General features: G+C 37.6%; 8 protein-coding genes and 3 pseudogenes across 14 annotated transcripts; 3 read left to right on the top strand and 8 right to left on the bottom strand.

Annotated features, from left to right (window-relative positions):
- The first annotated feature begins 10,654 nt into the window (after positions 1-10,654).
- Positions 10,655-11,872, top strand: LOC137716821 (transcription factor HEC1-like). The gene has a single exon (XM_068456191.2). The coding sequence runs from the start codon at positions 10,935-10,937 to the stop codon at positions 11,688-11,690; it is 756 nt and encodes a 251-aa protein (XP_068312292.2). The 5' UTR covers positions 10,655-10,934; the 3' UTR covers positions 11,691-11,872.
- A 5,090-nt stretch (positions 11,873-16,962) lies between these two features.
- Positions 16,963-20,167, bottom strand: LOC137718373 (uncharacterized). Of its 2 annotated transcripts, none has more exons than XM_068457911.2 (8): positions 19,800-20,167; positions 19,589-19,715; positions 19,425-19,496; positions 18,663-19,334; positions 18,050-18,419; positions 17,869-17,950; positions 17,512-17,758; positions 16,963-17,206 (listed from the first exon to the last, which is right to left on the bottom strand). In XM_068457911.2, exons 1-7 carry the CDS (start codon positions 19,965-19,967, stop codon positions 17,555-17,557), a joined length of 1,695 nt encoding a protein of 564 aa, XP_068314012.2. In that variant the 5' UTR covers positions 19,968-20,167; the 3' UTR covers positions 16,963-17,206; positions 17,512-17,554. The 2 variants fall into 2 exon arrangements, with proteins under 2 accessions (XP_068314012.2, XP_068314011.2); XM_068457910.2 differs by having other exon boundaries at positions 19,589-19,718; positions 19,800-20,131.
- A 2,453-nt stretch (positions 20,168-22,620) lies between these two features.
- Positions 22,621-26,644, bottom strand: LOC148695221 (uncharacterized; annotated as a pseudogene). Its single transcript, XR_015965141.1, has 6 exons — positions 26,443-26,644; positions 25,172-26,272; positions 24,861-25,051; positions 24,617-24,739; positions 23,773-23,886; positions 22,621-23,163 (listed from the first exon to the last, which is right to left on the bottom strand). The product of XR_015965141.1 is annotated as an uncharacterized LOC148695221 (transcript).
- A 1,906-nt stretch (positions 26,645-28,550) lies between these two features.
- Positions 28,551-32,462, top strand: LOC137717804 (THO complex subunit 5A-like). Its single transcript, XM_088698622.1, has 7 exons — positions 28,551-28,838; positions 28,947-29,574; positions 29,740-30,074; positions 30,189-30,448; positions 30,796-31,381; positions 31,468-31,599; positions 31,819-32,462. The coding sequence occupies exons 1-7, from the start codon at positions 28,614-28,616 to the stop codon at positions 31,849-31,851; spliced, it is 2,199 nt and encodes a 732-aa protein (XP_088554748.1). The 5' UTR covers positions 28,551-28,613; the 3' UTR covers positions 31,852-32,462.
- A 443-nt stretch (positions 32,463-32,905) lies between these two features.
- LOC137717465 (ABSCISIC ACID-INSENSITIVE 5-like protein 5) lies at positions 32,906-36,437 on the bottom strand. 3 transcript variants are annotated; one of them, XR_015965342.1, is made up of 5 exons: positions 36,298-36,437; positions 34,716-35,813; positions 33,946-34,055; positions 33,626-33,727; positions 32,906-33,293 (listed from the first exon to the last, which is right to left on the bottom strand). XR_015965342.1 is itself a non-coding variant. In XM_068456850.2 (4 exons), the coding sequence occupies exons 2-4, from the start codon at positions 35,799-35,801 to the stop codon at positions 33,222-33,224; spliced, it is 1,263 nt and encodes a 420-aa protein (XP_068312951.2). In that variant the 5' UTR covers positions 35,802-35,813; positions 36,298-36,437; the 3' UTR covers positions 32,906-33,221. The 3 variants fall into 3 exon arrangements, 2 of the variants coding, with proteins under 2 accessions (XP_068312951.2, XP_068312952.2); XM_068456850.2 differs by lacking the exon at positions 33,946-34,055 and having other exon boundaries at positions 32,906-33,296; XM_068456851.2 differs by lacking the exon at positions 33,946-34,055.
- Positions 36,438-41,533: 5,096 nt separating this feature from the next.
- On the bottom strand, positions 41,534-43,513 carry LOC137718025 (protein DCL, chloroplastic). The gene is made up of 2 exons (XM_068457547.2): positions 42,942-43,513; positions 41,534-41,933 (listed from the first exon to the last, which is right to left on the bottom strand). Exons 1-2 carry the CDS (start codon positions 43,395-43,397, stop codon positions 41,757-41,759), a joined length of 633 nt encoding a protein of 210 aa, XP_068313648.2. The 5' UTR covers positions 43,398-43,513; the 3' UTR covers positions 41,534-41,756.
- Positions 43,514-45,580: 2,067 nt separating this feature from the next.
- Positions 45,581-51,366, top strand: LOC148695220 (protein ROOT INITIATION DEFECTIVE 3-like; annotated as a pseudogene). Its single transcript, XR_015965456.1, has 6 exons — positions 45,581-45,661; positions 45,757-45,890; positions 45,982-46,115; positions 46,489-46,685; positions 46,939-47,066; positions 47,265-51,366. The product of XR_015965456.1 is annotated as a protein ROOT INITIATION DEFECTIVE 3-like (transcript).
- On the bottom strand, positions 47,195-51,342 carry LOC137717432 (disease resistance protein RGA2-like). 2 transcript variants are annotated; one of them, XM_068456805.2, is made up of 2 exons: positions 48,054-51,342; positions 47,195-47,595 (listed from the first exon to the last, which is right to left on the bottom strand). In XM_068456805.2, exon 1 carries the CDS (start codon positions 50,992-50,994, stop codon positions 48,079-48,081), a length of 2,916 nt encoding a protein of 971 aa, XP_068312906.2. In that variant the 5' UTR covers positions 50,995-51,342; the 3' UTR covers positions 47,195-47,595; positions 48,054-48,078. The 2 variants fall into 2 exon arrangements, with proteins under 2 accessions (XP_068312906.2, XP_068312904.2); XM_068456803.2 differs by having other exon boundaries at positions 47,195-47,507; positions 48,054-50,994.
- A 12,311-nt stretch (positions 51,367-63,677) lies between the features above and the next one.
- Positions 63,678-64,496, bottom strand: LOC148695219 (putative disease resistance protein At3g14460). Its single transcript, XM_088699275.1, has one exon. It carries the CDS (start codon positions 64,489-64,491, stop codon positions 63,694-63,696), a length of 798 nt encoding a protein of 265 aa, XP_088555401.1. The 5' UTR covers positions 64,492-64,496; the 3' UTR covers positions 63,678-63,693.
- Positions 64,497-64,524: 28 nt separating this feature from the next.
- Positions 64,525-65,194, bottom strand: LOC148695218 (uncharacterized; the record flags this gene model as incomplete). The annotated part of the gene is made up of 1 exon (XM_088699276.1): positions 64,525-65,194. A coding segment is annotated over exon 1 (666 nt), but the record flags the coding sequence as incomplete, so codon positions are not given.
- Positions 65,195-65,250: 56 nt separating this feature from the next.
- Positions 65,251-66,912, bottom strand: LOC137717434 (putative disease resistance protein RGA4; annotated as a pseudogene).
- Between the last annotated feature and the right edge of the window lie 2,926 nt (positions 66,913-69,838).

The following is a 69,838-nucleotide window of genomic DNA, read 5'->3' as shown; positions in this document are numbered from 1 at the left end:
AAGATTGATTCTCAGTTGGTCTTTCGATAAATTATGAAACTCAATGCTCCAAGTTAATTAGGTTCGCTTAAATTAACTTTCAGATTTCCCTAGATTCGTTGGATTGAATGGAATACGCATTACAACCAAATTATTCTTAATCAAAGTCCCTAACTATGGAATACACATGATAGAGACATTCAACAAAGATCATTAAGTTCAACGGAAATCATAAACATCGACGAGGCATTCGTTACTATGGAATACGCATGAAACTTATGCCAAGAATTCGTTTAACGCGATTGTTTATGAGCAACCTCCACTACTTGTGAATATAAGTTCGTAACGTTTAGGTGAAACTCACTTATATTCTAGCGTCATATTCATGCATGAAAATTAAGCTTGCAATCTCAATGAATGCAAAATTAAAGTTTAAAACACTAAGACAAACCAAAAACTCAAAATGCTTTAAAAACACAAACTAAATTGAATTCTAACTAAAATGAACATTAAAGCAAAAGGGGGATTGAGGTTTTTACGAAAATTGAAATAACGAAACAAGTTAATAAACTAGACAGAATGTAAATATGAAATTTATGGATGAATGCTAGCTAAGGGGTTCATCTCCATACATGTTACACTTGCATACAAGATTGATTCTCAGTTGGTCTTTCGATAAATTATGAAACTCAACGCCCCGGGTTAATTAGGTCCGCTTAAATTAACCGTCAAGTTCTCCTTAAGTTAATGAATTGGATGGGTTAGCGCAACGCAATTCACCACATTCTCCAAAAGTCCTTTACGTGAAAAGCACAATAAAGATACAATCAAAGATCATTAAGCATTATGAAAACTATAAGTGTTGACGAGGCATTCGTTACTATGGAATACGCATGAAACTTATGCCAAGAATTCGTTTAACGCGATTGTTTATAAGCAACCTCCACTACTTGTGAATATAAGTTCATAACGATTAGGTGAAATTCACTTATATTCTAGCGTCATATTTATGCATGAAAATTAAGCGCGCATTCTTAATAAACATTCATAAATAAGTTATCAATCAAACGGTTAAACAAATTGAATTCAAAACTTATGAAATTCCAACGAAAGGTAATCAAATCAAAATGCAAGTATAAACATTTATTTCGAATCACCCCCTAGCTAAAGGGGGGGTTTATTTCCTCATAACTTTGAAATTAAAGAAACACCTAAACATTCCAACAACTCAAACTTGAATTGTATGAACGTTTAGGCACTCTTCTCTTCCATTCCTCATACGTACAAAACAAAGAGAATTGAATTTAAACTTTGAAATCAAAGAAACACCTAAACATTCCAACAACTCAAACTTGAATTGTATGAACGTTTAGGCCATCTTATCTTCCTCGTTGTTGTAGCACAAGGTCTAAGGTGAGGTTTGGGGGATGGAAGTGTGGAATGGAAAAGGAGTGGTGGAGAAAATGGAGAGAAACTCACGGCTAGAGAAGGAATGGAGTGTTTGTGTTGTGGTATCTACAATGGAATGAGATGTGAGATGGAGTGGGGAGTGAATGCAAGGGTATTTATAGGAGGAGTGGAGATGTATATGGCTATTTGTTTAAGGTGTTTGTGTGGAGGAATGATGGAGAATTGCATGTGGAATGGCTGCAATGATGAAGAATGAAAGCTGGAAAATAAAAGGGAAAGCTGGAAATCTGAAAATGCAAATGGGAATCCTGAAATGCAAAGGTGGCCACGGTTTTGAGTGTGTTTTGTGTTGGAAATGCATGTGAATGCATGTGAATGTTGTTTGTGTGAAGTGTGTGTGGGTTAAAGAGTGAATGGTGGTGTAATGATGAAGTGTGATGGCTGAAAATGTCAAGGGAAATGCATGTGATTGCATGGCAAAGAATTTCAGGATGCATGTGTGTGTTGAATGGTTTCTTGGTGAGGGATGTGGAGTGGTTGAATGTGGTGCAATGATAATGTTTTGTGGCTGAATTGGTGGTGGAATTATGATGGGAGTGCATATGATTAAAGAGTGGGAGTGCATGTGGGTGAATGTGAAGGGAATGCATGTGTTGATGACTAGGTTAGTGGGTGGAAATCTGAAAATGGCATAAGGGAATGGGAGCTCACGGTTTTGAGTTGTTTGTTTGTGTGAAGTGTGTGTGAATGCATGTGAAGATGCTAATAAATAATGCATGTAGGGTTAGGAAATAAAATCATAACTTAAAGGGAGATGATTAAAGGGTGTTGAAAGGTTTGAAATGCATGTGTTGAATTGGTGGTTGAATGATGAAAGAATAAGTGAATGATTATGATAAGTGTATAAGTGAATGATTATGATAAGTGTATGATATGTTAAGTGATAAATGAATGATATGTTAAGTGATAAATGAATGATATGTGGTGAGTGATAAGTGAATGGAAGTGATAAGTGATAAGTGAATGGAAGTGATAAGTGAATGGTTTGATAAGTGAATGATATGATAAGTGAATGCTTATAATAAGTGAATGATATGATAAATGAATGCTTTAAGTGTTTAAAATAGGGAACAAAGCCCTTCCTTGCATGGCAAGGAAGGGAGACACAAGGAAACACACGACAATGTCCTAAGGTTGCAAGGAATGTTGTTTTTGTGTTCTAAAATGCGTAGGAGTCTTCAATGATGCTTAAACATGAGGTCTTTTAGGATTTAACTTTCCTACTTCAAGTCTTTAATTTCGTCCATCCTCTTGGCTCCAAGCATATGATATCCATTCCAATCTCTAATTTGCTCCAAAAGGCTCCAAAAGGCATCCTTTTGCATACCTTGCCTTTAGAACCTGAAAACACACAAAAGAAGCATAAAGGACTAAAATAACTAGAGAAACATAACGTAAATGCACGAGAACAAGCCATTTAAGTCGCATGAATATGCTCCTATCACTTTAATCCAACCCATTATCCCATGCTACAAATGGGCAGGGTCGGGGGCCCGTTCCTTCTTATTTTTGGACCTGTCTAGCCCCACTAATTTCGTAGACCCGCCCCGTCCCGTTTTGTGTTTCGATTTTTTGGACCCGCCCCAAACCGCATGCACCCACCCGTTTACCCACCCCTAACAAGCTCGAGCAGCCCATGTCGGCCAACCAACTCTTATTAAACGGGCTAACCAAAACTTATTTAAAAAGGCTCGAATTTGTCCGCCCTTATCTAAATGAGTCATGCTTGGAGCGTTACGTTATGTGTTGCAACTTCACACTTGTGTTCATATGTATCTTCAAGATAAAAGATCAATTCTTCCTTTAAAAACACTTGCAACTTCACATTTGTGTCCATATGTAACTCCGAGATAAACGATCAATTCTTCCTTTAAATACACTTGGAAGGATCAAAGAGTAATAAGACAAATTTTACAAACTTTAGAGTTTGAGAACTGAATTGAACAATACGAGCGCAAGTTCACGTGTCATTTGTGTAATTAACCTTCATTGTCGGTGTGAAGTATGACATCATGATGATCATAATTCATGTCCTTTATTGGTCGAAATAATTCGTGTTTGAAGCCAAACAAATTAGAAGGATGTCACTTAACACATACTCCAATGTGACCAAGACCCAATACTTGCTGTTTTAGACAAAAACCATCCAGTGAGATCACCAAACACATCATGGCGCAAACACCTCCAAATAAGCAAAACCCTTTTACCAGCGGAGTGGATACTCTCTCCTTTTTTTTTTTTTTTTTTCTCTCATTCTCTTTCTTTTTATTTGAACGGTCACAGCTAAACCACGTCAACATCTTATATTAACTTTATTTATAGAGAAAGAAAGACAAAATAAAAAGTATGAGAGGAGGAGAGAGAAAGGAATGAGAATACGAGGGGAGAGAATCATATTCCTTTACCAGCACAACACAAGACAACAGTAACATTATATTTGGATGAAGAAATTCAAGATGACTAAGGAATTTTAAAATGACGGTATTTTATTTCCTAGAATTTGTGAATTTTTTTATTTGATTAACCTAAAAGAACAATGAAATTGAATACGTAATTTGTTATTTTTAAACTCTCAATCATAAAATTAGGCAATGACACTATTTACATGGAATTGAAACTTGGAATTGGAGGTCCCAAATTCCAATTTTTTTTCTAGCCAGAAATTCTAAATTTCTATGTTTATAAATTCAAACAAAGGAATTGATACATATCAATTTATAAATTCCAACTTTAATCTAAATTTCAAGTTTATTTCTCTCATTCAAATATAATATAAGGATAGTTTGTGGACCAAACCAAATTGCCTTCTCTTTCTTTCTCCTCGACCACGACCCTTTTTTACCCTTCAAATTAGCGGACACTGGGAGTTGCCACCATCTCGAAAACGAACACACCAAAATTTGAACCCAAACAAGTGCATGAGATGCTTTTTGACCGTCTGATGTGCCCAATTGGTCGACCAGAAAAAAACTGCAACGCACCACTCAATCTGAAAAATGATGACAATCATACAGGGAGACAAAAGCAAAGAGATCAAATAGGGGACCATTTCTCATTAAATATAAAATTTAGAGTTAATTATATTTTATAATAATTTGTAGTGCGGAAAGAGGGAAGGTAAATAAGAAGTGACAATTTAGATTCTTTTTACGGGAATCTTTAAATCACATTTGTTTATTATATATTGTGTAGTAAAAAATTATTGTAATTTTTTAATTTAAAATTGAATATAAACAGTACTTGACGAAAACTGGCTGCACGATGCACGGTAAACGGATGTGATTGGAAGATCCCCAAGATCCTCACACTAATACAAAAACATGTTTGCGCGACGGCAACTTACGCGACGCAGCAAATTTAATCATTGAATTACTGTTTTATTTCAAATGGTACCTACAAGCCAACCTTATCTTCCATGTACTTAAGCTTTCAATTTGCTTTGAGAACTATTAAATGTAATGAGCTTTGGTATTGCCTTTGTTCCCTTAATCTGTATATTGTCTTTGTTTCCTATATCTTCTCTGCAACCTATTGGAGTCTAAGTGAGATATGGCTCAATTATTACGTCTAAGTGTGGTTTTGGTGTAGTGAGATATGAGGAGTGATGAAGGAGCTACATGAAGTAGTTAGATCCTTGTATGTATAAAAGGGAAGATGCTTTTATCTGCAAGTCTTCGAAAGAATTCAAGTTTGTATTTTCGGATTTTGAGGATGTGTGTTAATATGTTCAAACACATATCTTAGGTTTGCAATGAATGTATTGGCTTTACCACATTGATCTTATATACATTTGTTTTAATGATAATACAAAATATTCTTTCAATAATGCTTAGTGGAAATTTTACCAAAAAACATATATTTCTTGCCTCAATTTCCATTGGTTTATTAATTATTGTTTAGAATTTAATTACAATATTTATTAAAAATTAAGTACAAAATATTTTTGCCAAAAAAAAGAGGGTTTGCGCGACGAAGAAGTAACCTGCGTTGCGCAAAGCCATTTTGCAAGACGTAGGTCCCTACTACCTTGGTGCGACAGTTGGTGCATGATGAAGGTTTCATTGGGCTAATTTTTGCACGATGTTTTTTGACTTTGTGCGACGAAGGACCTATGTCGCGCAAACTGTTTTTTGTACTAGTGATATCACAAAGAAAATGGGGGAGAAGCAAGAATTATATTTTGGGCACTGCTAGTTTGGGGCTAATTTTTGCACGATGTTTTTTGACTTTGTGCGAAGAAGGACCTATGTCTCGCAAACTGTTTTTTGTACTAGTGAGATCACAAAGAAAATGGGGGAGAAGCAAGAATTATATTTTGGGCACTGCTAGTTTGACTTATTATATATGTCGAAGTCATTCGTTGGTTGTCAATGACAAGACGATGTAACATTATTTTACTGTATAAATATAATAATAATTGACAGTTTATTATAAAGATGTTATTTGGTAATATAATTTTTATTTATTTGACACATGTGAACGACTAAACACCCTCCAAATTTAATATATTTTTTAGAGATGATAACAAGCATAAACCGTTCTAATTATAATTGAAACAGTGAAATAATGTCATGTCCTGGTGGTAAAATATGGTTCTTAAAACGCGTTTGGTTGCTGGGTTTGGTGTATTATATAATATGGCTAGCTAGGTACAAGTATATTTGGTGTATTATTATGATATGGCTAAGCTAGGTTCAAGTATTATAAGACCATCTCCAACTGCAGGGTCCAGATGGCCAGAGAGCCGAAAATAAGCTGAAAACCGTCTTCAACCGAGGGCTAGGCTAGAAGGTTGTGGAATCTGAGAAGGCCCCACGGAATCGGAGAGGGCTGGAGGGTTGGCTGCATGGCTAGCCGTTGCATTTGAATATATATATTTTTTTACAATATTATTATTTTTTTTTATTTACAAAATTTTTCCTATAATTTATATTTTTCATATATTTTTTTTAAATTCTATTTTTTTCCTATAACTTTTATTTTACAAAATTTGTTTCCTATTTTTTTCAAAATTCCATTTTTCCCTATAACTTCTATTTCACAAAATTTGTTTCATATTTTATCCTATAACTTCTATTTCACAAAATTTCCTATGACGTCACTTAGCCGTTGAATTTGAATTTAAGTTGTAGTTTTAAAATAATAAATTATGTTTGGCCCTATGGCCTTTTGACCCTCAGTTGGAGACGGTTTTTTGTGATAGGACTAAAACGAGCCCTATGGCCCTTTGGCCATCGATTGGAGACGGAGACAAATATGGCCCTGTATTGCTCATTAAAATATTAATTTCTTGGAGGGCTAGAGGGCTAAAATGAGCCCTCTGGCCAGCCCTTGGTTGGAGATAGCCTAAGTGTTTAACATGGGGAAGAAGTTAAGGTGGTGCAACCAGTGATAATGCAAAGTTAGAAATTCCACCCAACATGCACTTAATATTACAGTTTAGTGATACTTCTCTTTACTTATAAATGGGAAATTTTACAACATCTCGAATTCCAATCTAGTTTAACAAAATTCGGAAATGTTTGCCTACCCCGAGTTTTGATGCCAGAGTTGGCGCAAATGTATTGTTGACATAGATGTATTGAAACAATGTTTGTTAACAAAACTTACAGCATCTCGAAGATAAATTTTAAATTTTGTTAAACTAGCAAGTGAACAGTGCAAAAAACTATTTTAGCTACTCAATTTAACTTTCATCTCCGATAACATTCTTAAACTTTGAATATTTTATATTAACTGTTCAAATCCAACCCACTCACTTTTTAAAACAACCTTCACTGTCTTCCTTTCTCCTTCTCAAGGGTCCACCTTTGGTTTTTTTTATTTATTTAAATATTTAGCAAGTGAATAGTTTCACTCTAAATTTAAAGAGTAGCTCAACTGATACATATGAGCACATATAAGGTTCTTAATTTTTCAATGCGAGATTCATTCTCTAAACATGCCCATTCAAGTGTGCCACAATTTAATTGTAATACGTAGACAATATATATATATATATATATATATATATATTAAGCGATGTGAGATCATTTCGATCATTGTACTTCACTAGGACTATACAAAAATGTAAGTTTTCACCATAAAACATCTCTTATCAATAAAAAAAAATGTTATATATAACCAATGTAAATGTAAGCAAACATTTGATTGTAGCAAGAGCATTGTTACTGTATCAAATAACTATATAGGTATGTAAATAAAAGGTTTTACATACTTGATGGTCATCACAAGCTGCAGGCTGCATGGTATTCGTAATTGTATGGTTCGAGCGTGATAGGAATTCCAGCAAATGAATCAGGAGGCCGTAGGCATCAGAAAACCTGATCCATCTCGAAACGCGTTCCCAAGCCACAACAAGAGAAGAGAAGAAGATGAGTTTTTTTTAGGCTGTATACCACCATACAATAAAATACAAAACCCTAGCTAAATCATATATATATATCATCATATCATATCATATCACATATGTGGAGCCAAAACCCTAAAAATTTACTAGCTACATTATCTAGAACTCTCCGATTGGACCATTACCACAGGCAACAGGCCCACACCCACATCACCGGCATGATCAGACGGCACCGTATTCCCACCGCCAGCCAGGAAAGGAAGGGAATGTATCTGTCACTTATAAGGGGGGTCTGGTGAGAGTTCTGACCCTGTCATGTGATTGTGGGGGCTTTGGCCTTAAAAGGAAGTGAAGTTTTTAAGGGCAAAGTTAGACCATCACAGTTGACTGTTGACAGTTCCACTCAAATGGTGTTTTTCTGTATTGTAAACAAACACTTTCAGGAAAAAAAATAAAAAGAAAAATGATTCATCCACCCCCAAAAGCACTTATTGTGTGCTAAGTGCTTCTTCAAACAGTTGGTGGATCCGAGCCCTTTATTGATGTTTCATCACATTCACTACTTGTACATTTCTGTGTTTCTATTGCTTCTCTTTTGGAGTAAAGACCTAGATTTATGGTGAGAATCACTGAAATTAAAATGACCATCTTCTGCATTTGATTAGGGTTTTTGGTCATTGGACAATTGGTATTGCATGTAAGTGCTAGGTGGGTCCCACTTGTTAATCAAAGGGTCCAGATGAAGGGAGATTTTTTCAATGTAACTGGAACATAAGGTGGCACACCACATGTCACTATACAAATTGTGAGATATGTGTGTTAAAAATTTAATAACTTAAAAAATAAAATTTCTTACCACTTATATAAAAACACGTGGTATACTGAGGTGGTACACCACATGTCACTATACAAATTGTGAGATATGTATGTTAAAAATTTAATAACTTAAAAGATAAAATTTTTTACCACTTATATAAAAACACGTGATATATTATGTGTTCCGATCATAATAAAAAATTTCTCCAGCAAATGATGGACAGCATGCTCCACTGTGATGCTCTTCCAAATCTACGAAGCAATAATCGGATATCAACCTTTTAACTTTTTTATCTACCTTCCGATAGAAGAAATTGTTTCCCAATAAAGAAAGGAACCAAAAATCAAGGCAGGAAAGAAAAAAGATCTAACAGCTTTGTCACCTTAAAAGATTGACCACAAAATTCCAAGAACATATATGTGAGGACGTTAATTTCCGGTCTTTCGTGTGGACATCGACTCTAGTTATTCAACAACATTGTTACAATTTCTCGTTTAAATTTTAAGTTTTAACTCGAAAGTTAAACTTAAAATATGGACTTCTAAGGTTACTTGTACCTTCCAAAAATAATTAATCGAGGACTCGATCTAAACTTGAAGGAAAAGTATTGATGAAAACTAGCGTCGATCACAACTTTCACCTTAAAATATAACATGTTGATCGAGTAGTCATTTAGACAATCTCACTAAGTTAAAAGAGATTGCATGTGGTCTTCAGGCTCGGCCCAGGTCCAATGCTGGCACGGCGACCGTTCGGGGCCCAAAATAATTGGGGGCATCAAAATTATTAGGGTGGTATATTTATATATATTTTCATAAGTGTATAAATTTATAAAATTTGGTTCAATGACAAAGTATTTAACTATAGCTGGAAGTTTTGTTGTTTGAAATTAATGAGGAGGTCTTGGGTTCAAAACACCATGTGTGCTTATTTACCTTTCAATTTTTACAAATTTCTTTTCATAAGAGTATAAATATACAAAATTTGGCTAAATGATCAAAAAGTTTAATTAGAATCAATGATTTTTGTCGTTTAAAATTAACGAGGTGTCCTCAGTTGAAGATGCTAAGTGCATGTTTATTCTTTTCAATTTTTACGAATTTTTGTTTGGTTTTTATTTTATTTTTAATTAGTAGCTAGTAGCTATGTGAGTTGTTATTCTTAAACATTTGTTCCAATTTAAGTCTAATCTTCAACAAAGAGTAATGCATTGACCAAATTTTTAGACCAAATTTGCAAATCATATGATGTGTCATCAAAAAGTTTAATTGAGTACCCATTTATTACTTATACATATCAATTAAAGACTCAAAAACATAATTATTTTTTTAATCCCCTATTGACAAGGTTAGTAAATACTAAATGAAAAAAAAAACACCTCACGATTTATACAAAAACACTTTAAAAGTTTAGATGGAAAACAAAACTCATATCTATCTACTTGTAAACTCGGAGTTTTTTTGTTTCCTTCTCACGATACAAAATAAATTAATTTTTCCGCGTTTCTAAATTATTAAGTTTGAAGTGATTTTCTAAGTATAATCTTATCGATGTCTTACGTGTGAAAACAAATAATTTTCTTAAATAAAGTGATGGCACATTTTTTGGCGTCGCCCTATGGCCCATGCCTCAAAAATCTCTAGACCAGCCCTGGTGGTCTCATATTCTACAGGATAGGGTATTGAGTTTTGAGCCATGCGTACATCCCTTTTCAAAACTCTCTCCTCTATTAAATTATTATAATAATTTCAACCTAAACTCTTCTCCCCTTATTATTATTATTATTATTATTATAATATATTGTTATAAAGAAGAAAGAATTTTGTATACCACCTATGTTTTTTTTTTTTTTTTGAAGGATATACCACCTATGGTTTATGAGAATTAAGGGAAGTAATTGTAACGGCACTTCAACATGTAAGTCAAGCCCGGGGTAGAAAATATATTGTAACACATTCGATTTGAAGTAAAGGAACCTAAAATTGGTGTCTATATATATTCTTCCCAGAGAAATGGTGGTCTGTTCTCAATAATTTCATTCACTCGTTTTCTTCGGCTTCTCTTCTCTCTTAACATTGTGTATTTCTCTCCTTACTCCCCACTGCACATTTTCTGATAAACTCCACTAACTCATTTATCTTTCCCATCCCTCTGCACCTCCTCCAGTACTACTTTCCATCACTTTTCTCAGCCTTCAAACCCTACTTCCCCTAGCTTTTCTCTTTTCTTCTCAAACAATCAGACACTTCAAATTTTATTTTTCTTACCAGTTTATATATATAATATAAAGAAAATTATAGGCTACGCATATATATAGCAATGGATATTGCCCAGTACAAATCAGAGGAGCAGATGGAGATGATGACGATGATGATGCAAATGGAAAAAATCTCTGAGCTCTGCGGTGCCTACAACGATGTGGTTTCCGACCTGCCGCCGTCCGATCACAATTTCTCATCCACCACAACTAGTCCTAATAGTCTCAGGGCCACCATGTCACATTACACTGACCAAAACACACGTAACAATAATATTCATTCACCAAACTCACAATCCTTCCTAAACCTCCCAACAATACCATCCACCATTTCATTCACCAACACAAACCCAACCGACCAAACAAACGGCACGTCGTTTTCAACACTGTCGCAAGAAAATGCTTCGATGGCAGCCATGAGGGAGATGATATTCCGGATTGCAGCCATGCAGCCAATCAACATCGACCCGGAATCTGTTAAGCCGCCAAAGAGAAGGAACGTGAAGATTTCTAAGGACCCTCAGAGCGTTGCGGCCCGGCATCGGAGGGAGAGGATTAGTGAGAGGATTCGAATCCTACAGAGACTTGTCCCGGGCGGGACAAAAATGGACACCGCTTCCATGCTAGATGAGGCCATTCACTATGTCAAGTTTTTGAAGACTCAGGTCCAAACGCTGGAGAGGGCTGCGACTAATAGGCCTACCGGGATTGGATTTCATGTGGCCATGTCTAGTGGCAGCTACATTTCTAACTCTATGTCTAAGGCTTACCAAGCTCCTCATCATCATCAGAATGTGCATCATTTCGGTGACGCTTAATTATTGATTAATTAGTCCAACTGATAACGAGATTAATGTTAATTGTTTGATTGTGGGGTTGTAAATTAGGAACATGCATGAAACTATTATGATCTTCGTCGATCTTATATAGTTTTAAGCTTACTTGTAATCCATGTTCTCTCTTCTATTAATTAAATAATAACATCCCTCAATTTTCATGAGAGAGTCTCGGAGATCTTCCAATCACATCCGTTCATCATACATTGTGCGCCCAATTTTCGTCAGATACTGTTTAATATTCAATTTTAAATAAAAAAATTACAATAATTTATGACCGTACAATATACGATGAACGGATGTGATTTGAGAATCTCTAGAATTCTCACAAAGAGAATCCGACGAGAATCCTCACTTGATTTTCATGAAAGAATCAGAGAAATTGGCAGAAATTATTGAACTAATCAACTTTCAATATGTCGTCGAAATCTAATCACTAGTGTACGTATTGGATATTTAATAATTTTATTGCTAGTATTCAAATTTTAATCATTTTCTATTTATTTTATGAAAGAGAGCTTCATGTAAAATCAAAGAATTATGAAAAATTGCAGTTGGGGAATCATGTGTACTTTGGCATATGGTCCTTGGGAACATACAAGAATGTACTATATATAATTTTTTGTGAGTTGACAGGTTTACGAAACTAGATGCATCTTTACGTGCCTGGTGAGAAAAAAATCTAGAGAGACCAAGAACTAGCAGCTGGGTCATGACAACAATAATGTTGATGGACCCTGCGTGCAATGGAATGGTTGGGACAAAATATTATTGGCACGGGAAAGTTGAATGCTTTTACAAAATAAATCACATCATATCTTATCATCTGACACGATTATTAAACGTGTATATATTTAATTGAAAAGTTAATTTCACATTTATCCGAGAAGTTCATCACTCTACATTTATTCGAGAAGTACATTACTCAGTTTATGATACACTGGATGATTAGTTGAGATTATACAAATATAAAATACCAATGATTTTTGAGCATGTATTCCATGACAGCATATATTACTCAAAGTTAGGGAGAGTTGAATGGCAAGTAGGATGGGAGGAGGAGGAGAAGAAGGAAAGAGGTAGCAATTAATATTATGATTGTGAATTATAGAGAATGCATGAGAGGTCCACGTGAAGTTCTCTGACATAACGGTGGAGGTAGCTTTTACGATTACGCAAAGCGATAATGTTGTTTTCAGCCATCACCACTTCACCACCCTTCCCGTTACGAACACGTGAACTCTATCCCACATGGCAATCCTTCGTGGCTCTTTAGTGCCAACACATCACAACGCAACACTTGCTGCACTCCCCTTGAACTTTGTTGCCGTTGTAGAATGTGTATGCGTATCAGTTCTTGATAACGATTAGTATTGTGTAGAAATATTAAATTTGATGATTTGATGCCAATATAAACCCCAATATGTTTTAGGAGTGTAAAACACCTCACAGTTGCCACTTTCCTGTAACTTGCTACTGAATTTGCATCGGGGAACGGGGCTTCTGGAGGCCTTCAAGAGTTATAGAAAAACTAATGAAAAAAGTTTAAAAATTTTGAGTTTTAACAAAAATGACAAAATAAAAAGTAAGTGAATAGTATCATGATTGACTTTTTAGTGTAAAAATATAATTTTTCGTTAAAGTAAATAATACCAAAAATTTTTCGTTAAAATTCCCTTCAAAATATTCAAGACTTTCTATTTCTGGAGAACTTCCACACCTTTCTAAATTTATAATTTTAGGGTCCTTATCCATTTTTGTCAGAGACGTGCCATAAGGTGCAACCTCGCAAGCAACTCCAAGGGGTTTCTCTTTTCGCATGAGATAATATTGGGCACCTCTTAAGTTCCTGAAAGAATTCAAACCCTATATAAAATAAAATAAAAATACAAGTTTTAAGATGGTAATGACAATAAAGTTAAGAGGAAATATATAGATCACTTTTGTTTAATACTATATTGTATGCATTCCATAAAGGGGTCAATAAAAGGTTAGTTAAGTAGGTAAAGGTCGTTCTCTTTATTAGATCAAAGTTTAAGTTTGAGTTTCGCTGTTGGCAATTTTTTTTGGTGGAGCTTTATAAAAACCAAAAAAATAGACCCTTAATTTATAGGTCCTCAAATAGACTTGTTGAATGCCTTGTCGACGTTGTCGTGAGCTGAGTTAGTCTTCCCTCCCTCTAAACTTCATGTTACCGAAAAAGGGGTCAATATTGTTTACAAATATAGTAAAGAGAAGTTTCCAAAAAAAAAAAAAAATATATATATATATATATATATATATATAGTAAAGAGAAATGAAGGGTAGGTTGCTTCCCAATGGTGGATCTAATGAGGGAAGTGCTAATGTCTCAACACACCAAAAAAAAAAAAAAAAACCATTTATTCCCTACATCCACAACATCCCAACCAAATCTAACACAATCTAGGAGAAATACAAAATAAGGGAAACATAGACATGAGATAATATATAGATATTAATAACTTTTACTAAATAAGAATGGTCAAACAAAAAACAATGAGAAGACCCATGTCATGTGAGACATATGGCTAAGGTCCCCAACATCCTCATCCTCAAGGTCGTCTTCAATGGAGTAAGAGGTGTCCCCTTGTCCTTTGAATACAAAGCATAGACCCTTCCAAAACGCACAAGTGCCTTGCATCTCTTTCATACATCCACTTCATGCACCAAAGCATTGAAATCTTTGGTTCAATTTCTAAACACTACAACCAAAAACATGAATATGGTGTCAATTTAAGTAATTACATGCATTAGAGAGATTGGTGTTCTTTTTTGTTTTCCTCGGAAATGTAATTAAGTGACAAAATGAGGGACATGCATTATCAGATTAAAATATAAAACGTGTAACAGGTTTTTATTTAGAATTGAGATTTCTAATTCTATGTTACGTTGTACAGAATAATATAAATTGCATGTGAACTGTGAGTGCGGAATTGTCCTAGTATATAACGTCCTTCTTTCATTTTTTTTTTCCCGTTTTCAAAATTTCTTTTTTTAAAGTATGGTTCACACCAAGTCCTTGTAATATTTGAGGAATAGATTGATTTTGGGAATTGTTATTAGTATTCTAAAAATTTCAATTTGTACTTCTCATAAGTGTTTTTTTTCTTTCTAAATATAAAAAATTTGCAGTGCTAAATTAGAATTTTGAAGTGTTAATAACAATTTTTTAAACTTTTTTTTGTTAAATTTGTGTGGGGATTTTAGATTAAATTAAGGGTAGAATATGCAAAGATAAGGCCAACCAAATGAGTAATGGCTAGAGTCCAAAATGTGGGACTAAGACACGTTGGTTGGTCGGATTAGATTTGGTAGGGGCCCACTAGTAGAGTGACGGAGGGTGACACAATCTTAATCTCTCCCTCTGTCCTTTCTCGCAGGTGGTATGTATTTCAACACAAGACTCCACATCGAATTTGTCCCAATTCCTACTTCTAGGAGTCTGGATAAACCCACCTCTCATTATCACTATGAGTAATGCTACTCGATAGATTTTCAGCATGAGAATATGGTCGGGTATATCTAAATAACAATACAATTGATTGAAATGTTCAACTAATATTATTATGACATATAGTGTACCGAATCATGTTCTCAACATACTGAAAAATCTATCATTTCTATAAGAGATGTTATACTTTGCATTAATACAAATTACTGAGCACATTAATCTTAACCAATGTGATTATGTCACGTTTTCTTGAATGATGCAACATTATGTGATTCAATTGTTGGTTATAGAGTATTAAGCTGTTAGGCAATTCCATTGTCGATTTAAGAGTATTGAGCTTTTAGGCGATTTGATTGTCAATTCTAGAGTATTGAGTAGAAGATTACACCTATGAGTTAGGTTTCCATATTTGCATGATTAAATGTTACTTAAGGACGCACAAAATAAATTACATGCATTACTGTCACACTCTTTAATATACAAGTATATCTCACTTAAAATGGTGATGCCTACTTTTGTTAGGAAGTGCATTAATAAAGTAGTTTGTTTTGTGTAAATAGGATTATTATCGTGGGTTAAACCAAAATTAATGGAAACGTCGAAAAGGAGGTGAAAGCTTCACAATGAAATTGTTGAGGTAGAATTGTAACTAAATTGCTATAAAAATAAATGTCATGCTCAACTAATTTGAAATGTTGCTTCTTCTTTTATTTTTATTTTATTTTATTTCCCAAGTCATTTGGGTGTACCAAGTCAATTTTTGGGTGTATTTAGAAGATGCCATCTTTTACTGCCTTTGCGCGAGGCCTGGTCATACTTCCACGATGAAAATATTTCAGATCAGAGATTGCAGACCCGGTGAAGGCCCAATGTTTATCAATGGTCATGGGACTACCCGTCAATTTCAGCAAAATTGGGAGAAAAAAATGGGCAACCTTTATAAAATATCAGAGAGACGGGCCAAAGACCCACTTTCAGCAACATCGATAATATTCTCAACTTGATAATTACTATATGCACAATCCGTCAAATGTGAGGCTTTATCACAAAAATCTTGGTATTGGGGTTAGAATATTTAAACTATTATTTCTCTTTTTTTATTTTACGGTCGATGTGAGATTCAACAACCTTGACATTTTAACATCATATTATGGGCGATAGAAGAACAATGTTTCAGGCATTGGGAAGAGAAGTATTACTAGACTAGCTGTTTTCAAATCCGCTAATAACATGAAAAGATTAAGACTAAAATACCCATGAAACATGATACACACCTTGCAAATGTTTGATAACTAAGAAGAAGAATTTAAAAAACGTAAACCAATAATTGTCATTTGACAATAACAGTGATTCATGCTATACGACGTCAGATCGATTATTGATGAACCCTATAAATTCCATGTCATATGCTGAAATATGGTTTATTTTTCTCTCCAGGTCCCTTTGATAATTTGATTCAGTGACCTTCATCTTCTTTTGATTAATTCGATCCAACGACCAGAAATGAAACGTGTAAAACAAAGTTTTATTTACCGAGATGGTTTAGATATGATGGTCCGTACGAACGGCGTAACAAAATCTGGATCTCTGTTTTACAAAATTGCTAGTTCTAACTGAACATGTTACAAACTAAACGCGACATTGAATCGAATCAAAATTCTAGTGCATGAAGATGTGAGTACGAAGAAGGTGAGTGTTCAAAATCGATCACAAAATCGTAAGGGGAGCAATCTAATTGATCCTTGTTTTGAGAAAACCATAGAGAAGACGATTGTAGTTCCATTTGCACAAGAAGCTTCATTGTTTAGAAAAAAATTGAACATAGTATACAATCTGAAGTCTTTGATTTACATACACACAAGCATTATTAGTCACACCAAGAATTTTCTCACCAGGTAGGGTCATCTCCAACTGAACTTCAGGCATTGGTGCTTCGTGCCACTATAAAACTGCGTTGACGCTGACCGAGTGTCAAAATAGTAGCTGCTAACTGCTGTACACCGTTCATTTGTGTCCTGATTTTAGTCTGGAAGATAAATTGGCATTCGGCATCAGAACATGGTATAAGAATCATGTAAGGTTTCATAGCATTGATTAGACGGCACAATGAGACCAAGCACATGCATGTTAATTGAATCGGAGAGGTTGTGGTTTATAGTTAAACTGCATCAGCAGCTAGTTGTCATTTCTATAACTTCTTCAAAAACTACAAGGGTTCGTGTTTTGTTAAATTGTTATCACAATAAACATTCACGATTCATCATATAAAACAACAAAGATTGAGAAGCTAATTTTTGGAAAAAGGTGAACTATTTTGCAGAGACCAATTACCTTGCTTTATCGCTCGAGTGGAGCAACACGTGGCTGGAAGGCATCACAAAACGTGACATGTAAAACAATCACTCAAAGAAACCATATGACGAGTTCTTCGGAATGATAAAGCTTTGCGTGAGGTTCTTGCAACTTGTGCTTGGTCGTCTACAACTGAGCTTCTCATGTCTTGCGCTTTCTTCTGAGCTGATCTCAACTTGTTCATGATTTTATCCATGGATGATGATCTCTTCCTTTCCAGCTTCATCTGAAACAGATTACAAGTAAGGGCCACTAGTTGCAGGACATACATACAAAAACTGTGTCTCTAATACGTGTGTGCATGTGTGTGAGAGAGATGGATGGCGAGAGAGAGACCTCCAATTTCCGTATTGCGGCCTCAGCTTTCGCCTTCTGCAGGTTCTCCCAAGCAGTGATTTTTGCTTCCTCTCTATTAACTCTGAAGAATATAGAAATCAATCAGCACACATTTTAAAACATTAAGAAATACCACTATATTTATTTTCCTCACGATGAAAAAATTGGGTGACACACATACTTTGAAATGCTCTTCGATGTGTCAGAGAGATCCCAAGCAGCAGATCGAACGTCTGCATCTTTCTTTTTCCAACTATCACCAAAATGAGAACCCTTCCCAGATCTTCGGGATTTATGCTTCTTGGACCACCTTGTCACAGTGACCCGTTCATCTACCTGCACATCCCTGACTTCCGACTTTGAAGAAGCCGCACTCTGCACTTCCATAATGGGCAGACCAGAGGAAGTGGAGGCAGAGTAAGAAGCCTGTGCCGTGGGAGATGAGTGAGAGCTATCTGGGCTCATCTGGGTTGCCATATCCCTTCTTGAAACGGCACGACATACATTCGTAGCCGCATCCTTGACCCCATCACGGCCATCAAACTTTTCATCTGGTGTAAATAAACCAATGTATTCAAACCATCCATGCATAAGTACACTAGTTCTAACAATTCTTAATCAAAGACATCCGTTGTTCGGAAAGTATATCTAAAAGCTTATCAATTAACACAATCGAAACATGGTAATCAAATCACCTTCATTAATTGCTCATTCATGTAACAATCTAGTGATGGTAATGAAATCACTCAGCTCAATCAAGAAACTGATGTCCAATTAGCAAATTAAACACTAACCTTGAGAGTCGGGCAGTGAAGATTGCTGCTCCAGCACCTCAGAGCAACCATGAACACTAACCGAACGGGCAATGCAGGCCTCTGCCCGCGTTGTAAAGCCGCCATTTTGGGCACCGGATTGGAACCCCAACCCATCAGCTGATATAACACCAGCTGAAAACGGAGAAGCAGCCATGAAATTACTCACATTGGTCCCATCAAACATTGGCATGGCCGGCGAGTACAACGAGTAATACGCAACCCCAGGAGGCCCAAGCGGACCGCTCTTTGACTTGGGCCGTCTCTGAGTCTGCTGATTCGACGGCCTCACCATACCATCCCCTTGAACCGGACTCAAAATCCACCTCTCGGCATCTTCCCACTTCGACGGCAATGTCCTTCCGTTATTAAACGGCAACATCGCAGCCGCCGTATTCTTCCGACCCACATTGGTATGCGACGGGACCCGCTCCGAGCTCCAACCCTTTTGAACACCGAGACTCGTGTGCCGGTAACTCGGTGTGCCTGGACTCGGGAAGTTGGCCGATTTCCGAGACGCCATTGAACCCTTCTTTATCGCGCCTAATCTCGGCGATGACACTGATGCATTGTTGTTCAAATCCAACGAGGCTGGTCTCGGCCGGTCTAGCTTCTTCGATAGAGCTTCAGATCTGGACCGCCGGTCCTGGCATTCTATACAAACAGACAAAAACCCAAAAGCTTAAAGCTGAGAACTTTGAATGGTTTGGACGGGATTGGACTAATTTGGACTGGGGATTTTACCTTTGAGAGCGAGAGAGAAGGAGCTTCTGGCGGAATCGAGGACTAAATCCGAGTCGGAGTCCTCCTTTTGAACTGCGAGAGCTCGAAGCAGCCAAAAGCAACAGTGAGAGTTTGAAAATTGAAAAAATGGGGGAAAAGCGACGTCGTTTGTGAGCTGTAAATACCTTTGGCTTTTTCTCCTTTTGCGGAGAGACGGCGAGTGTGCTGAAAAGCGTGGATTCTGTTCGGATCCGGATCGCGATCTGGGCCACTCGAGCTTTCCTCGTGGCGGCGATCGTGTGCGGCCGAGTTCTGCTGCATCAAATCAACACATCAACAATTCGACCGTCAATTAATTAACCATGCAATCGGAAAATGCGGGTTCGATATCGGTACCGGAGAGATCTCGGAGGCGGTGGAGTCGTCGCGGTCGAAGGAGCAGCGGTCGACGCTGGCGGAGGCGGAGGAGAAGAGGCTGAAGTTGGACTCTAAGGCGAAGATTACGGAGTCGGGGCTCGGGTCGCGGACTCGGAAACCCGGTCTCTGCTCCGGCATTTTTCGCATTACCAAACTTGCAGAGTTCGTTGAAGATTCCACTTCGAGTGACGGAGGAAGGGAGTGTGAAATGGCGGGTATTAGAAGGAAAGGGATTTGTTTATGCGATTAAGTCACTGTCATTAAGCGAAGCTAATCACGCTTAAGGATTTTGTTTAACGAATCGGAACAGCAGTGGTGTTTAATTAAAGTGGATTAATTTATAATTTTTTGTGCCTTTTAATGTTGGGTCGTTGATTAGCTTTGACTAAGGGAAAATGACAGTGGTTTAATGAGGAAAAATGACAGTGTGGTCTACGTGTCATGTGGCAGGAGGTGGGTCCCGTTTTGGGGTTTAGGTCAAAGTAACATGGTGGCATGGACTTTTTAGTGTGTGACGTTTTGGTGACATGGAATTTGAATTTGTGATGAAATAAAGGGAATACTATTCAGAATTCTTACGCTTATTTTTACTTTCACATATTTTTTTTAATTTTCAGTTTTCATATCAAATGAATTGAAAAAAATTAATTATAATAAGTTAACGAGTATGTAAAAGACAAAAGTAAATATGCGAATGGCACTTTCCTAATAAAATTGACAAATTAATGATGTGTGTTTTGTTTGGTGATTTTTTTTTTTTTTTGGGTAAAATGTTTGGTGATTTTTTTTATAATGAATTTTATGATTTTTGAATTTTTCCCACGCGTAATAATGTTGTTTGATTTTAGAGTGAACTTTGCGATATCGTCACTAATTGATTTAGCTTGATTGATTAGTTCTCACATGACTTTTCTTTGCACTGCTTTTAACTTGACTAGTCGACAAACTAGACATATATAAATATTATTTTCTTATCACGAAAGCTAGTGTGATCAATGCGTTAACGATCCTTGACAAATAATTAGTGGTAATCTGTCTGAACATTTAGGTTGATATCTTTCAGATACTAATAGTAGGAATGAGCTTCTTTGTTTCTGATTTCTCAATCACCATTTGCAGTAGCAGAGCTAACTTAGGGTTAATGACTGCTAATGTTCCCAACAGCTTCCTAACCCCATATATATTTGGTGACTAATTTATCTTTAACTCCAACTAAGGAGAGAATGAATAACGTTGAGTTACAAATTGATGCTTCTTTCTTCTCCAATTTTCTTTTTACTTTCCCGTGTTTTCCTTCTCATTTTTCTTGTGTGCAACCCATTTGCGTGCACCACATGCTTGACGTAATGCTTCGCTCAAAAAGCCTTGGTAGGCAAGTTTTGACAATTTGCTAGCTTGGGCATAGCTTGATACATGTAGATGCTAGACGAACACATCAGCTATTGATGGATGTCATCACAAACTTTCAGTGAATGTGGGTAGATTTTAATAGGTGCCCATCAGATACTTGACGGAATAATGCAATACGATTTCTATCGATCAAAAATCATGACCCATTGTTATAAAATTCTTACTCCGTCAATGAAAAGTTTGAAAGATGATAAGTGACAAATTCACATATTCAATCTCCTTAGATTCTCAACTCGAGGACGCTTATGTTTAAAGCTACACATTGGCTAATAATCATATTCTTTCTTTCTTTTTTAGTTGGAAGGAACCACTAATCATATTTGGTGGTTATTTGGTCGAATCATCTTTCGGTGGTTTAGAATATGGCTGGAGGGGAAGAGATTCAATTTAAAGGGTAAGTTTGAAATTTAAAAGTAAGAGAAATGACCGAGTTTTTTAGGTGCAGTAGGACCACTCAAAAGTAAATCGTAAATGTAAAGTTTTCAACTCTCTTTCATGCGGTTAGATCAACTATTAGATCATGCATGTAATAATTTAACACATTTTTTCAATCATTAAATCTGACAAAAAATTTATATGGAATAAGACGTAATATTGTAGCCGGACCTGTAAAGTTTGAATTTAACTTTACGGTCGTGGATTTACCTAATGTAAAACCTACGTTACATCAAATTCCTGGTCAGTTGTCGTTATCGTTCAAATTGTGGGAACACGGACAGAGCCAATGTCATAGACTCACATGGTGTTGAAGGAAAGAACATTTAGGGGGCGTTTGTTGCGCCGGACTATCTCGGACTGGATTAGCTTCAAGGACTAAGCCGGACTGCCTTAGACTAGACTAAACTGGACTAACTTAGTGAAGCGTTTGGTGCAGTATTGGACTAAGAAGTTGGATAATAACAAATTCTAATATTATATTATTTAATATATAAATTATTAATATTTTATTATGATCTTATCCTTTTCTTCATCTTTTCCTACGATTTCCGTCCCACTCTTTTCCTCTTCTCTCATCGTCCCACCCTCTCCCTCTTTTTTTCCTCTTAGACCTCTCAATTCATGTCTCTTTCTCATTTCTGGTCAAACTCCTTATTGATTCCAGTGTCTATTTCTCTGTCCTCCCTCCCTCTCTAGCTATGTGTTGTTCGAATGGAACCTCACGGCTCCAATTTTCCCGACGAGTTGCAAGTTTCCCGATGTGTTTTCCGACCAACCCTCGTTAAATTGGATGAAGTTAGCACCGCCAAAAAATTCATCACCATCCCTAGACCGAGATCTTAGCTTTGAATGCTCGAATCTGTCATGGATTTGAAGAAGCCCAAATAGGCCGAGACTTCCAAGCCATTTTCCGGCCACATTCGACCACATTTTAGCCTCTATTCAAGTAAAATCGTAATCTTGTCACTCCCAGCTTCAATTTGGTATATTTTATATGAAAGTTGGTTGTGAAATGGATCTGAAAGGGAGTCGGAAAGTTAATGATTGATCTAGGTGACCGGAGATGACGAGGAGTCTGTCGGAAGTGGTTGTTGATCATGACGAGGACGAGAAAGAGAGGATAGTCTTAGCTAGTCCCATGGTTATTGGGGGGTCTCGCTAAGACCTCTTAGTGAAGGGTTTTGTCCATGCTAGTCCCCTTTAGTCTCATTAAAGTTAGTCCCAGCATGGAACAAACACAGTATTGGACTAATAGCTAGTCCAGTCCAGTCCAGTCCAACTTAGTAAGGGCAAACAAACGCCCCCTTAATCTTGCTTCGTCTTCTTTGTTTATTTTCACACACACACAGAAGAGGAACAGCGGAAGGCAGCCTCCTTCCCTCCACGGGTTGGCATTTGGCAGGCGCATCCGATATCTTCCTGTCCCCATCACCATCCCGACGTCCAATACATGACACTTGAGATCGACCCCATATTCTATATGCTATATTTTGTCCTTCACAACACAATTATTACGTCGTCAATATTAAGTATCCAACTTGTCATTCACGTAAATAAAATTTAACTCCACATTTATAGAGGAAAAATACAAAATTATAATACTAGTTACAGAAACATATTAATAGTTTATTTCTATAAAACACAACGAGAAATCCAGTCAAACAAACAAAAATGGGTAAAAATAAGACCTATTTGTTTAAGGTAATCTCAGATTGTAGAGGAGCCAAGTTGGTAGCATTAGGTACACCAATGACAGTATTTTAAACTAATAGCGCATTGTCATATATTTGAACTTTTTCACATAAACAGGACATTATGGTTGAAAACAATCCATAATGACGTATCCAATGTAGATAAACAACTAGTTCATGTTGGTAACCCATATCCATGATAAAATTGAGGCATAAAAGGTGGGGAATATTTTGACTATCGATAAAGAAGTAGAGACAGCATTATGTCGCAGCTACAAAAACCTAAACTAGTGCCGCTCAAACCGGTTTTATGCAGCTCAAATCACATTATAAATCTGACTGAAGAATTAGTGGTCAGATTTCTGTGTTTAATTAAGTCAAATTTAACAAGATCTTAGATCTAGTTAACATACCTTGATTTGTCAAGCATTGATCTACCCTCATCATATTGGTCAACAGGATGTACACGACCGGCGTAGAGTTAACAGGACGGTGATTATAAACTGCCGGTGATCCCGGTGTTGTTACTGCGTCATAAGAACAAAGTTAGTTTTGTTGCTGTAAAAGATATATAGTTTTCTTGCTTACAGGACTGTACAATATTACAAAGCTGAAACTTTGTGTTCAGTGCATGAGGCTAGGCTCCAGCTAACACAGGATTTTGGATTAAGGTATCAGCAACCGCACCTTTTTCCGGACAAATTGTTTCTACTATTCAAAACTGCAACTATTTGATCGCTTTTCACAAGTCATGACGTTACGTTAAGGTGCTGCTCAATATCTCACCACCTAATGGATAAAGCTAGATTATCATCATCTCCTGGCCGTTTCACCGAAGTAAACAGTTATCCCCTTCAACTTGCCGTTTAAGAAGTTTTTCTCAACCTGGGAGCAAATAATACCCCAACAGTCGGGGATAAGAGTATGATACTCCATGTGGTGATAGATAGAAAATGGTGCAACGTTCTTATAGAAAAGAAGTTAACGGCGGTGGGGACTCTAGATCGATGATTCTCACAAGGCGCTATCCATTGGTGGGGAGTGGGGAGGACAAGAAACTTGAAAGCATTATAAACTGAAAACGAAAATGATAGACACACTCTCTCTCCTCATACACACCCTGTTTAATCATGTCCGTTGTTTCTATTTGATTTATTCAATCCGATGGCTAAGAAAAAAGAGGGGTGCGTGAGAGGCTAACAATAGTATTTGAAAATCAGCTCTTAATTGAACATATATATATATAAAAGAAAGTACCTCTAATGACCATGGCTGAGACCCTGATAAAGCGATTCTGCTAATTGGTTGATATCAATATTTCTTGGGAGAAACATGATAATCCTAGTGGCAACTTCCCTTGCAGTGTTAAAGAGAAAATAACTGCACAAATACATGACCGAGTTACATTGATCCAGAAAAGATGAGAGAAACTAATATGACAACCAACTCTAAAAGTTAAAAGAAAAAACGTAGGAAAGTGGAGGAAAACACACAAACACACCCATCATGTGGCTTAAGCATTGTCTTCATGTCGTATGTCTTTACTTTCGCAATCTTTCGCAACAATTAGGTTTATTAGGCTCATTATTGAGTTCAATAGTATTTTGTTCATCAATTTGTTCAGCAAGAACGGGTCACAAACCACTGTTGCAGACATTATCGCATATTAACTGCTTGGTTTTGTTTCCAAAACTGTCAGCAACATCCAATGAAAGCAAAATCTCATTATCATCATGAAGTAACATCATAAGCATAAATCAAATTCATGAATCTCAATAGGAGAAGAGAAAAAATGAAAGAACATAAGTATACCTAGCTATGTGGTCCTAGACATCTGATGAGAATTTCTCATGATGTGTTCCCATCATTGCAGGTGTTATTGTTCTGATTGATTTCATGTGAATGTTCCGAACATCTGCTTACAGTGACAGCTGACAAAGCGGTATCAGATATAGAAGTGTCAACAGTGAGTTCAATCTCCCCTGAAAGCTCAGGATATGGCTGACCCTGTGAAACATCTTTATCCATTGATTCTTGAAATGAATCAATTTTACTCACACCACACCTTTGAATCAGTGCTAACATCAATCTCAGTTACTTCAGAAATCACTTAATTTGGCTTACATATGGCGTCAAGAGATGCTAAATATTCCATGCCTGGGCGTGGATACCATGTGGAAGTATGTGTTCTGATATTATAGAAATAATTTCTCATGTAGTTAGAATCCCAATATTACCATCCAGTCTCCGGAATCACTGTTGTTTGGCTGTCAGTTCCATCAGGGTCAAGAACTTCTGAACACATGGAATACGAAATTGACTCAGAAACACCTGGCAGTTCAGGGATATAGTCCTAGCATGTTTTGGTAAGTTCTGCTTCATGGCAAGTCACTAATGAACACTCAAAGTGATTGTGTTCAATTAATTTTTCACGTAATTCTGTCTCGTCATTGCCAACAGCCGCATATGTTGAGCAGCCTCGTCGGCAAATTCCATCATCTAAATCAGTTGGGCTCGCTGCAACTTCCATTGTGTCATTGGGCACAAGACCACTGTTTAAAGGGTCACAATCTTGACCTTGGTGACAAACAATGCCTGATATTTTGTCTTGATTTTGTACCTCAACAGCATCACAACTAATCTCAATTAAACTTGCAGAACTATCTCCTTGACCAGCAGAGCATTGATATTTAGTGACGTCCTCTGCAACACCAGAGGAAGATGATTCACTTTGCCCATCACTGGAAAACAACACAAAGAAGTGCTTGTGTTACCATCAAATATAATAGGAGAAACAATCTCCCCCTCACTCACTTTGGAAGACTCCATTGCTCCACGTACAACGTCCTGAAAACAGTCCTGTTGCTTCAGGCGCATTCCCTTTCTTTTTCCTTCTGTCTTTCTGTTCCTCTTCTGCAAATTGGTATCAGCATCAAGTTATCAACAGTCCGAAAAACATAAGTTTACGCTTGTGATACTAAATGTGAGTGTCAAAGAAGCAGTAAACCATCTCCAGTTGAAATTTCACCACTCTACATATGCCGACATGCACGAAAATGTATCCAAGACGGATGTTAACTTACCTCTTTGTTTGTGTTGAATAAGACTGGAAGCCCCAATGCATTCATCTTTTTAGTAAGCTCCATATCCTCTTGCAAAATCCCACATTCTAAAACCCCAAAATTTTCCATTAATACCGTCAATATCACAAAATACACATAAAGTAACTAAACTATAGCTATAAACAAAACAAAGAAAGCATGAATCGAATCACTAACCATCGCCGTCACCAGCTGGTTTCTGAAATTACAGGCGGAATTCAAAGCATTCAGTACAAAGTCCAAATTTTCGAAATAAAAGTGCAATGAGCTGAAAAAGAACCAAAGACTTACAGTCCGGCCCATGGAAAGGACCTGTCTTTCGTCTCCCTTGAGCCGTCGTCCCTGTCAAAGCATACACAGAGAGTAAAGTCAATGCCCTAACATTTGGTAGGAGAGAGAAAAAGTGAGACAGAGAGAGACAAAGAGACGAACCAGAGAAAGACTTCGGTGAGCTTGAAGAGAGAGCCGAGAACTCTCATGGCGGGACCTTGCTCTTCCAGTTCGACCATAGTCACCATGGCCGGTGAACTGGTTCAGATCATTCCTCTACCTGTTGCCAAAGCACTGCCGGAATCCCAAGCGACGTCCGGAATCCCAAGCGACGTCGAATCGTTCGCTTCGGGAGGGAAAAAGGGAAAACCAATTAAGAAAAATAGGGGTTAATTGCATATTTGCATACTAAACTTCTGAGAGTTTTTCATTGTTGTCCAACAACTTTTATGGTTACTATTTGGTCTTAAAACTTTTGAGATTTTATTTAGGTTTGCATCCTCTCTCCGAACTTGTATAGAGCTATCAATTTTTTCATGAACTTTAATTTTAGTTGATTAACTCTTAAACTTTTATAATTAGCCAATTTCCACATTCTTTCCACATTCAACTTTAATTTTAGACAATTATCTCCCTAAACTTTTATAATTAGCCAAATTCCTCACTAATTCTAGATTTTAAAATCTAATTTTCCATTTATTTTGATCACGCAGACAATACATGAAAACGGTATGGGGGTAAAAAGAATGAAAAATTGGATAGATTAGGGGGGAAATTAGCTATTTATAAAATTTTAGGGAGATAATATGCTAAAGTTAAAGTTTAAAGGTGGGGAGGGGAATTAGCTAATTATAAAAGTTTAGAAGGGTAATCGACTAAAATTAAAGTTCAAGGGAGAAATTGGCAGCTCAATACAAGTCCGTGGGGGCAAACTGACTAATACCTCTTTTATTTAATGAGAAAATACTCGTTAGGCTTCCACAATAGTTTGAGTGAGTGTGATACTTATATATACGAATCAGACAGTTTGAGTTTGATATTTATAGCACTACGCAGTAGTGTGAATTTCATATATTGGTATTACACTCATGAGTTTTAATATATTGAACTCGTGACTTACTCAATTTTTCAACTTAGTGTAAAAGTGTGATTCCTCTATGAGTTAAGTATATTGGTATTACACTCACTTCTTCTAGCGCATTGTAAAAGACCTTATAAAAATTTACCAAAGTGTGTTTATTTCATGTTTAGTTCTATAAGTCAAGAATATGACAGAACCAAATAGCATCCATCGGCCTAACATGGGAGAGATTTTTTAGTGCCCAGAACACGGCATTGAATATCATATGTCATTATATAATTGAAGAGATTTGATAAATAAAAAATTAAAAAAAAACTTTATGACATACGATATACCATCTCGTGTTCCGAACACATTAAAAATTTTCTCATAAACTAGAGATGTTTTTATAATTAGCATAAAATTCAAATCGAAATAACTTAGACTCATGTGTCTTCTTTTACGTATAAATCACTACTTAAGTGGTGGTATAAGTCACACAACTTAGACTCATGTCTCTTCTTCCATCACAAACAAAATAAATGATTTCACCTTATTTCTCTCATGTTTCAAATCCAAAAAACATTTTGAATGAAATTGCAGGCAACGCTAATTCTCTAAACTACTGTGTCATGGCATGGACCAACTTGGGACGAATATCAAATTTAGGACCATAGAAAAATATTCACTAAATGAAAGGGGCACAGTTGCAAAAAACTCATAAATTTATTAAAGTGCAATTCTTGTTTTGTCCTCGGTCTTTCTTTTCCCCTTTCAATAAACCAGAGCGAGTCGCACAGGAAAATCAAATAAAGGGAAAGCAATGGAAGACGACGAGATAGAGGAGGGGATGCTGGTGGAGGAAGACGCCACGCCGCCGCCGCCTAAGAAGCCGGAGAAGTTGCCCTACGAAATGCTTCAGGAGAGCAAATCCTCGGTGGAGGACATAGTGGCGAAGATGCTCGCCATTAAAAAAGAAGCCAAACCTAAATCGGAGCTCCGCGAGCTCGTCACTCAGATGTTCCTCAACTTTGTCACCCTCCGCCAGGTTCGGAAATCTTTCTAGGGTTTCACATTTATCAAAAGATTAGGGCTTTACCGTTTTTTTTGTGGTTGAAAGTTGGGGATTTTGTTTGATTGAATTTGGAATTTGCAGGCGAATCGCTCGATCTTGCTCGAGGAGGACCGAATGAAGGCCGAGACGGAGAGCGCGAAGGCGCCGGTGGACTTGACAACGCTGCAGCTCCACAATCTGATGTACGAGAAGAGCCACTACGTGAAAGCCATTAAAGCTTGCAAGGACTTCAAGTCCAAGTACCCGGAGATCGAGCTGGTGCCGGAAGAAGAATTCTTTCGCGACGCACCGGCCAATATCAAGGAGCCGACGCTGTCGAATGATGCGGGCCACGACATTATGCTCAAGAGGCTCAATTTTGAGCTCCACCAGCGCAAGGAGCTCTGCAAGCATCATGAAGAGCTGGAGATTCATAAGAAGGATCTGTTGGAGATGATTGCAAATCGGAAGAAGTTCTTGTCCAGCCTTCCTTCGCACTTGAAGTCGCTAAAGAAGGTGTCTTTGCCGGTGCAGAACCAGTTGGGGATTCAGCATACCAAGAAGCTCAAGCAGCACCACTCAGCGGAGTTGCTTCCGCCACCTCTTTATGTAGTTTACTCGCAGTTCATGGCACAGAAGGAGGCGTTTGACGAACAAATTGAGTTGGATATTGTGGGGAGTGTGAAGGATGCTCAAGCTTTTGCCCACCAGCAAGCAAATAAGGACACTGGTAAGTAATGCTCGACTCTTACCATGTAGAATATAAATTTTGATGTTTCATGTAGGTTTGAAGTTCCCCAATTGAAAACTTAATCTTCGAGTGCTTTTTTCGTTGGATTTGGTTTCGGTCAGCTTAGTCTGGATAAATAAGTACTAATGTTGTGTAATGGAACAGGCGTTTCTACCAATGTAGAGACTAGTAGGGAGGATGATGCACCAGATGAGGATAATGATGGGCAGCGAAGGAGAAAACGGCCAAAGAGGGTTCCAGTCAAGCAAAACCTTGAGCAGTCAGGATTTTATCAAGTTCATCCGCTGAAAATTATCCTTCATATCTATGATGATGAGGTTTCTGATCCCAAGTCTGCAGAACTTATCACACTCAAGTTTGAGTTTTTGTTGAAGTTGAATGTTGTATGCGTTGGAATTGAAGGATCGCATGACGCAGTGGAAAATGACATGTTATGCAACCTATTCCCAGATGACACTGGCCTTGAGCTTCCGCATCAGGTAGTAATGCCTCCTCTATTTGTTGGCATTTGGTTATCTTTGTGCTCTTCTATCTGATGTCTATTCTATTAAGGGTTCATCGTTCTCATACTTATTTTGTATTGACTAATACAGTCAGCCAAGCTTGTTGTTGGTGATGTTCCTGCATTTGATGAAAAGAGAACTTCCCGTCCATATAAGTGGGCCCAACATTTGGCAGGAATTGATTTCTTGCCCGAGGTGTCACCTTTGCTTGCTGCCCCTGAAACTTCAAGTGGCGACACCACTAAAAATGACACTGTTATATCTGGTCTGTCACTTTACCGCCAGCAGAATCGAATACAGACAATTGTGCGAAGAATTCGTTCCCAGATAAAAGCTCAGATGGCTCTTGTGTGAGTCAATGCTCATTATATTTAGAGTCTTGAATCATCAAGAACATTCTAGAAAATCTATAGGACAAGGATACTACAATGTGATCAAATCCTAATGTTAGCTCTAGTGTTTTGTTTTACTTGGTTGCGACTGCTATTGGCATTTTTCTGATATAAAGTAGCTAATTTGTATTATGCTTGTTTCTTTTAGTGCTTGCCCCTTTCTTTGGATCTTAACTCCGTTCTGTCTGTCTATAACTTCTATGCGAGACAGATTCTCTTTATTTTGCAAGTCCCTTTGTGTTTTGTTTGTGAGTGGTTAGGTATGCCCTATGTTGAGAAGTTGGCATTCTTTGATTGGATTACAGGGAACAGATTGAACCACTTACTAAGCTTAAATGGCCGTCTTTGTCTTGTGAAAGTGTTCCATGGGCTTTGCATACCCCTTTGTGCAAATTGCATGGTTTTTCATCTGTAGGCCCTTCACCTAATGTGGCATCATCTTTGTCTGTCATAGATAAGGAGCAGGGTCAAGAACCTATGGATGTCAATTTGGTTGGACGGTCTGGTCCTTCAAAGGAAGAGCAGGAGAGTATCAGAGATGATGGAGAACTTCCATCATTGGTTCCAGCTGCATCCATTGTCAATGACAATAAACTTTCTCACCATAAAGGAGCTAATCTTGACCCCTCCGGACGGCTGTCTTTACTTTCAAAAAGACCTCCAATCAGCAAGGCCAAATCCCTAAGTTGTAAGAAACATGATGCAGATTTAGATCTTTTTCTGGATACAGAGAGTGATCTGGACGAACGTACACCTGTGCTAGAGGAAGAAAATTTAGCATCTGTTGAAAGCTCTGAAAATTCATGGGTGGATTTTGGGGTCAGAGAATTTTGTGTTGTTTTGACCCGGAAAATAGACAAGGATAAGAGGAATATGACGCTAGAAGCCAAGGTAGCTAATGATTCATGTGGTATATTTTTTCGTGCTTTTGCATCAAACATTACCTTTTGACATTTTTATCACTTCTATTGCGGCAGATTAAGATCAGCATGGAGTTTCCTTTGAGGCCACCCTTTTTCGCATTGAGTCTGTGCACTATATCCGGAGAAAACCATACAGAGAGTGATGAGTCTGAGTGCTACAATGAACTTCGTGCATTGGAAGCAGAGGTAAGCAGTTGATAACATAGGAAGAACTATCATGAATAAATCAGTCGAGGGCGTGTTTTATTGCACTTTGACAAGCAAACGATCTAGACTGCATTTATTTTATCTGCACCACAGCACAGCAGTATGGTCACCTTACCTTTTTTGCAGCGTATTGATTATGACTACAGTTTTTGTTCCTCTTCGGAACTGGAATTCACAGTTTCCCTTTCATTCTTCTAGGTCAATATGCTTATGGTGAAGATGTTACCTTAAAGTAAAGAAAATAATATCTTAGCTCATCAGGTTCGTTGTCTGGCAATGTTATTCGACTATTACATGGACGAAGCATCCCCGTCTTGTGAAAAGAGACACAGCACTTCTGTTGTTGATGTTTGTTTGTGCAAGCCCGTCAGTGGTCAGATTGTTGCCAGATCATTTAGAGGAAGGGATCGCAGGGATCGCAGGAAGATGATATCCTGGAAGGACATGGAATGCACTTCAGGCTATCCTTACTAGACCTGTGGTTTCGGAATCTGAATATAACAACGCTATTGGACCGCTGGAGCAGCCGATCAGCCGGGAGTTGGAAAAACCAATTCGCTGACAATTAAGTCTTGTTGCTCATTCGAAACATTATTCTTAGTTCATTTTCCACTGTTAAGTAGTATTCCTTCACAACGAAGAACGCAAGGTTGGTGTGAACATGAGACGACCGTATATTCCTGGGATCGTCAAATGGCATCACTTTGACCGTTTTGAGTCTGGAGTTTGTGACGGGACCAATGAAAAAAAGGCTTATTTTTAGCTGTCCTTTGGAACTTCATTTTGATCATGCTTTGTTTTCTATAACTCAATAGTCATCAGTAAAGTTTTGACTTGTGGACTGTCTCTTCTCTTGTGAAACTTATAAGTCGCCTCATAAAACACGTGAGACCTAACATTTAGTAAGGCTATACCATATGTACAAAAAATTTGATTATAAATCTTCATTATGAGTTAAAATTTAGCAATAAAAGAATATTAAGTTTATAAGAAATTGAAGAGATGCAAAAAATAAAGGAAGAAATTGATTAGCCTTGCGCATCCACATGAAATGAGCAAATCTAAAAGGCAATGTGAAGTGAATTTTAGTTTTATAAAAATAACTTTCAAGTTCCAAGGGATAAGATGAGATTAAAATCGAGTTCTAAGGAGCAAGGTGAAGCGAAATTTGAGTTTCAGATAGTAAAGTGATGACTTTTGAGTTATTGAAAGCAAAATGAAATTAAAATCGGTTCCAGGAAACAAAGCTAAAAATCTTTGAAAAAGAAGTAACAAAACCCAAAGATAACACAAATGGTTTGATGCACAACACTCACAAATATGCAGTCAGAATCTGTTTGACTAACGTAGACTACGTAGTAAACTGAACATGTGAAATCCTGACCATATTTTTCTTCCTTCCCCTGTTTCTACCTACTCTCTCTCTTCTCTCCCTCTTCATAACAATACTCAGAGGAGAAGAATATCAAGTAAATAGATATGTAAAGTTCACATCTACAGCGCACACTAAAACTCTCAAAATCTACACCACAAGACATGTGCTCCTTTGAATATGTACAGCACGCCCCATCTAATCACATTCCTCTTGCAGCCCCGACACTTCACAACGGACCTGTCATTGTTCTTCTCAAGCATCGCTTCTTTCCTCGTTGAAGGTTTATAATCTCCATGTCCTGCTAAGTGATCAAATTCCAAACAACTCATCAAAAATTATAAAACGTCGATGTATCCAGAGTCATATAAATTGTTAAGCAGCAATTTTAATGCAGTTTTGAGCCTTTTTCAAGTAATAATACTATGGCAACAGGTAACACCAGATTGCAGAAAATTCTAAATTTTGGCGATTTATTAAAAGATAATATTGTTCGAGGGACTTTGATAACAAAACTTATTGGAAAAATGCTCAGAATGGCTAGTTTGAACTGCATAGAAACAATTGAGCAGTTCAGTCACTGCAATGGAGTTGCAAATAAAAAAGAATTCCCAAACAGAACAATCGAAGTACCTGATTCTTTTGCATTTCCGCCATTTCAGCCTGTTTTTTCTGCAACTCTTGGTTCTCCTCCTTCAGTTCTGCAACTTCTGCTTCCAATTCCGTTGTGTATGCCTGGCAGAAGCACAAAGACGAAACAATATAAGAACCATGACGAAAACTACGAGATAGAATAAAATGCAATAATAGTCATCCTCTTTTTATCCAATGCAGTTCTATTCAAAGCAGAACTAACGTTCGAAGGTGTGGAACTTATTCAATGCTCTAACGATTCGACATTATACACACGACTACTTAACGTTACTTACACTTAAAGCAAGTGTTTCCATTACCTTGTAATAAACAGGATCCTTAAAAACTTGTCATGACTGTAACTTCTCAAAATCTTTCGTCTCTTTGACACATCGAATCACTATCACATTTACCACTCTGCCGCATGAATCTTCCATGAAGTTTTGGGATACAAAATGTTATTAGACGATGAATGCAGAAAGGTCAATGTCGAGCAAAATTGATAAGGCGACAAGTGACAACAAGATGAATTTGTTCAATCTTGATGCCACTGTAAATATATTTTTTTTCTAACCTTCTCCAGAACTACTTTTAAATACTAATCACGGAAAAAAAAGCTTCACTGCATCTGCGTCCACCATAAGTTTGCTCTATAACTTGGCCGAAAGGACAAAAAATGTATAACTGCTCTATAACTTAAATCTATTAAGATGTTGAACTAAAACCTGATCTTTGCCGAAAGGACGCGAAATGTATAACTGTTAAGAATCAGCTGACTTTCGATTTGAGTTCAGGATCTACTAATCGTATCAAAGCTAGCAGCTTAATACAGATCCTATAAGCTTGAACTTTTAAGATCGCATCCACAATCTCTTTAATTCCGAATACTAACTCATACAAACATACCATCTTTCAAACATAAATAGTGAGTTGATAAAATTTCACACCTCCATTCAATGGTTTCTTTATTTACTTTTTACATTTCACAGAGCTTGAAATTCTGTATTATCGTAATTAATATCTCAAATTTACTATAGCTGAAACCATACATATATGCCTGACAAAGCAGTAAAACAAAGAAGACATTCACCTGCTTGCGAGCTCTGGACCTGGCAGCTGATTCTCTGTTCTTAATCATTCTTCTCTGCCTTCTCTCAACAACCTTCTCCACAGGCCCGCCGCCCTTCCTCCCCCTAAAACCGCCATTAAACACGTAAGGCACCGGTGACACAGACGACGTATCAGTACCGTTACTCTTCTCAATCCCATCAGATGACAACAGGTTCGCAGGTGAAGGCGTCACCACACGAACAGCTCCTAACCCAACCATTCCCATCCCTGAACTCGGAACCAAAGCGCCATTCAAACCTGGATCACCGATTCCCATCATCCCACCCCTCATTCCAGGACTACCCAACTGAGCATTTGGTCCCATAGGCAGCTGAGAAGTGTTGTAAGTCACAGGTTGTTGCTTGGGGAATATTTGCTGCTGCTGCTGTGGCATCTGTTGTTGTTGCTGGTGGTGCTGACTGTGATGCTGACTTGATCTAACCCCATTAGCATTCAATGGCAAATTTGAACCTTGATTCGGAACCTGATGATTATCGTTCTCAGAAACTCGATTCCCCATCACACCAACACCGCTATTCGGTCGCTGAAACTCGAATTCCAAACTACCAGAATTACCAAAACGAGACAAATCACCAAAAAAACCAGCACCATTAGGCTTTGGAGCCACTTGTGCATCTTCTCTCACAACCCCAGCTCTAAACAAAAACTCCTCCAAAGTCATCTCCCCCAAAGTCGGCTGCCTCTGAGGCATATTAGACCCGCCGGCACCCGTTCCTTCTTTCGAAAGGTTCTTCCACACCTCATCCACAGTTTTCTGGCTCAGGGTCCGGGGCAGGGTCAGAGAGCCCTGCCTCTGAAGAGAACCCCCACTGCCGTGGCCAAGCCCGTCTTGGCCACCAGCGCCGCCGGCAGCCGGTGCTATAATCTGAGTCTCTTCAGCCGTCCATATGCTCTTCAAGAGCTCATCCATGTTCATAGACCCAAAATCCTTCCCTGAGCCTCCAATGGTGTTCTGCAGCTCCTCAAACGTCAGCGTATAGATCGACGACTGCCTTGCTATCGGCGGTTCGTTCCCAAATCCCTTAAAGTTCATGTTGGTTCCCATTTTCTGTGAAATCTGAGCCAAAAAACAAAGACCCAGAAAAAAAAATAAAGTTGAGGTATTTACTTGCACTGTCTATGACTGTTTACTAAAAGAGCTTCCCTTCAGCTCACGGAACTCAACAGTGTCAACTTTCACCCATAAAAAAAAAAACGGAGTTTGAAGAACACAGACCAAAATCTCAGCTACCCCTCCTCAAATTTCAGTCAAAGCTCAGATTTTTTTCACGAAAATACGAAAAATCTGCCTAAAAAAAGCTATCAAAATTCAATTTTTTGCAAAAATAAAAAAATCCCCAGATCAAAAAGCACAACACTTTAACACATATCAGCAATCCACAGCAAGAGATAAGAAGTAAAGACTGAAACTTTGAAGAACCCTATCATCCAAAAGCATTAAAAAAATAAAAATTATAATTTAAGATGAACAAAAAAAGGAGGGAGAGAGACAGAATTGGGTTTTTTTTTTTTTTTTTTTTTTTTCTTCTTTTCTAATTTACCTTGTTACTATTTTTGGTAAAATGTTGGTGGTGTCCGGTGGCTGCGGTTCCTCCTGCTTCTTAGGGCTCTGGTGGAAGCGCCAAGTGTCTGCTGCTCCTTTGCCCTTCGCCTTAGCCTTTTAAAACACCGGGCAGTGGGGAGGGTGGGCGATTATTATTATTATTATTTAATTACTAAATTATTAAAATAATGGGCCGCGTGGACCAATGAGATGAGAGTGGGAGGATTTGATGTGACCGCTGACCAATGAGGTTGTGCAATGTGGAAGGATCTGGACCGTCCGGGTATTTTCGAATGGAGGGCCGGATTTGGTGGTTTGCATTTTGTTAGTGGTGGCGACGGGATAAGGACTAGTGGGTTGCAGTGCACTCACAGAAAAAGCGGTTGGTCCACTCACGTTTGGTCAGGGCATTTTCGTCCACAAAATTAAATTTCTATATTTTTAAGGGTTTTTTTTTTCCTTGTTTGGTGCACGTGAAAGCGAGGAACCGACAACCGTCGGTCCTGAGGACAAAATTTCAGATATTTTCGTAGGAAAAAATCTGTAATTTAAGTTTGATGGTTGTACGATAATACCCTTGTAATTATTCGTAATTTTCAATAACAAGTTCAGAGCAAACTGAGAAAGACTCGAAAGTAAAATCCAAAATAAAAGGAAAAAGGAAGAAGAGGTTGGGGAAAGAGAAAAGCATGCTTAAACATTTTGGTTGCCACCGACCCCAACCAAAGAAAGTGGTCGAGGGTTGGGGAGAAAAAGTTTTGAGAGTTTTAATGAAATATTTTTAATACTGTTTATTTTAACGAAAAATAATTTTTTTACTTTAAAAAGTCACTCACAACACATTTTTATCATTTTGATTAAAACTTAAAATTTTCAAGTTCTTTTCATTAATTTTCCTAAAAAGTTTTGATTCGTTTCTACATAAGAGAGAGAGAGAGAGAGAGAGAGAGAGAAGAGAGTTTGAGACTTACAGACATTGTTCTCTTTCTTTTTTTTTAGTTTTGCACTACCTATTTTTTTGTAGTCCTTGATTAATTAAATCAAAAGAGAATAAAGGAACATAAAATAAAAAGTGTTGAAAGAAAATTGAGGAACTAAAACAAAAATGCAGAAATAAATTTCATACTCTTTTTCCTTTTTACACTTCTGTTATTTATTTTTTATTTTTTTGCAAGGTTAGTTATATTCTTTGATTTGTTTTTTTAATTTATTAAAGGCCAAAAATAAAGTTAATAAAAGAAAATTAAGATATTTAAATATAATAAAAAAAAGTACAAAAAGAAAACAAGTGAAAATCATTTACTCAAAAGAATGACTGAATTTTTTTGGTCGAATAAATTAAAACTTGAACTAAAAGCTCATTTGAAGTGAAAAAGAAAGTATGACATGCATGATCTAGTAGTTTAGATGTTAGCCAGATATGAAAAAAAAAAAAAAAAAAAAAAAAAAAAAAAAAAAAAAAAACTAGTTCATATAAAGGAGTGTTTCAAAAGGTTGTGGACTGAGTGCATGAGCCGCCCAAATAATGATAGACCAAATATCATAATACTGATCTATCAAAAATAAGAGAAATTTTTCGATATATCAGAAACACGATTCAATATACGAAATGTCATAATATAAATAGTTAAAATTTTATTTTAAGTATTCAATCACTTCTTTTATGAGATGTTTCAGGTTGTTTCCAATACACTAAAAAATCTCCAAAAATAAGCTGAATGGAAACATACACTAACCTTGATTTCCGAAAAGGACAAAAAAGGTACTTGACCCTTCGCGGGTATAATATGTTTTATGAGGAGAATGATTATACAAGTCTCCTAACTGCAATAAGTATTTTCGACCAAGTAGCATCCAGTCTTATTTATATCTTGTACCGACGAAGATTTTTAAATTACATTTTACGCATCAATCATACTTTAATTAGAACTTGTTATTTACAAAATTGTGAATTAAGTACATAATTAGTGCTATGTATCAAAGACCAAGGGTAAGGATTGATACTGAAAGTCAGACGTATTTCATACAATAGTATTTTTTTTTTAATTTGATTAGAAAAGTGAATTTCGTATAATTTAATTGATCCTTACACTGTAGCACGCGCAATTATAGAAAGTTGTCTGTCTATAATTGATCAGCCGAATCTCTTAATCTCATTGTCTCACCCTACAACTGTTACAACCTTATTAAATAATCAACTTTTTTTAATCTAAGAAAGTTCTGGTTCGCTTTGTCAAATTGCATTAATGTTTTGCCCGTTATTTGATGAACTTCTAAATGTAGGGATTGGACTGGATACATCGAATAAGTTCAACATATTTTGTCTTACAAATCTCATCTAGAAGGGATGAGACAATGAGATTGGCTTCGACTCAATTTTAATCGTGTGTTATCATACAACGTCAATTTTTTGAATTTAAGAAAGTGTGGGTTTGCGAGGTTCATAATAAACTACTATTCTGACCGTTTTCTAGTAAACTTATGAATGTATGCAATTGGTTTATTAAATTGAACAATAGTTTGACATAGTATGTTTTACAAATCTCATGTAAATAGGTGAGATTGTAAAAGACTGATTCCGACTCAATTCCAATCTTGTCCAGTCCCGACCAGCAACCACGAAGTCCATAAAAGTGCAAGATGCTGCCATGTATTTGTCTTATGTAGTAGACTTTTCAAGTGAAGACGTTGATGTTGGAAGTAGGGTTTTTGCTTGTGGACTAAGGCCATTTATGCAAAGCATAATTAGTACTATAGCTATCTCCACCTACAAAGCATGCACTTTGATTCTTTTTAGGTAAAGGAAGGCACTTGGTGCTGGCACCAAGCAATTTCATACAAAAAAATTCAATCCATGAGCATCATAGTTGCTGCTGCCAGTCGAGGATTGGAAGCAAAGAAAATGGAGAAAAGTTGTCGAGCACCTAAAATATTTCCTAAATTGAACACTTTGGTGCAATGCTTGCTTATTTAGTTTTCCCCTTTTGGGTTGGAGTCTTTATCCTTTGTGAAAGATTAGTTTGAAAACAGAATTAACCAAGTGTACCTTCGGTGTGAATTCTCGGAACAAAACCCAACAAGTTATGATTAAGGGAAATGATTTCGACTGCGATATTTATTCATTCAAATGTCAGAGATATTCAAAAGTGCGCAGAAAGAAAGGAAAATGAGTGCAGAAATCACTTATGATAATAATATACACCTATTACAAGAGCAAAACTAATAACCGGTGACAGTAGTGCCTATAGTTTACGTTAGATGGTGACGAAACGAGTGTTATGGATGACATAACTGATTTATTACTTTGTTATATAAACATTTCTGTTAATATAGAAGTGTAAACTCGTTTATCTAACAATTATATATAAACGTATTCCCATAAGATATGAATTCGCATAGCAGAAAACCCTAAAATGAATAATGAAAGACTTGTAAGCTCAACTTGTTGTCGTTCATCAGCCTATGCGTCTATCGCAGTCATAAGAATGCTCTAGGTGCTAGTTATTTTAATTAGCATCCTATAATTGGTAGAAGTAGTTGTAATTTAGCAACTTTTTAGGAGTAGTTGGAGTCTTTGGCTTAAAAAATGGTAGGGTCTTATTAACAAGTAATATTTGTTCATGGTATGGTGCCACGTTCCCTAAAACAAATCCACAATTTTGGAGAAATAAAACACACCTAAAAAAAAAAGGCATAAAGTATTGCTATTGCTTTCGTAGATGTGAGTTCATAACTGCACAATGCATGCGTGTTGTTTCAGTTTAAATGGGATGAGGCGGATGCACATTGAAATTAAGGTGGTTTCATTATAAAAAATATATATATGTGAAAATCTTTTGCAGATTTTTTGACTATTTGGTATGAGTTTTTTTACGCTCATTAAGTGTTTGATGTAATGCATATTAGGTAGCTTTCAACAGCACTCAACATATGGTGTCGAGTGTGCTCGACAAATTATCTCTATAACACTAGTCAGATTGCTTTGGCATATTGTCGATATTTGTTCACATGTGCGCAACATGATTCGGTTGACGACAACATGTCCACCAAGTGTTTGACGAAATGCCTGATCGAATAAGCTGAATTTTTATGTGTGCTTCGCGTTCTGTTTTTATCTAAAAAGACTTAAACTTTTAACATTAAGACCCTCTAACGTTCGAAAATTGAATCCGGCATTGCTCATAGTTAGTGATTGGTGAGAACGCAACAGTTCAAAGTTCAAAACCTCATCCCATCCAATTATTTCTTGGCCAAGTGAAGCATCGGATTTAGTTGTGGGAGAACAAAGCAGCAGTTGGTTATTTTGGTATGGTAAGATTCAGAATTGATTGATGCGCTCCAACTCAAAAGGATTAGAGAAGATGACATTTACAGCTGAGGATGCTACTAACTTTCTCGGTCGGACCTTCTCATTTTATGTTTTTAGATGTGATTAAACGATTGTAGATTTAGTTGATTCTCACATAGTTAATTTTTAAATATGACCTAGAAAATAAATATTTAGATCATCGTTGGAAAATACGAAGCAGAGCCGTGAAGGAAAAAGGAGAAGATTCGAATGAAATATTGCTACTAGCATTTCTATTACATTTTACACCATCTATAAGAAAATCTGTCTTGTACTTGGTTGCATATTTTGTTGTAGTGACGACAAAGATAAACACAAATATACAATTGAAAGTATCTAAAGTTTGCACATTTACCTATAAGAGAAACAAATATAATAATTGTTCTTATAACGCTCATCACATGATGTGACTTCGGGCATGCTGGTTCCTCTATCGTTTGCTTGGCACTTGGCACTAATCAGTTGAGGATCACCCCAGCGGTGACACGAAACTGAAAGTGTAGGTAGGATAGGATTGAAATTCTCTCGATATCCTTGTCGCTGGATTTGGAACAGACGTTAACGATACGAGACAGCTGTTGGTTGTCGACTGTGATGCTACGAATCTGGTTTCTTCTGCCGAGAAATTCGTTAATGCACTGTTTTTTACTTCTTGTTTCTTTTCTCATTAATTGTGAGAGAAGATCCATTGATGCAAGTGTTAGCCCGGATGCATCAATGACTAGAAGCCACTCGCGTGCTTGGGCGACTGTTCTAACACTCCTCTCAAACTACTAACCGCCGGAACATAAGCATAACCACTAACTTGAAGATTTCATGGTCCAATTTAACCAAGATTACTTCTTAGCCTATGCACACCAAATGAATAATTTTGTAGGGAGAACAGTAACAAGCCAAATGCAATTTTATTCACCACAGCATTTAGCCTCACATTTTTACTGAAGTCGCATCATGTACCTTCAAAGAATGTACCATATTTACTACTGCTAATTTCCAACATCTTACTCTCTAACAATTTAAAATTAACATATAACGAGAAATATGGAACGAACAAAAAATTTTCCTTGACATACAGTTATACAAAGTCAGATGATTCGACAAATCTAGCTTCATAAACCACGTCTGCGCTTTCGGAAATGTCTGAGAATGAAGCTGTCTGCGTATAAAGGATAGTTCTTCCTTATCAGCCCCTTTATGCATTTCCAATATGAAAAGTCGACTAGTGTTCCGTCCTTTTGAACAATGAACAAACATCTTGAGCTTTCAAAATCAGGGTGATAACCAACCTGTCAACTCAAAACGAGAAAAACGCATCACATGAGAATCAGATTTACTTATAATACAAATACAGCATGCTTGAGAAAAACCCCAAATCGCTCATCGTTGATGAAGTGTTGAATGCAGAAAAAGTTTTTCGTGATTGGCTTTAAATTTCGAAAACGACTACCTGAAGCCAAGTTCCATCATTTTGAAAGCATGTATACTTCTCAATGCCCTACGATCCTTTTGGGATACTAGGGGTTGATTAGCATTTCTTCGGTCAATTCATTATATGCCTTCTAAACACCATATACTAACAAGTAACAGTTCTTACTTATCATTCACCGGTAAAGCCATATAAGAAACAATGCAGATAACTAGATATCTAAGGGGAACTAGAGAGATTGAGCTTCAACCACCTTCCACAATCAAGTGATAAAACACTCCCAAATTGGAGTGTGGTGTGGGAGTTTGTGGAGGGGAAGCGATATTAAAATATGACGAAGGGTGAAGCTAACATTCATCACCTACACCATCCCCAAGTTCCAGTAGCTCAGTTGGGAGGATAAAAGGTGGATGATGCTTAATGAGCCAGACTTGAATCAAAGTTAAAGTTAAAAAGTAGTAAAAAACCCGAAAGCAATCAAGTCTGATCATCGCCAAAACAGAAATGACAAGCAACATAGGAGAAGCTATCCAGAAACAGGCAAATCCAAACAGATACCATTCATGTTTCTCTAGATGCTCAGTTGCCAAAATCCTCTCACTTATAAGCACTTCTATAGTAAATTAAATTCATTGGGATCAAACGAAAAATGAGCAATCAAGTAATCAATCATCAGAGTTGTAAAGCAGCTTAATTTGAAAGCAGCCTAATTCAAAAGCACCAAAACACTAAAATGGGCAATCAAGATTAAAGACCAATACCCAATAATCAAAATTGGCACCCCAAACACTAAACCCCAGAATTGCAAAGCAGCTGAATTCAAAAGCAGCTTAATCTGAGATAATCGAATAAAGAAAACAGAAATTACCGTGATATAATCGATTCCAGAACCGATCTTCTTCTTAGCTTCAGGATGAAACGGAAGCAACCTTTCGAGAACAGTCTTCTGATGCTCAGGACTCAATCTATCTCCGCTCTCGTACTTCCCCGAATGAAGAATCATCCTCACAAACCCTACCAGCGGAACTGTGTCCTCCAAAATCTTATCCTCCCAATCGACCCACTTTCCATCTTCCTCCGAAATCCCGTCCAAGTCCTTCCCGGACGACACCACCGGCTTTCGGAGCAGTCCCGGGTCGGGCCCCTGCGTCTCGGGCCTCCCGATTCTGCTACCCCCGTTGGGTCCCGTCTTCAGGGCGCAGGGGCGGGGGTAAGGTAACGTCGTTTTGAGGAAAGGGAAGGATAGAGTTAGGGGGCAGGGGTGGAGGGTGAGGGAGTTTAAGTGGCGGTGGAGGAGCGGCGGTGATCTGGAGAGAGATGCCATGGCTATCCCGCCCTTGAGGTACTAGTTGCTATGACTAAAAGGTGCTTTTTTTAGTCAGCACTTTCTCTCATCCTTCTTCAAAAGTTGAAGGCTTGAAGACCCATCAGTCACAGTCAGCGTCTATAGATTTTTAGCAGATAAACAAGGAAATGCCCACGAGGTTCTCCACTCTCCACCTCTGTTTCCGGATTTTGGGCCGAAAGCCCAGGCCCAATATAAAATCACAAAAATCCATAACCATACCCTCTTGCATTTTGAGCTTGGATTTTGCTTCGGTCAAGTTTCCTGTGCCAAGGCTCGTAGTTGAGTTTTAACTGTTGATGCATCGTACGCTCACCATTGTTTGTAAGGAAAACTAACGAAAATTTTAATTTTTTTTTTAATTTTAATGAAAAATGATAAATAAATGTGTAATGAATAATACCAGAGAAAGATAAAAATATGATTTTTCGTTAAAAGTAAACAATATCATAAGTGTTTTATTAAAACTCTCTTATTTGTAAACTTTGTACCTGCTAGCAGCTAAATTAGACCACTGGAGGGTCTTGGCAAATCCAGCCATTTGAATTTTAAGGTCTGCCGGCCTCCCCCAAGTGTACCAAGGCGAAAAGAGAGGTCGGTGAAGAGGTCAGTTGACGGCGGAGCGAAATGGAGAATCAATCATTTTCCATTTTTGTCCATCGGGATAAACCATTTTTATTAAGGGCGAATATAAAAATTATCTAAATAATTATGGCTAGAGAAAAGAAATTCAAAAGCCGTATATAGGCAAGTAATGCATGAACTTTTTTAACCAATATTTTTCTCTTCTGGTCCGAAGACCATCAATTGCGAATTGGAGATGCCTTGCTGAAACAGGAAGCCCATTTCGTTCAACCGAAAAGAGAAATCCATTTGGGCCTAAAAGAAACCTGATACGCATCAGTTACAAGGGACAAATATAAATCGTGATTATAAAGGACTCGAATCTCAGTGTTTGAGCACAATACCTCTACACATTGCCCTGATAAACACACAAAATTTTAACATCTCACTTAATTATGGTCATTGTTTTCGTTTAATTTATTCAATTCGATAAAAAAAGTGTGTGAAACTTATCTCTCATTGCCTAAAAATGCAATACATTATAAGGTAATTACATTTTACCACCTTGAAGTGTGTTTCATATAACGCTTTGCATCCTCATTTTTAAATTTCTAATTTATATCAACGATATTTCACATTAAATTAATTCGAACAACGAAAATAGAAGTTTAAACTTGAATGTATAGGGAAGAACACATTTATTTACCCAATTTGACTATGCCCAAGCCTTCAATCTTTTTAGCCATCATGTCAACCTTAGCAAATTATGGCGTTTATTTTAGTATTATCAAATCATGGTGTGGCTCATTTGAGGTTCTGTTTTTGCTTAATTAAAATTGCATGAACGCCTCGTGGATCAAACATTAATAAAAAATTAAAAATAACATAATTGCTAACTTTATCAAATAAGGTAGAAATGATAAGTTTGTGTCATCTTTTAGCGGGAATGAGAATAAATATGACATCCAGCACTACAATGACCCTTAATTTTGTTCCGTTCAGAAAATGCCAATTAAAATTTTGAAATTCAAATCGACTCGGTTGAATTAAAAATGAAAAACCTCAAGAGATGGCAGTGAAAGATGTCCGAATCAATCAACACTGGACAACAACTAAAAACTTTGTTTTGTTTTGTTTTATCATATAAGAAAATTTGAACGATGAAAAGATATACAAAAAATTGATCCAGAATTGGGACAACAATTAGAAACTTTCAAACAATTGCCAGCGGCCCGGTTTTGAGAACCTTCCCGCCTTTTGTGTCTAGCCACGCGCCATTCGTAAACCCTGGCAAAAATCTCAGAGAGCACTCAGAGCAGCACCATCAACGTTTTACGTATCCATTACTCTGTCCGAGATTTCAAAACGCTCAATAAAAACCCTCGTCATCTGTCGAAGCCGGCATCGGCTGTTGGGACCTCCGCACCGTTGCCGAGCAGCTCCGCTACAAGCTCTGCGCACCTCCGCCTCACGGCCGTGGTCCAAGGTAAGATCACCTCCTTTCTTATGCACACAACCTGTTTGATGAACTGCCTCAAACTGATAAAGCTTGCATTTTTATCGAATTTTGGGATTTTTGATGTGCAGCCGCAAGTTGATGTCAAGAGTTCCCAGAAGAACCGATCAATTCGCTCGCTGCGAACAGCGAAGGCACGTCGGGGAATATCTACTTGTGGAAGGTTAACTTTCCTATTCATTTTTTTTCACCTCTTTGAATTTATCTTTTTTTGAGCTCTGAAATGCTAATGAACATATTTTTTTTGTATTTATTAAGGTTAATACTGGTAGACTGCTTAAGAAATGGCATGCTCACGACAGAGGTGTTAGTTGCTTGGTATTTTTGGATGATGGCTCCCTGCCGATTTCAGGGTTGGAGGATGGAGGCATTAGAGTTTGGTCTCTTATAGGGTAACCATTTCTTATCGTATATTTTTTAATCTTATATTGTTTTTAATTATGCACTGAAAACGGTTATATCTCTATCCGTTGAATCTCACAGATTATTTGACGATTATCAAAGTGAATTAGAAAGCCATCTTTATGGAGCACACTCTTTGTGTAACGGATGTTGGCGCAGGATATGGTGGATGCAAAGCCATTATTGTGTCAGCATTTCAGGATCGCACGTGTAAGGTATGGCGTGGCCTTTAGTAAATTATAAACTGTGTTTGGTATAGTAATAATGTTTGGTAACGGACGGATCATGTACTGAACAATGATGACAAAGTTAGTTAAAATGGGGTCTGGATACTATAAGAGAAAACGATCAATGAATTCACCATCCACATGTGGATTGTTTGTCTTGACTTGTTGATCTTTTACTTTCTTAAATGCTCAGATTTATCTTCTCGATTTTTCGTAGCATGTACTTGTAATTCCCTCAATATCTATTGCGTGTCTTTTGCCTATTATGTACTGATGCATTCTTATTCATCCCACAAAAAAAACAATGCATTCTTGAAATTGCATGTGTTTTATAATTTTGATTTGGAAGTACATTTCTTAGGTTTGGAGAGTAGGAAGTGGGAGAGTATTGAGAAATATTGTTTTCCCTACCATAATTGAGTCATTGCACTGGATCCTGGTGAAAATGTCTTCTTTGCTAGTGGTAGAGATGGCAAGATATGCGTTGGTGCACTATGCTGAGAGTCCGCTTAACAGCAACAATGGATTGCATATCATCAATTGTTTCTCGAATCACAGGTTTCTCTCTTTTCCTATAGGCAACCTTTGAGTTTTCTTCAGTTAACACTTCTCTAATTTTTAACTGTGTATTTTTCGTTTTTCAAAGTATAATTGCCAAATATTGTTGCACGTTTTTAGAACCCTGCATTCTACCTTTAGTTATGACAGGCCTTGCATTCTGGCGAACTGAATCAAGGAACATTCATTTTGGTATATTTTGAATGAGCAAAACACATTTAACTTGAACTTTGTACTTTTGACTTTTGAACAGCAAATTTTTTACTTGCTTAGCATATGGCATTTCTGGAAATTATTTGATTTCTAGATTAGAAGATGGCGTGGTTCGAGTTTGGGATGCTAGAACTCATAATATTCTTCGCGTGTTCAAAAATGCAAAAGGTTATCTCAATTCTATTTGAATTATTTCCTTCCCTGGGTTTATGCATATTTGATGATATTGAAGCAAATTTAGTTGTATTTGATTAACACTATTTCATAATACAGTTTATATCCAAATATCTCAGTTGTTTGCGTTTAATCTGCCAAACTTTACTAATTTGTTTAGTATTTACATAAAATTTGCATTGTACTCTGCAGGTCCAGTGAATAATATTCTAGTCGTTCGACAACATTTTTTTGAGAAATATATTGAAGACCTCAAACAATTGCAATATACTACACACACACACACACACAATTAATGTGCCTATGTCTAGACTATCTTCATTCTGCCCGAAAGTAAAGGAAAAGACGATTCCGATGAAATCCGTAATGCAGCAGCCAACCACCGGTTCTAGTAATGCATGCAGCTTTGTCTCCCTTTCCATCTCACTTCCTCTCCTGCGTCCATTAGCAGAACTGGCAACAGTCAGGCAACATTGTTTGTACACCCTCTAACTGCTAGTAACTAAATCACACAACTGGAGGTCTGCAAAATTTTGTGACCATAAACTGTTACTTTCTTGCATATAATTTCCGGTTTAAAGTTGCTTATAGTCTCAAATCCAGAGATTTTAAAAATAAAATAAAACTAGAGCATTGCAAATCACAATATTGGGAGAGGAGGAATCGACCTGGGGACCTAGAATATGGTCTTTTTACCCTTGCAACATTATAAATTGTTACTTTCTTGCATATACTTTCTCGAGATTTTAAAAATAAAATAAAACTAGAGTATTGCAAATCGGGAAAATTGAACTCGGGACCTGGAATATGGTCTTAAACCGAGTTACAAGTCCCTTGCAACCTTATATATAATAACTTGTCTAGTTGGAACATGGGATCTTGTCATTTGGCAAGTATAATAAAACCTCGACCCTGATATTAGCGCATTGATGTAAAATGAATAGAGTGAGTTGGTAAATAAATAGAAAAGAGCTTAATTACCCGAAGTGGAAGGCCTCTTGTGCAACTAAATAGCATCCTTTGCTTCGACTATGCCTTCGCCCTCATCATCAAAATTAGAACCAGAATATTCAGACCCGATTCTGATGTTGGGGATGTGAGAAATCTTGGGCCACTCCTTTCCTCTGCCTTTTTGGCAACCTTGTGCAAGACTACCACAGTCTATGATGTCAAGTGTCTGAAGTGGTGTTTTCCGCAAGAAGTATGGCAATGTTTTTAGCTGATGGCATCGATAAAAGTCTAAAGAAGAAAGGCATGGCATTATGGTAATATGAGAATCCCCTTCCTTCCACTCTTCCACTCCTTTCCACTCTTCCCATGCCTCCATGTCAAGAAATTGGAGTTCTTTAAGTTTTGGGAATAGAGTAATGCATGATGATGTTGATGACGTTTCCTTTTCTATTCCTAGAAACTCAACTCCAACCTTTTTTACTCCTTTCATATTCAAAAGGACCAGTGTTTCGAGGGACGACAATTTTCCCAAAGGAGGTAAAACTTCACATTCATTCCATTCCTCAAGGCGAAGAAATCTCAAATTGTTTAATGACATGATCCAGTTGGGGGCAGTGCTTCCATTTTGCCCTGCAATTTGTAAAGATTCCAAATTTGGATGCGGTCGTAAGAAATCCAGTATTTCTGCACTTGTTCCACAATTAACAAAACTTACACCCAAATGTAAGAGTTGTCTGTTCCCCAGGGGTGATGCTGTCTCACCCTCACCCACAGCAACTTCCACATCCCCATCAATATATATTTCGAGTTCCCCCTGAAGTTGGTCTAAGTTTCTCAAATCTCCCAATTTGAACGCTTCATCGTCGTCTTTACCACCGCCAACAGGGCACACGTCTAGTCTTCTTAGATTTGTTAATCTCCCAATCCCTTTCGGCAAGTACTTCAGCTCAACGCAACCCTCAACATAAAGATGCTTTAAGTTAATCAACTTTCCCATGCTCTGAGGTAGGCTTTCAAGTTCCCTACACCATTTAAGGCGCAATGTCTGCAAATTGTATAAATTACACACCCCACTCGGTAGCTTTTTCAAATCATAATTTTCAGACAAATCAATGAACCTTAGATGCACCAATTCACCTATTTCTTCCGGAAGCTCTTCAATAGAATTATCACTCAAATTCAATGTCCTAAGATGTTTCAACTGTGACATCAAAGTTGAGTCCACAACGGTGAATTTTGAACCAAAAGTTGCAAGAGTACGCAAATCAGTTTTGCAGCTGGAAAATGAAACATGTGGAAATGGACCCTTGGGAGCAAGCAATAGGGTCAAATGGCGGATCTTATCACCCAAGGGATTTATCGTATTGTTACCACCCTTAACCTCCATAGTAAAGCATTCATGTTGAGTAAGATACTGCAGAAAGTCATGCACAATATCATGCATTTTACACCCCCAGATATCTCCATCACTGCCTTTTTCAAAGTCTTGGAAGAAAGATCGCATTACTAAATTATCAAAACTCCTTTGGCCAATTATTTTCTTCTCTATTTTTTCCTTCGAATAGAGATAATTTTGTGACATCCACAACTCAATCAAATAGTCTTTATCGATCAAATGATCTTTTGGAAAAATAACACAATATAAAAGGCATCGTTTGACCGCAGGTGCCAAATCAAGATAACTCAGTAATAATGGTTGGAAAACTTGTTGCTCAAACTTTTCTAGCTCCCATATATTACTGTCCAAAACTTCCTGCCATTCTTTCCTCGTTTTCTTGTAACGCATAAGACTGCCCAGAGTCTTTGCAGCAAGAGGCAAACCCTTGCACTTTTTTGCAATTTCTTTACCAATGGCTTCTAACTCACTATCCTTATCTCTACTAAAAAATGCCATGCAGTTGAATATTGACAAACAATCTGGTTCGCTCAACCTCTCCAAATCGATCTGTTGTGTGACAGCTCCTATCATATGAACAACATCCTGTTTTCGAGTGGTCACCAATATTCTACTGCCACGGGCGCCACTTTGGTTTAATGGCAACTTCAATTTCTCCCATTTCCTCTGGTCTTCAGTCCACACATCGTCCAGGACAAGGAGAAACTTCTTTCCCTCAATGGATTTAGACATACATTGCAAGACAGTTTCCAATTCATTTGAATTTGGGCTGGTATCTTTTTCGACACCCTCAATGATGGCTTTGGCAGTTTTGATCTCATCAAAAGGGTCCGAAACACAAACCCAAATTTTGATATCAAAACAGGCTTTAACATTTGCATCGTTAAAAGCCTGTTGGGCCAGAGTTGTCTTCCCCATTCCTCCCATCCCGACAATAGGGATGACAAGGAGGCCCCTCTCTTCTTGACTACTCTCATTCAACAACTTGCTGACCAAAACTTCCTTTTCTTGTTCTCTACCAAATATCACAGATGCATCAACAAAAGAAGAAGTTTTCTCTCGCTCGGGTTGTTCAATGGTCGTTCTCTCCATGGATTGAAAGTTATATCTCTGTCTTTGCTTAGCAATCTCATCTAAATTTTCATTCAGACGTTTGATCTTAAGAGCAATCTCACGACCACGAATTACCCGTCTGACTTGACGAAAACAAAAGCAAGAGGAGGGAATAGAGAAACATACCGCCTTCATCTTCTTCTTAGTAACAAGAGAAGTACTTCCACCGTGCTCTTCTTGTTTCTCAACTTGTTGTTTCAGTATTTCAGTGTTCCACTCATCCAGCACATTGTCCATCTTGTACGACACATCTTTCAGCTTCTCCAGCCAATTTCTCACGCCGGCATCCTTTACCTGCCTCAGCTCCGCATCCTCAAGCACATCACGAATCACTTCAAGGTTGCCAGCAAATTTTGCAACATCTTCCTCCGCATCCAAAACCAGGCTCACCTCTTCCTCGACGTGCTGGTAAGTTATCGAAGCCAGTTGTTCGAGAAGCACGGAAATGAGTGCCTCGGCCATCTTTCGGTTAGCAGTGGAAACAGAGAACCAAGAGATCGGAACTGAGAAAGTGCAGGATCGAAGGTTGTGGTATCACACTTGTTCTTCCCACCACTACTTGAGTTAGAGATGTTGCTCAGATGGATGTGACAACCGACAAATAATAAAGTGGTAGGGTAGAGGACATTTGTTCAACTTGACTTGTATTACAGCCATACATTGGTCCTCTTTCCTGTTATACCACTTATGTCCCATAATTTTCACGTGGGTAAACAGAAGTTGGGGAAGAGAAGAGGGGAAAGCACTTGAGAATTGAAAGTAAAAACAGAGTAGCCATGTACGGAGGTCACAGTTGAATTAACTTTTAAATTACACAATTTCATATTTGTCTAACTTTCGAGCATCATTTGTCATGGGGAGAAGAGCAATTTGCCGCGATTTTCTGGGAACTTAAAACACTCAAATAAACAAGAAATTTATACTGAAACATGGGATAAATTTTTTGTGAATTTCTGTTCCCAAGTGTTTTTGTTAAATTGCACTAATCGTATAATTGCCATTTTCATCGATTGTGACGGTGGAGAGGTAGTTTATGCCTCCATGGATGTGCAATGACTAGGTATTTAGCAAAGAAGATTTTTTTCATGTTAAACATCTTTTTCAGCCAAATAAGTTAAAAATAATAATAATAATAATAATAATAATAATAAAAGACTACTATTGCTAAAAAAAAATTAAAAACTAGTATTGCATGACCGGCTACACATTCCAGTTTTACTTTTTTACTTATTTTTGGAACAGTGCATTCGGCACAAAAGCCGATCTACCCCAAAGAAAAATTGCTGACTGGGCCTCCAAATAAATAAAAAAATATAAAAAGTTTCGAGTTTCAAGTTTCGAGCTGATGAAATTGTTTAATTGTGATAACTAACCGAGTAAAATTCTCTTATAATCTCTCCGGCCCAGAGATGCCTCACCTCTCTTCTGGCAAGATTTTGACATGAGAATGTGGGGGAAGGGTGATTTTTTACCATCTTAATTTCTTTACCTTTCCATGTTTTTCTATTTGAACGGTTATTGTTAAGCTACGTTAATATTTTACATTGAATTTTTTATAGAGATAATAAGATAAAAAATAATTTATGAAAGGTAGGGATAAAAGAAGATGAAAATAGAAAGGTAGAAAATCTTCTTCCGAAATGGGATGGCTAGACAAATAATAATGGTAGGGCAGATGTGAGTCATCTCACACCCACTTGTTGAACAATTATTATCTTTTTAAGCCGGAATCTTATCTCAAAGTCAAAAGTTCGATAGACAATTTACACAAAAACGTTTAAAGTTGGGTGTCATGGAAGAAACAATTGTCGGATTCTGAGTAAAGTGGAATTCTTCATCTTAAACTTTAATCTGAAAATTATGTAAATGAAATTATTTATGCTTTTGAGATAAGAATATGGTAGACAAATAATAGTGGTAGGGTCGAAGTGAGTCATCCCTCACCTATTTCTTCAACAACCTGTATGACAGCCATACATTGATCCTTCTTCCTGTTAATTTCCATCTTAAAGTTTTTAAATTTCATCACCTTACGCTATAGAACAAAAAAAAAATATATATTACAAGACAAAAAAGCATTGTCTGTATAGTCCACCGTTCAACCAACTAGTGCTAATTTTTTTTTTTTTTTTTTTTTTTTTTTTTTTTTTTTTTGTCATTAGTTAAACTTGGGGCCGGGGGGATTCGAACCTTGGATGAGGTGGGAGTTTTCTTGGCTTTGCACTAGGCCCCCATCCTAAGTAGTGCTTAGCAGAGTTGTCAACCGTTGTTTTTCCATTCATTTTTGGGTAAAATACAAAAAACTAACTCAACTATTGGTGTCACGACACTTTTATACCTCATCTTCTAAAATTAACAATGTCATACCTCATTTTACAAATTTGTACCAATGTTATACCTTCCATTAGTCTGCCGTTAATTTGTCAGTTAAATGATGACATGGTTTGATCCAGACCCCACTTTCTATTAAAAATTAATAAAATATTAAAAAAACTAAAAAAAATCATTTAATATTTTTTAAATATTAAAATAATAAAAAAAAGTTAAAAAACAAAAACAAAAATCAAAACCTTTGGTCCCTGCCCCTCTTCCCCCTTCTCTCTTTCACCATCTTCATCTTCTTCCTGCTTAATCTTCAACCAAAATAATAATAATAATAATAATAATAATTTGAAAACCCAAGAAGAAGAAGAAAAAGAAGAATGAAGGAGGAGGAGAAGAAGAAGAAGAAGAAGGAAAAAAATAAATAAATAAATCCAACCCAGTTCGGTCACCCCACCCCCCCCTCCCCGCCCCCCCAAAACAAACCCAGTTCGTCCCCCTCCCAAAACAAATCCAACCCCCTGCAACCCAGGAAGAAAACGAAGAAGGAGAAAGAAGCAGAAGAAGAGAAAAAAAAAAAAAAAAAAAAAACCCAGATCTCGTTCGCGAGGCTGATTCCACGAAGGGTGGGTGCGGTAGGGGCTCGGGTGGGGCAAAAGAGGGGGTTGGGTTGGGGGAGAAGAGAGAAGGACGCGGAGGGGAGGGGGGAGGGATGAAGTTTTGTTTTGTTTTTTTTTTTTTTTCTTCTTCTTTTGTTTTCTGGGTTGCAGCAGGTAGATGAGGGAGGGATAGGGGAAAGGGACGAAAGGTTTGTTTTTTTTTTGTTTTTTTACTGTTCTTTATTATTTTAATATTTAAAAAATATTAAATGATTTTTTTTTTAGTTTTTAATAATTTTTTTAATAAAAAATGGGTCCTGAATCAAGCCACGTCAGCATTTAATTAAGAAATTCACGCCAAACTAACGGAAGGTATAACATTGACACAAATTCGTAAGATGAGGTATGACATTGTCAATTTTAAAATATGAGGTATGAAAGTGTCGTGACACCAATAGTTGAATTAGTTTTTTGTACTTTACCCTTCAATTTTTTATAGTCCACCCTTTGTCTGCATTGCCATCACCTAACCGAAGGTCGTCGGTCAAAGTTCGTAGGCCAAGCTCGTCGCACAGAGTTTTATGCAACGGACATGAGATTCCGTCGGTTAACTACTATTTAACTTGACAAGCAGGTTCGTCACATAGAAATAAACTTATGCGACAGAGATGATCTCAACCGACGGACTCTGTTTGGTTGTCATTTTATATTAGATTAAAATTGTGGGATAATCCGATGAGATCGTCCATCGGGAATAAGTGATCTACGAGATGACTATTCTGCCCGGTAAATTTATATGATATTAAAAAAAAATTAAAATTTATAAATGCATTAATTAATTAAAAATATAATTGGAGATTAAAAATATTAAATACCAAGATTTATAATTGGAGATGACTGTTCTATCTGGGAAGTTCTCCCTAACCTCCTGTTGTTCCTAGACCTGGTAAGATAGGGGTCGAGAACCTGAGTGGTGCTCATATGGCTTTTACTCCCTGTTTCCCTTATTGGTCGCCGATTTTTTTAAATATACTAGTTTAAATGAAGATAAAAATAAATATAAAACAAAAAACAAAATCAATATAAAATTAAAAATACAAATGTTACTTGGAACTTTTTGGTCTCAAAGTGGGTGCAAAGCCAGTGCCACTCGCCCACCCTCTCTAAAAATTCCTGGGAGAGTTCGCCCGTACTGTCTCTGGTGTCAAACATAATTCATAGTACTTGTGGAGCTTGTAATTCCTATCTTTCACAGTTGGTAGAAGGAAAGGAAAAACAAAAAACAGTCTTTTGGGTATAAGGCAACAAGAGTGCATCCAAATTGAATTTTACCATATGTTATGGCTCATCTAATTATTCCATCGGTTAGTCACTTAGTACTATGGTCTATTTATATTCTTCTTCACTTCTAAGTGAGATGTCTTAGGCTCGATTCCCGTCAAAGACGAATTTGGACCATATTATTGATTAGGTTAACCATCTAACCTAATAGTGCTAAGTTGAAGTACCTCTCCACCCACCCCGACCATGTCAACCGCCCGACTTGCTCTCCGGCAAACCCTTCCTCCTCCTAGCCGTGGAGCACCAGCTCATCTGAAGCCTAAAAACAACCCACCCCGACCACATCAGCCGCCTGACTTGGTCTCCAGCAACCCCTTCCTCCTCCTAGCCGTGGAGCACCAGCTCATCTGAAGCCTAGAAGCAAGTACTCAAACAATTGGCTCTTAATGCAGTTAAGAATTGGACAAATTGTGTTTCTAGCACAATAATTTTTTTTTTTTTTTCATTTTTCACTTTTTTTTAAATAATAATATTTCAAAAGTGTTTGATAAAGTTTGAATTTCAATTTTATTTTTTAAACAAATATTCCATTTAAAAAAAAAAAACTAAAAACTGTATGTAATGGGAAGCTTTAATGAAAAATACTTCTCCAAACTTTTTCTTAAAAAAAAAAATACGGATTGTACTGACTATTTTTATCGAATAAGATAAATAGCCACATGATAGTATTGACTAAATTAGTCGGGTGTTTGGTGCAGTATCGGATTAATGACCGTATTATTTATATTGTATTTAATACTGAACCAGATAAGAAAAGGAACAAAAAAAAAAAATGACAAATGTTTGTTTGTTTGTTGAACTTTTCTCATATTTATACCTATTGAAAACCACACATATTTTTGGAAATGATTATTCAAATTAATAAAAATTCAACAAAATAAAAAAACCAAAACAAAAGAAACCCAGAGAAAGACGAATAAGGAAGACGAAGTGTCAGAGTTCTAGATCCTTTTGAAACCCATACAAAACGAAAATCACAAACTGATCCATCAAATAGAAAAAATAATAATATGTGAGGGTATACTTGGAATTTGAAAATTCTATTAAATAAGCACTGTTCACTATTCTTAAAAAAAAAAAAGAAAAAAAAAAAGCATCCGTTTCTGCTTTTCTATTATTATTGACATCAGTTTTTTTGTTTAAATCACTTTTATTTTTTTATTTTTTACCAAATACATTTGGTGTTTCAGATTTTTAAATAAGTTTTTTTTTTAGAAGCACCACAACCACAAACCTAACCCTTACTCCCCAGGCAAAAACCCCCCATAAGGCCATAATATATATATATATATATATATATATATATATTTTTAACAAACGATATTATCTATACTAAAGAGGAATACAACTAATCTGTATAATTAAGTGGCAGAGTCATAGTATATTTAAATAAGGAAAAAAATAACTAAACCTTATCATTTGGACTCACCTTTTTATTATTAGTTTTTCATTCTACCAAGTACTTCATTTATCACATTTTTATTTCAAGACATAATAACATGATTTCATTTGCAGTAAAATCAGTTATACAATAGTTCTTCTGGTTCTTGTTGCTAAAACATCGAAACAATCTAACCCAATTGTCACATCCCGGCCCGGGGCGGATCACTTCCCGGGCCCGCTCCATCACCGTAGCACGATATTGTCTGCTTTGGGCTTACCATTCCCTCACGGTTTTGTTTTTGGGAACTCACGAGCAACTTCCCAGTGGGTCACCCATCATGCGATTGCTCTAGCCCCCTTCTCGCTTAACTTCAGAGTTCCTACGGAACCTGAAGCTAGTGAGCTCCCAAAAGGCCTCGTACTAGGTAGGGATAGGAATATACATATAAGGATCATTCCCCTGGGCGATGTGGGATGTCACAATCCACCCCCCTTAGGGGCCCGACGTCCTCGTCGGCACACACGCGGCCAGGGTTAGGCTCTGATACCAATTTGTCACATCCCGGCCCGTGGCGGATCACTTCCCGGGCCCGCTCCACCACCGTAGCACGATATTGTCCGCTTTGGGCTTACCATTCCCTCACGGTTTTGTTTTTGGGAACTCACGAGCAACTTCCCAGTGGGTCACCCATCATGGGATTGCTCTAGCCCCCTTCTCGCTTAACTTCAGAGTTCCTACGGAACCTGAAGCTAGTGAGCTCCCAAAAGGTCTCGTACTAGGTTGGGATAGGAATATACATATAAGGATCATTCCCCTGGGCGATGTGGGATGTCACAATTCACCCCCCTTAGGGGCCCGACGTTCTCGTCGGCACACACGCGGCCAGGGTTAGGCTCTGATACCAAATTGTCACATCCCGGCCCGGGGCGGATCACTTCCCTTAGGGGCCCGGTCCACCACCGTAGCACGATATTGTCCGCTTTAGGCTTACCATTCCCTCACGGTTTTGTTTTTGGGAACTCACGAGCAACTTCTCAGTGGGTCACCCATCATGGGATTGCTCTAGCCCCCTTCTCGCTTAACTTCAGAGTTCCTACAGAACCTGAAGCTAGTGAGCTCCCAAAAGGCCTCGTACTAGGTAGGGATAGGAATATACATATAAAGATCATTCCCCTGGGCGATGTGGGATGTCACACCAATTGTTTTGGTGATGAACAGCTAAACAACGTCAAGTTATTGAGTTTTTTTGTTCTTTTTAAAATTTAAATTCAAACTTTTTGCCATAAAGCTTCCTCCTCTGCTTCTTGGATTTGAATTCCGTCATGGCATCATGCATTGGAGATTTCTGTTTCTTCTTAGATTCGCACTTGGCCGGTACAGACTCTACACATCATGCACGCTGTGGCATGGCTGTCCGAGAAAGATTGCTCACCATCAAGTCGGTCAGAGATGCAAGCCCATGGGCTGCTTGATTAGAAAACATAGGGTGATTTGGTATAAAATTAATAAAAGGATAATATATCAATAATATTTATGTTAATTATAAGTAAATCAATCATGTATTGTAATACTTAAATATAATTAAAACAAACAAAAGTTACATAATCTGCCACTACAGTTGGCACCCACTTCAACTAGCATCCCATTTCTCATATATATTTTTATATTATGTTACATGTGTGTCTATTTTCTGAGTATGTATTTTACATTTGGATTCAGATGCTGCATTGCAATGTCCATTTTAAGTTTCGTTTTTTTCCATTACTCGCATGCCTCTTAGTCTTATGTGTCCGTTTTTACATTTGGATTCAGACACTGCATTAATGTAGTGTCTGTTTCATCGTTCTATTTTTTACTTTTGGATTCAGACACAATGTTGAAGTTTCCATTTTCTGGTTTAGTTTTTTGTTCCATCACTCATATGCCTCTTACGCTTCACACCTCATGCGACTTCTGATTTTTACATTTGAATTCAGACACTGCAATGCAATGTTCGTTTCCTAGTTCTCTATTTTACATTTGCATTTAGACACTGCTGAATTGCAAACCATTAAACTATGTGCTTTCTCATCTCATTGTATTTCTCTTGGCAAAATCATATACTTAACTGGACCAGCTCTCCTCTCAGAGATGGCTTGGATGGAAATTAATCTTTTGTAACATGTTTATTCATCGAATCAAGGTGTTTTAAAAACCATAAGAAAACTTTTTCTTAATTTCATTCTATGTTATCCAAGGGCATGAAAGAGAATGATATAAGAGTCAAGTTCTAATTATGTACACTAGCTTAAAGCTTATGGGCATCAGAGAGAAAAAGAGAAGGATATAAGAGTCAAATTCTCACTGATTTTAGCACAATTGGAATTCATCATTGACCTATAAGAGTCAGTTTACTACCCCAAGTTTCGTGGTTTTCAACATTTGGTACATGAAGTTTTTTTTGTCCCAGAGTCATACTTAAAGTGTTAATTTTGGGATAGTCTCATATATCCGTTAGTCTGACTGTTAAATCAGCCGTTAACTGGTGACGTGGCGCTCACATGGACAATAATTGAGCACCACGTGTCAATCTGGGTCCACGTGGATATTAAAAAATTAAAAATAAAAAAAAAACTAAAACAAAAATTTTAAATTTAAAAAACTAAAAACCAAACTAAACCTAAAAAATTTAAAGTTGCCGCCGCCTTTGCACCCAACCATCTTCCTCTCTTTGTTTCTTCTTCTCCATCCAACATAGAAATCCATTAACTGCACGGCCTAACCCAACCCACTTGTTCCTCCCAATCCACTGAGACCACCCAAGCCACTACCTAAGCTACCAAAACTGGGTAAGCCATCATCCTTTAGAAAACTCTTTGCTTCGCTCATTGAAAAGGACCTCCATTTTCGATTTGCATTTGTGGGTTGTTTTGGGAATTTGTGTCGGAGTCGCCATTGTTCTCGTCTTCTTCCTTATCTCGCTCTGGTTCATTTCCCGCTGCAACAGTAGCAACTCCTCAAAAGCCAAGACCTTTACACACAACTCCTCCATCATCCCAAACGTCTCCAAAGAGATCTAAGAAATTTGAACTGATGACTTGCGGAACAACCATCATAGCCCGACCCGAAACCCATCAACCACCAGAGCCATCCTAACCCGGTTGCTGACTTGGACTTTGCCAGAGCCCAGCCCCTGTTTCTCAAGCAGGCCGATCACCATAACAGCCCGGCTGGGAGCGGTGGCCGATAGAGAATTCACATTGACATTGGAAAGGACCACCATATTTCGTACCCGGAGAAGGGCAGCGGCGGTGGGTTGTCACATAGCAGCTGGGAGGCTTCGTCTGGGGACCAGGGGATGATCGCTGCGTTGGAGGTTTTGCATTTGGGATGAAGACATTCGTACACTCTCAGAGAGCTTGAAGATTCCACTAATGGGTTTGTCGAGAGTCGGAATAAGTGTAAAAAGGAGCTTCTGCTTGTGCCACTGTCGTCGGAGATGAAGAGATTGTGTACGCATTGTTTTCCTTCAATTAGATCCCGGTCAGCTCGTTCGAGTCGATTGATATGGTTGAAAGGTTGGTAGCTGGGTTTGGAAATTGTGCGAAGAAGAGGGCGACGGCCAAGAGGGCAATTTTAAAATTTTCAGGTTTAGGCTCGGTTTTTAATTTTTTTAATTTTTAATTTTTGTTTTAGTTTTTTTTTAATTTTTTAATATCCATGTGGACCCAGATTGACATGTGGCGCCCAATCATTGTCCACGTGGGCCTCACGTCAATAGTTAATGGAGGATTTAATAGTCAAACTAACAGATGTATGAGATTGTCCCAAAATTAACACTTTAGGTATGACTCTAAGACGAAAAAAAACTTGATGTACCAAATGTTGAAAACCACAAAACTTGAGGGTAGTAAACTGATATTTACCCTTAATTAAAATATATCAATTGAATAAGTTCAAAACAAAAAATGTTATTGATATATGACTAAATAGTAATAATTTTATTGATGTTTTCCTAAACTTCCTTAGAAATATAACCAATGCATTTAAGAATTTAATTGATTAAAAATGATGATAATTAATTAGTTGTCAGAAAAAAAAAAGGAGTTTAACACTTGATTACATTATTCAATACTTATTTACAAAAAAAAAAAAAAAATAATATAAAGTGTTAAGTTGACGACTAAAATACTTATACAGAAAAAGTCAAACTTCGATCGAAAGTTGAAAAATACAAGGTTTCAATTAAAGTAATGTCATCTAGTGGGAGCCTAATTTCCTAATAATAAATAGATTTACCTGCCACGAGTAGTCTAATTAAGGAGCGTGTGCGACAGAGAGCCTGAAGCTACCAAGTAGAAGATGGCATTCTACAAAAATGTCTGTGTACCATAACAACCATGTACAGCAACGCCTTAGAACATATTTAGATACATCGCATATTTGCACATAACAAAACTTGTGTTCATCGTATATATGCTACAACTACTGTTCTTTTTCTTTTTTGAGGCTAGAAACCTAAAATCATGAATTAATAAGCGATTGACAGTACGAATACAAAGCTCTGATTCTCAACACTACAACAAGATAGTTCAGATTCTCATCACTGAATTGGTATATATGTTGCAAAACTTAATTCTTCTCTGAAAAATTGTAAATTTTCTGATTCCGTTAAGTCCCTTGGAACAATCCAACAAAGCTTTGTACCTACAGCTTCCTCTGCTTATTGGATTTGGATTCAGACTTGGCATCATGGACCGGAGAGTTCTGTCTCTTGTTGGATTCACACTCGGCTGGCATTGGAGACGGAGACTTCTACTTTGCACAGATCATGCACGCGGTGGCAGAAGAGTCACTGACATAAGTACAGCGATCACAAGGCCAATAATCCCCACTCATCTCCGGAAAATCATTCTCCATCGCTCTTACAGTTCCACTTTCTGATTAAAACTCCAAACTTTTATGCAAAACTTGAAATTTTATGTCAAACTTTTGTGTGTAGGCTGTCTAACTAGAACACTGGCTTGACTCTGTAAGTCTATTTTCCTCCAATTCAGTACTGTTTAGGTCTCTCCTCCGTGCTTAGTTTCGCTGCTTTCTCTGAGAATCATTTCACTGGCAAAGCAGACTACAAAATTTAAAGCTGTTCTACAATGCAAACAAAGAAATATTCCATGAGAAATTCATGATCATGCGCAATTTGCTTACACTTACGAACCAGCATTGTTTCGGTAGTTTCGCTGGTTTCTTCCCTCCCTTCCTTAAACATCGTATAGTCATGTTTAATTTGTTTATACATATTGTTACATGAACCATATTTACAGATCATGTTGTGTAAAAATCCTTTTGAAAGGATAGTAATGCTAGAGGTAACTGAGCAAGTCATGCTTTTCTCCTTGTCTGCTAGATTATCGAGTTTATGTTTTTGATATCTTTACATTAAATTAATTCGAACAACGAAAATAGAAGATATCTGCTTCAACTAACTGTACTACTTTAAACAACTTGAATGCTGATCCAATAGGAATAGGTCCTGGTCCTTTCTCTGGCCTATTTCTAATTTCTGGTCTTGCTTGTTCATCGGCGTATTTGGTTGCAAATGCACGTTTAGTAGTGGGTAAGCATCTGCGAGATTTGAGCTACACACGACGACGAGCAATGTTAATCTACACAAAAATGTGGAGATACTTAGCCTAGAGCAACCGAAATTCTAAGCATCATCGCTCCAATTAAGCAAAATTGTAGCTCATTCAATGGTACACGACTGGTTGCCGTCGAATGTGAATTTATTTCTTAATTATCTGTTAGCATGGCTCTGTCACATATAGATCTGCTCACGTAAATATCTACTTCTGGGATACAGGAAGTTGAATTAAGGTCACCATTTGTGTTGAATTCTTGGTTCTGACTTCAACTGAAGACCTCAAACAAGTCTGGAGCTCTTTGCATCTGTGCTTGATATTGGAACACTTTGCGATGCTTGCTGAAACATGAAGCCCATTTCGTTCAACTGAAAAGAGAAGTCCGTTTGGGCCTAAATGAAACTCGATACGCATCAGCCATCAAGGACAAACACATGCCTTGATTCGAAAAGATTCGAATCTCAGTATTTGAGCACAATGCCTCTACGAATTGCCCTGGAAAATGGAAATGTTAAAAACGCACCTTTTAACATCTCACTTAATCATGGCCGTTGTTTCAAATTGTTATTTAGTTTGATAGTGTGTATAAGACCTAGTGTGAAATTATCTCTCATTGCTTAAAAATGCAAATACATTATGGGGCAATTACAATTTACCACCTTGAAGTTTGCTTCATATAACTCCTCTTGTTTAATGTCTATCTTATATAAGCGATATTTCACATTAAATTAATTCAAACAACGAAAATCAAAGTTTAAACTTGGATGTATAGGGAGAACACATTTATTTATCCAATTTGACTATGCCCAAGGCTTCAATCTTTTTAGCCATCATGTTAATCTTAGCAAATTATGGCGTGTCTTTTAGTGGTAATGTTTAATAATGACGTGGCTCACTTGAGATTCTATTTTTGCATAATTAAAATCGCATGAACGTTGCGTGGATCAAATATTAATAAAAAAAATTAAAAATGACATAATTGCTAACTGTTATCCAATAAGGTAGAGATGATAAGTTTGTGCCATTTTTTAGCAGGAATGAGAATATAGGTGACATCCTTTGACAAAAAAAAAAAAAGAAAAAAAAAAGAAAAAAGATGACATCCACCTCGCAATAACCCCTTATTCTGCCCCGTCCATTACAAAGGAGAATGCTGATTAAATTTGTAAAATTCAAATCACCCTGGTCGAATTAAAAACAAAAAACCACAAGAGATCTCAGTGAAAAATGTCGGAAATCAATCAACAATGAACAACAATTAAAACCATTTTTCTGTTATATCATATGTGAAAATGTGAAGAATGAAAATATATACAAAATTAATCCACAATTGAGACAGAAATTAGAAACTTTCAAACCATTGCCAACGGCCCCGTTTTGAGAACCTTCCCTGCCTTCTGTGTCTGGCCACGCGCCATTCAAAAACCCTAGCAAAAATCTCAGAGAGCAGCACCATCAACGTTTATGTATCCGTTACTCTGTCTGAGATCCCAAAACGCTCCATAAAACCCTAGTGAGAAACGCCAGTTCACCAATCCAATCCAATCCAGTCCAATCGATCGATACTTTCTTATGCACACAACATGTTTGATGAATTGGTTCAATTGATAAAGCTTGCATTTTAATTGAATTTGGGAAATTTGTGCAGCCGCAAGTTGATGTCAATGGCTTCCCAGAAGAACCAATCACTCTGCTTACTGCAAACAGCGAAGGCACGTACATTGTTGGCGGAGGCTTGTCGGGGAATATCTACTTGTGGGAGCTTAATTTTCCTAATAATTTTTCTTTATCTCTTTGAATTTATCTTTTTTTAAGCTCTGAAATGCTAATGAGCATTTTTTTTTTTTGTATTTATTTAGGTTAATACTGGTAGACTGCTTAGAAAATGGCATGCTCACAACAGAGGTGTTAGTTGCTTGGTATTTTTGGATGATGGCTCCCTGCTGATTTCGACTATGCCTTTACCCTTCTCACCAGAAGTGGAAGGCCTCTCAGGTAACTCAACAGCATCCTCTACCTCGACTATGCCTTCACCATCATCATCAAAACCAGAATCAAGTGGAGGTCTGATTTCGATGTTGGGAATGTGAGAAATCTTGGGCCACTCCTTTCCTTTGCCTTTTTGGTAACCTGGTGCAAGGCTCCCACACTCTACGATGTCAGGTTTCCGAAGTGGTGTTTTCAGCAAGAAGTCTGGCAGTGTTTTTAGCTGAGGGCAGTACCCAAGCTGTAAAGAAGTAAGGCATGGCATTATGGTAATATGAGAATCCTCTTCCTTCCACTCTTCCACTCCTTTCCACTCTTCCCACGCCCACATGTCCCTAAAATAGAGTGCTTTCAATTTTGGGAATATAATGCATGATGATGCTGATGACGTTTCCTTTTCTATTCCCAGTAACTCAACTCCAACCTTTTTTACTCCCGTCATCTCAATAAGCATCAGTCTTTCGAGGGACGGTAATTTTCCCAAAGGAGGTAAAACTTCAAATTCATTCCAATACGTAAGATGAAGAACTCTCAAATTGCTTAATGACATGATCCAGTTGGGGGCACTGCTTCCATTATGCCCTGTAATTTCTAAAAATTCCAAATTTGGATGCGGTCGTAAAAAATTCAGTGTTACTGCACTACTGCTACTGCTTCTTCCCACCTCATCTTCCCGATTTTTAGATATTTTTCTGCAATTAAACATTTGTGTCCAATACAATTCAACAAATTTTATTCTCAAATGTAAGAGTTGTTGTTTGTTCCCCAAGGGTGATTCTTTCTCACCCTCACCAGCAGCAACTTTCAAATCCCCATCAATCTCTACACTGAGTTCACCCTGAAGTTGGTCTAAGTTTCTCAAATCTCCTAATTTGAATGCTTCGTCGTTGTCTTTACCACCACCAATAGGGCACTCACCTAGTGTTCTTAGATTTGTTAATCTCCCAATCCCTTTCGGTAAGTACTTCAGCCGAGTGCAACCCCAAACATAAAGATGCCTTAAGTTAATCAGCTTTCCCATGCTCTGAGGTAGACTTTCAAGTTTCCCACACCAACCAAGGTGCAATGTCTGCAAGTTGTATAAATTACACACCGCCTTCGGTAGCTTTCTCAAATCACCATTGCGAGACAAATCAATAAACCTTAGATGCACCAATTCACCTATCTCTTCCGGAAGCTCTTCATTACAATTGCCACTCAAATTCAATGACCTAAGATGTTTCAACTGCGACATCAAAGTTGAGTCCACAACATTAAATTTTGAATCAAAAGTTGCAAGAGTACGTAGATCGCAGCTGGAAAACGAAACACATGCGAGTGAACCCGTGGGAGCAAGCACTAAGGTCAAATGTCGGATTTTAACATCTGAGGACTCTATTGTATTGTTACCACCCTTAACCAACATTGTAAATCATTCATTTTGAGTAAGAAACTACAGAAAATCATGCACAGTATCATGCATTTTTCAGGTCTTGATATTTCCTTCATTATCTTCTTTAAAGTCTTGGAAGAAAGATCGCATTACTAAAACATTGAAAAACTTTTGGCCAATTATTTCTTTCTCTGTGTTTCCTTTCGAATAGAGATAATCTTGTGACATCCACAACTCAATCAAATGATCTTTATCAATCTTATGATCTTTTGGAAAAATAGCACAATATAAAAGGCATTGTTTGACCGCAGGTTCCAAATCAAAATAACTTAGTAATAGTGGTTTGAAAACTTTTTGCTCAACCTCTTCAAGGTCCCATATCTTATTGTTCAAAACTTCTCGCCATTCTTTCCTCGTTTTCTTGTCATGCATGAGACTACCTAGAGTCTTTGCAGCAAGAGGCAAACCCTTGCACTTTTTTGCTATTTCTTCACCAATGGCTTCCAACTCACCATCCTTATCTCTATCATGAAATGCCATGTGGTTGAATATTGACAAGCAATTTTGTTCGCTCAACCTCTCCAAATAGATCGTGTGAATGGGAGCTCCCATCATATCAACAACCTCCTATTTTCGAGTGGTCACCAATATTCTACTGCCTCGAGCGCCACTTTGCATTAATGGTAACTTCAAATTCTCCCACTTTCTTTGGTCATCAGTCCAGACATCGTCCAGGACAAGGAGAAACTTTTTTCCCTTAATGGATTTAGACGTACATTGAAAGAAATTTTCCAAAGTACCTGAATTTGGGATGACAATTTCGGCACCACCTTTGGCAACCTCAATGATGGCTTTGGCAGTTTTGATCTCATCAAAAGGGTCTGAAACACAAACCCATATTTTGATATCAAAACAAGCTTCAACCTTCTCATCGTTAAAAACCAATTGGGCTAGAGCTGTTTTTCCCATTCCTCCAATCCCAACAATAGGGATGACTAGGAGACCGCTCTCTTCTTGACTAATCTCGTTCAACAACTTGCTAACCAAAACTTCCTTTTGTTCTTCTCTACCAAATATGGTAAATGCATCAACAAAAGAAATAGTTTCGAATCTTTCGACTCGCTTAGGTTGTTCAATGATCATTCTCTTTCTGAAGTGAAAGTCTCCATTCTCCTTAGCAATCTCATCTAAATTTTCATTTAGACTTTTAATCTTAAGGGCAATGTCATGACGAAGACGTACCCGACTGACTTGGCCCACTTGGCCGAAACAAAGGCAAGAAGGAATAGAGAAACATACCGCCTTCTTCTTCTTCTCAGTAACAAGACAAGTACTTCCACCGTGCTCTTCTTGTTTCTCAACTTCTTGTTTCAGTATTTCAGTCTTCCACTCATCCAACACATTGTCCATCTTGTACGACACGTCTTTCAGCTTCTCCAGCCATTTTCTTACGCTTTTCTCCTTCACTTGCCTCTGCTCCGCATCCTCAAGCTCATCGCGAATATTATCAAGGTTGCGAGCGAATTGTTCAATCTCTTTCTCCACATTCAAAACCAGCTTCACCTCTTCCTTGATGTACTGGTAAGTTACCGAAGCCAGTTGTTCGAGAAGCACAGAAATGAGAGCCTCAGCCATTTTTCGGTTAGTAGTGGAAACAGAGAAAACCAAGAGATATGAACTGAGAAGTGCAGGATGGATGGTTGTGGTCTTGTTGGAGTTTGTGGCCAAGTGGACTATCCTCCAAAATACCTTTCAGCTAATAAAATAATAAGGTGGACAAAATCATTGTTGCTTTCCTTGTTTTGAGGAGAAAAGGAAAAGGCTAGCAAGTAGCCTTATTATTTTATTTGTATTTGGTTGTTTTTTAAAGGGAATGAGGGGTGTAGCCGAGTGACGAGAAAAAAGAAGGAAGGGCACCATTTGTTTTGAGCATTCCTTTTGTGAGAGCATCCAAAGAGATGGTGAGAGCATTTGGCTCTACCATGGGCATGGGTGAGAGAAATCAAGAGAGCTAGAGTGAAAGATCTCTTGTGAAAGAACTCTTGGGGTAGAGTGAGGCTCTTGGGAAAATTCTGTGAGTGGGTGTACAAGGGATATGGGATTGGGTTATGTCGATTTAACTCATGTGTAACTTGTACTGTTTTTCTCATAGTGATGAGCAATATCTCTCTGAGGACGTAGGCAGGTTTTTGCCGAACCTCGTAAATTTCTCGGTGTCTTTATTTCTTGTATTTTATTTTGTTCAACTGTGTGTGATTTTGGTGAGGTTGTAATCTGAATCTCGGTTCCGCACTAACGAACGGGCCAAGGCATAACAATTGGTATCAGAGCATCGTTGGGGGCTTTTGGTTCGTTGGAGGTCCAGATTTGTTGTTCACCATGGAATTTTCAGTTGAGCAGTTTAAAGGGAGAGGCGGTTTTGCTCTTGGTAAAGGAGAGTAATGGAAGCCTGAAGAAATGGAAGCCGTGTTTAGGGATGCTTGGATCAACTGCGAAAGTTGATGTTAAGGAAGAAGACAAAGGCCTCTTTCTTCTTACCTCACTTTCAGATTTGTACGAGAACCTTGTGAAACTTTACTGCAAGGAAAGAAACAGTAAGTTTGGAGCAGGTGCAAGCTTCTTTGGTGTGGAATGATACACACAAGAGACCATGAATGATGGTGGGCACAAGACTGCTTAAGCTATTCAAGGTTGAAATCGTGGAAGAAAATTGGAAAGAGGATCTGAGAGAGACAGCAGGTTCGGATCCGGTTCCGGAGGCAAGGGTCCACAGTGTTACGGGTGCAAGGCCGGGTTAGCAAGTTTGTGGTGGAAGACTTTGAGTATGCCCTCTAGGTACTCGAAGCAACACTTCTCCTGGTGATGTTTAGTCTCAAGTGTTGCAGGGGTTTTGCAGCAGGTGGAGCTATGGGATTCACAGGTGATGAGAAGGTCCTGAGGTAGGAGGAAGTGAGGAATGTTTGTCTGGCTCGACGGGTGTTGCTGGAAATGGGTGCACTGACAAGTTTCCAAGTTGCAGACAATGAAGATGAGGAAAACCTGCTGGAGGAGACGAGGATGTGTCGAGATCCTGTCTGAAGCTAAATGCTTTTTTTGCTTGCAGCAGCTGCACATGCATTGGCAGTGACTGAATCGGAACAGGACCAACGAGGTTGATTCAGAGTGTGCATGCTGGTACGTAAGGCCAATGGATTTTGGAACTTGGCCAAGGTGGAGATTGTTGGAGTTTGTGGCCAAGTGGACTATCCTCCAAAATACCTTTCAGCTAATAAAATAATAAGGTGGACAAAATCATTGTTGCTTTCCTTGTTTTGATGAGAAAAGAAAAAGGCTAGCAAGTAGCCTTATTATTTTATTTGTATTTGGTTGTTTTTTAAAGGGAATGAGGGGTGTAGCCGAGTGATGAGAAAAAAGAAGGAAGGGCACCATTTGTTTTGAGCATTCCTTTTGTGAGAGCATCCAAAGAGATGGTGAGAGCATTTGGCTCTACCATGGGCATGGGTGAGAGAAATCAAGAGAGCTAGAGTGAAAGATCTCTTGTGAAAGAACTCTTGGGGTAGAGTGAGGCTCTTGGGAAAATTCTGTGAGTGGGTGTACAAGGGATATGGGATTGGGTTATGTCGATTTAACTCATGTGTAACTTGTACTGTTTTTCTCATAGTGAAGAGCAATATCTCTCCAAGGACGTAGGCAGGTTTTTGCCGAACCTCGTAAATTTCTCGGTGTCTTTATTTCTTGTATTTTATTTTGTTCAACTGTGTGTGATTTTGGTGAGGTTGTAATCTAAATCTCGGTTCCGCACTAACGAACGGGCCAAGGCACAACAGGTCTCACATCTGTTCTTCCCACCACTGGACTTAATGATGTTAGTTGGGATGACAGAACCGACAAATATTAAATTTGCAGGGTAGAGGTGAGTCATCCGCACTTAATTGTTCAACAACTTGAAAGACAGCCATTAATTGATCTTTTTTAACACTTGTTCTGTACTAAGTTTAAACAAACAAATAAAGCAACAGAGATATGGAAACAAAACAAAATCTCTGTAATTAAGAATTATTACTTATAGTTACTTAGTACTACGGTCTTGTGGTAAGTAAGTAATCTTAGGTTTGATTCTCAGTTTGATAAAAAAATAAAAAAATAAAAAGAAGAAGAAGAAGAAGAAGAAGAATTATTACTCCTAATTGTTCTGTGAAAGCAGGGCTTTCAAATCTCCTTTGCCAATTATTTGTACCAAAAAAATGCCCTCCTTTCAGTCCAAGTAGTTAACCATCCATGTCCAAGTGTTATCCATCCATGTCCAAGTAATTAACCATCCAAGTCCAAGTTGTTATCCATCCATGTCCAAGTAATTAACCATCTAACCTAACAGTGCCAAGCGACCACGTCAGCCACCCGACTTGGTGACCGACACCCCCCTTCCTCATCACCCTGGAGCACCAGCTGATCTGAAGACTAAAAGCAAGTAGTCACAACTGCCTCTTAACGCGGTTAGGAATTTGACATACTGTATTCCTAGCACAAGTATTCGTTTTCATCTTTCACTTTTCTTTAAATAATAAAAACTAAAACGTGTCTGATAACTAGTTTCATTTTTCAAAAAGCATGAAAATTGAAAATCAAAAATTAAAAAACTAATTTTTTAGTTTTCAAAATTTGGTTTTCAATAACAAGGACA

Source organism: Pyrus communis, chromosome 8 (genome assembly GCF_041283825.1).
Source record: "Pyrus communis isolate YQ-2024b chromosome 8, ASM4128382v1, whole genome shotgun sequence".
In the NCBI taxonomy this organism is placed as follows: domain Eukaryota; kingdom Viridiplantae; phylum Streptophyta; class Magnoliopsida; order Rosales; family Rosaceae; genus Pyrus; species Pyrus communis.
The sequence above is the reverse complement of the archived record's forward strand: the minus strand, read 5'-3'. Positions and strand labels throughout refer to the sequence as shown.

What these genes read in the sequence shown, in the direction of transcription:
- LOC137716821 (XM_068456191.2), top strand. Translation starts at nt 10,935, where the DNA reads ATGGATATTGCCCAGTACAAATCAGAGGAGCAGATGGAGATGATGACG.
- LOC137718373 (XM_068457910.2), bottom strand. Translation starts at nt 19,967, where the DNA reads ATGCGAAAAATGCCGGAGCAGAGACCGGGTTTCCGAGTCCGCGACCCG. An exon ending in CCGCCTCCGAGATCTCTCCG is followed by an intron (nt 19,719 to 19,799) that starts GTACCGATATCG and finishes GATTTGATGCAG; the next exon opens with CAGAACTCGGCCGCACACGA. An exon ending in ACATCGAAGAGCATTTCAAA is followed by an intron (nt 17,951 to 18,049) that starts GTATGTGTGTCA and finishes TATATTCTTCAG; the next exon opens with AGTTAATAGAGAGGAAGCAA.
- LOC137717804 (XM_088698622.1), top strand. Translation starts at nt 28,614, where the DNA reads ATGGAAGACGACGAGATAGAGGAGGGGATGCTGGTGGAGGAAGACGCC. An exon ending in AAAGCTCAGATGGCTCTTGT is followed by an intron (nt 30,449 to 30,795) that starts GTGAGTCAATGC and finishes ATTGGATTACAG; the next exon opens with GGAACAGATTGAACCACTTA. An exon ending in ATATGACGCTAGAAGCCAAG is followed by an intron (nt 31,382 to 31,467) that starts GTAGCTAATGAT and finishes CTATTGCGGCAG; the next exon opens with ATTAAGATCAGCATGGAGTT.
- LOC137717465 (XM_068456850.2), bottom strand. Translation starts at nt 35,801, where the DNA reads ATGGGAACCAACATGAACTTTAAGGGATTTGGGAACGAACCGCCGATA. An exon ending in GGTCCAGAGCTCGCAAGCAG is followed by an intron (nt 33,728 to 34,715) that starts GTGAATGTCTTC and finishes TGCTTCTGCCAG; the next exon opens with GCATACACAACGGAATTGGA. An exon ending in CGGAAATGCAAAAGAATCAG is followed by an intron (nt 33,297 to 33,625) that starts GTACTTCGATTG and finishes TTGATCACTTAG; the next exon opens with CAGGACATGGAGATTATAAA.
- LOC137718025 (XM_068457547.2), bottom strand. Translation starts at nt 43,397, where the DNA reads ATGGCATCTCTCTCCAGATCACCGCCGCTCCTCCACCGCCACTTAAAC. An exon ending in CTGGAATCGATTATATCACG is followed by an intron (nt 41,934 to 42,941) that starts GTAATTTCTGTT and finishes TTGAGTTGACAG; the next exon opens with GTTGGTTATCACCCTGATTT.
- LOC137717432 (XM_068456805.2), bottom strand. Translation starts at nt 50,994, where the DNA reads ATGGCCGAGGCACTCATTTCCGTGCTTCTCGAACAACTGGCTTCGATA.
- LOC148695219 (XM_088699275.1), bottom strand. Translation starts at nt 64,491, where the DNA reads ATGTTTAATTGCAGAAAAATATCTAAAAATCGGGAAGATGAGGTGGGA.